The sequence below is a fragment of the Gossypium arboreum genome, chromosome 3 (genome assembly GCF_025698485.1).
Source record: "Gossypium arboreum isolate Shixiya-1 chromosome 3, ASM2569848v2, whole genome shotgun sequence".
NCBI classification, from domain to species: Eukaryota; Viridiplantae; Streptophyta; class Magnoliopsida; order Malvales; family Malvaceae; genus Gossypium; species Gossypium arboreum.
Window position 1 is genome coordinate 8,624,757 of NC_069072.1, and position 72,089 is coordinate 8,696,845.

Sequence of the window (72,089 nt, forward strand, 5' to 3'; positions counted from 1 at the left end):
GGTGATTGTTGGTCGACTTACGACATCGGCTCATTTCATAGCGGTTAGGACTGATTGGTCATTTTAAAAGCTTGCTGAAGTTTATATTCAAGAAATCGTAAGGTTGCACAATGTCCCTATGTCAATAATCTCTGATCGAGATCCGCGGTTCACTTTAAGATTTTGGAAACAATCGCACGATTCTTTTGGTATGCGACTTAATTTTAGCACAGCTTTTCACCCACAGACTGACGGACAATCTGAACATGTTATTCAAATTTTGGAAGACATGTTTCGTACTTGTGTTATTGATTTTGAATCAGGATGGGAGCATTACTTACCATTGGCTGAATTTGTATACAATAATAGCTTTCAATTAAATATTCAAATGGCTCCGTATGAAGCCTTATATGGTCGTAGGTGTCAAACCCCTGTTTGTTGGATGGAATTGAGTGAAAAAAGAATAATCGAATAGGAATTAATTCAAGAAATGGAAGAAATTGTTAAGAAAATTTGAGATAGATTGAATACGGCTTTTGATAGACAGAAATAGTATGCAGATTTGAAATATCGAGATATCGAATATTCTGTTGACAATAAAATATTTCTTAAAGTTTCACCTTGGAAGAAAATTTTGAGATTTGGTCGAAAAGGGAAATTGAGTCCTCATTTTATTGGACCATATGAGATCACGGAAAGAGTGGGACCAGTTGCGTATCGTTTAGCTTTGCCTGCGGAACTACGAAAAATTCATGATGTTTTTCACATTTCAATGCTTGGAATATATCGATCAGATCCATCTCACGTTATTTCGACAGAAGATATTGAAACTCAACCTGATTTTTCGTACAAAGAAAAATCGGTTGAGATTTTGGCGCGTGAGGTGAAAGAGTTGGGTAATAAGTGAGTTTCGTTAGTGAAAGTGCTATGGCATAGTCATAGTGTCGAGGAAGCGACTTGAGAACCGGAAGAGACAACGAAATCTCAATACCTCTATCTCTTTTCAGGTAAATTTCAGGGACGAAATTTAATTACGGGAGAATTGTAACGACTCGATAGTCAGGAGTGTCAAAAAGTGTATTTTCGGGACTCCGTTTCTGTAAATCGGACTCGTAAATATGAAGCTACTTGTGTAGTTAATTAGGTTCTGGTTAAGTGAATTTGCATGAATTAAGAGTTATTATAATTTAAGGACTAAATTGCGCATAAGGTGAAGGTTGAATTATAGATTAAAGAAAAATTAAATGGGCTAAAGAAGCAATTATGCCTTATTCCATTAAGTGGACAGCATTAGTATGTAAATTTATTTTATATATTATAATGGTTAAAGTTAAAATATATTATAATATTAAGAAAACTTAATAATTAAGTAAATGTATATATATTATATAATAATAAAAGTTAGTATAATAGACAATAATAAAAAAAAGCCATACAAACTAAGAAAGAAAAAGAAAGAAAAAAGAAAAAAAAATGAGAAAGAAAGGAGACGCACGGTTACGGCTCCAAATTGTTCAAAGTTCAATTGGTTAGTCAATTTAGTTTATGTTATTAGAATCCCAGTACTAGGGTTACCCAACCCATGTTGAAATTTTAGCAATTATTAAGTTTTTTAATGTTGTTAATGTTGAATAATTTTGGTATTAGGGATTAAATTGATAGATTTTTATGTTTGAAATGGAAAAGGATTAAATTGTAGAACAAATTGTAAATTTTGAGTAATAGGGACTAAATAGTAAAAATTTTGAAATTTAGGGGTTTAAGTGAAAATAAGGATTTAAATTTAGTTTAAAGTGGATTTTGCATGAAAATATAGAATTAAATGTGAAGAACAAAAATTAGTCTCGGTTTAAGGACTAAATTGGAATTCAGACAAATATTGAGTAAAAATTTAAATATTCAATATTCAATATTCAATATGAAATTGAAATTGAAATTGAAATTTTATTGTATTGATGAATTTTAATTGTTTTAATTCTGTAGCTAACGTCATACTGGAATCCTCGACTAAAAAAGGAAAAGATAAAATCGACGTCGAATAGCTCAGAATTCCTTGTCTGTATTTCCATAATCTGAACTTAGTTACTAGTTGTTGTATTTTGATTTAATGCATATGGTAAGTGGTTGAGGTGAGTATTTGGCACTTTGATGTTGAATTGAATTAAAGTTGATTGAAATGGATTGAATTGGTATATATATTACGAATGTATTGATTATTTGAATTGAAATGAATATTCATGTGTATATGTGATTATCTAAAAATTTTATAATGGATATTGGTTGTTTCTGAAATGTGAAATTAAACCCTATTAACTGTATCCGGCTGAGTCGAATATAGATGGCATGCCATAGGATAGGAAAAGTTTAGGGATTTCTTCGACTTCAAGTCGATGAGGCAATAGGTGCCAATTTACTTTGGTTTAACCGATGAGACACTGGGTGTCAAATTTATGTAATGCTAGGTGCAGTTATTGCTCCGACTTTATCCGATAAGGCACTGGGTTCCAAACTGGTGTGTTGGTTAGATCCATGTATCCGTCCGAGTCTGAGTCATGTTAATAGGGGTAATTAAATAAATGGTTCTATAATTGATGTTGGATCATATTGTATGTGAATTGAAAATGGGATAGAGAATTGAAAAATGAAAATGAGAATGTTGTGAATATAAAAGAGATATGTGAGTAATGTACTCATTGATTGAATATGGAATGGATAATGCTATTGTTTAATTGAAATGTGAATTAAATTGTGAAAAAGCTATTGATATAGCAAGTATGAGAATTGGCATATTTGTGAACAAATGAAATATGATAGCATGTGTAAGTTGAATATAATGTGAGATGATATGCTGTTATATATGAATTCAAAGAGTTGGCATATGGTAGTTGTGATTTTTAAATATTAATATGTGTTTATATTTCAATTATACAATTGTAATCTCTTGTCTTTAAATATTCGGATTATAGAAATACCACTAAGTTTTACTCAGCATACGGTTTTGTTTTTCATGTGCAGGTTAGGTATTTAACTTTTGATCACTGATTCAACATCCAACAACGGTCCTGAACTCAAATGTGGTGATGTTTATCTTTTGTGTCGACATGTACCTAGGATGTCTAAATGATACTTATTTTGTGGATGGATTGTAAATGAGGTTATAAGTGTAATGTTAGTTCAGTATATATATAAACATGTGTTTGTTTTTGAAGCCATAGTATGGTATGTGTAACATCCTGATTTTGAGTCTAGTCGAAATAGTGGTTTCGGGACCACAAATTCGACTAAAAAAATTTTATTTTTATTATATTTTTATGGTCTACGATTTCACGGAATAATTTCGTGAAAATTTCGTTCAAAAATTTTGACGTTTGGGCACTCAATTTAGTCAAAAGGACTAAATTGTAAAAGGTTGCAAAATATGTGTTCTAGTTCACAAAGGTACTAAGTACTTGTGAGTAATGGGTTTTTAAATTGGAGATCCTTAAATGGTAAATAGCCCATTTTGTAATTAGTGGACAAAAATAGACATGGCATGGTATATTTTTATTTATTTTTCATTAAGGGTATTTTAGTAATTTGGCAAATAAAGCCAAAATAACTAAGAAAAAGATGTCATCTTCTTCATTTTTCACATGCCATAACCGTATACGGAGATGGAAGGCATGGCTAGGGTTTGCAAAACCTCCAAGCTTGATTGTAAGTCCATCTTTGCCCCGTTTTTATGTTCTTTGCATTTTTGAAATCCTCTTAGCTCGATTTACTTATTTCTACCATTAATTTGAGCTAAGGTTCATGTTTAAAAATTTACCCATATGTGACATGCATGCATTTTGATGTTTAATGGTAGAAAATGAGTGTTGGGTGTTAGATAAACAACTTTTGCTAAGCGATTTTACGTGAAAACGAGTAAAACGACATAATCGGTAAAAATACCTAATGTTCATAAGTACATGTTAGAGTGAGAATTTGATGTTGTTATAGAAGGGAAAAATTATCAGCATGTCATAAAACATAAGAAAATAGGATGAAGTTTAATTTCCGAACCTTGGGGAAAAAGTGCAAATATGTAAAAGTTTAGGGGTCAATATGAAAATTTGTAAAAATATGATTTATGGACCCATTTGAATAATGTGAGTAATAAATAGGCTATATTTGTAATTTTAGATCAAGGAAATCGAGATTCGGGCTAAAATTGAGAAAATACCAAGTAGTGGACTTAAATGGTAAAGATGGTCATTTTCGTATACGAGGTAAGTTCATATGATTTTTAATAATGCAATGTGTATTTTAATGTTATTGATTTGATAGTATATGAGATGTAAGTTTATATGTAAATAATGTATTGTTTTATTATGTTATAATATTTTATTTTGTGACATGTGATATAAGTTTTAGTATTGTTCAATTAATGGACACAAACAGTGATTTGTGGTTGATGAATTGAGATTAAATGAGAAAATCTCAGTTGAACCTTCGGAATGAAAAAACGTGGTGCTAAGTGGATATACCACGATTACACATATTGATACATGTAATGTGGTACTAAGTGGATATGCCACGGTTACATATATCGATTCATTAACGTGGTGCTAAGTGGATATACCACGGTTAAACATGTAACGTGGTGCTAAGTGGATATGCCATGGTTATACATGTTAACTTGAAAAGTGGCGCTAAGTGTGTATGCCACAATTACATGTTAGCCCAATAGTGTGGTGCTATGTGCATATACCACTAAGTTGGGCATTAATTACGGAAGGTGGAGCTATGTGCTAAAACCATCGGATATTGTTACTTTCCAAAGTGTTCACTGGGAGAAACAAGTTTGCTAAATGAAATTTAACGTGAAAAAAAATGTGGGATAATACCGGAATATGAATATATGAGTTTTGAATTATGAGCTAGATATGTGATTGAATTTTTAAGAAGATGAATATGGATAAGTATTATCTTGAAACTTGATAATAAGAAATTTTAGTGAAGGAATGAAATTTGGGATAAACAATCTAAAACAGCAGTAGGGGAGTGACTTTGAAAAATCACCAAAAATGGTATAAGTTAAACTAGAAGTGGAATGAGATATGGAATTAAAACTTATTTAATCTATTTTCATATAAAAGAAACATAGAAAACAAAGGAATTCTTTATTTTGAGATATTTATATTTTTGTAAGACTGGTTCAGACTGATTTCTTGATCCCCTATTTTGAATTGTAAAAATCATTAAAAAATGTAAAAATATATTTAAGGAACTTAATTTATATTTTTGGATTCCTTATTGAATTTATTTTTAGAATAAATAAATGAGAACCTCATTTGAATTTGGTAGCAAAAGAGAATTAAATTTTAGTGAAGAGTGGTCAGAGCTACTGAAATAGGGGAGACTTCAATGAATAAACTGTACTAATTGGCCCAACCAAAAATTCTGAAATTTTTATGGTAAGAATACATGTGAATCTTGTTTCTAGGAAAATTAACAGATCTTAATTTGGAATTCTGTATCTCAATTTATAAATAAATTACTGACTATGACTCGAGTAGATAGCTTGACCAGAATATGAATAAAAGTGTATAGTTGTTTAACCTAAGGAAACATATTAGTAAATTGCTTATTAATTTCATATGGACTTATAAGCGTAAAGCTTACCCCCCTCTCCATTTCTTTTAGTATTGGCAGGTCGGCTCGAGGTTGGAGATTGTCAGAAGTAGCATCACACTATCAAAACGTTGATGTGAAGCGTCGATAAACTTCAAGTGTTTTCAAATGAGTGGCATGTATAGAGATTTAGTTTGTATGATAGTTGTTAGTATGATTTAGACAAACATATTAGTTTATTATGGTTAAATCGTATATAACCATGTAATATGGTTTATATTAGATTATTGGGTTGTAAGTCTAATTGATTATGTGTGCTTGATCCATTGCTTTATGAGATGTGCATGTGAATGAATATTTCGAAATAAAAATGAAATTTTATAGCCCGTATTTTAGTTGGATGTTTGTATGTCTGTCTGGTAATGCCTCATACCCTTCCCGATCTCGAGTACGGGTAAGGGGTGTTACAGTATGGTAATTTGAACCAAAGCTTGGTATGTGCATGTGAATTTAAGTTAATGTTTTAGGTAGATATGAGCTAGGCCAAATTGATGGATTTTGGCATGTTTATAATTTTAATTTAAATGATGCATTAATGATATGTTTTGATGAATCATTTTATGGTTTTTGAAATGTTTGAAATGAATGATTAGATTACGATTACTCCGTAATGCTTCGAAACCCTATTGTGGCGACGGATACGAGTTAGGGGTGTTACACAGGCGTGTCTATTGGCCGTGTGAAGCATACGGTCTGGCCACACGACTGTGTAATCCCTACAGCTTTGAAATTTTTAAATGTTTTCTGAAAAATTCTTTGAGTACCTGATCTAGTCCTAGCTTGTTTTTAACCCATATTTTGGGCCATGAGGGCTCGTGTAAGGGACAATATGTTTGATTTCAATTGGTTTCTGAAATGAATGTTATATGATATGAAATGTCTATTTATTTGATCTGTAAACTCTAGTAATGCTCCATAACTCAGTTTCAATGATGGATACCTGTAAGGGGTATTGCAGATATGTTATAGTTCAAAAAGTCTGTTTTACAAAACATGGATTCTCATGGTTACTGATTCTGTTGTTGAAAGATAGCATGTCTTACATGCTCATTACTCTGATTCTGCATATGCATGCCATGACACAATGCATGGGCCTTGGGTTGATGTTAAAGGAGGAAGATTTTGTACTAACAGTTAATGATCTGCGTAATTAGTGGCTTGACCATATATATGTGATTGACAGTTTAACTGCATATTGACAAGCCATTGTTGCCAGGCAACTCGGGGTGGGAGGTCATCATTGCCAGGTAACTCAGAATGACTTTATTGGTGTGTTATGGATGAATGAGTTCGGGGAAGAACTCTATTTTGCTGTGTAACGGGGTTTGGGAAGATTGTTTCTAATAAATCTACATTCTGATCTATTTGAAAAATACTGCATCTGCATAAACATACATGCTCTGTTCTGCTTTGTTATGTTCTGCTTTACTCCATTCTGTTCATTTCTGTTCTGCTCTGTACCATTCAGTTTTGTTCTGCTCTATTCTGTTTTGCTTTGTTCTATTGTACTACCTTTAATTAAATCTCTATATGACTCTAGATTTGTTCGTACTGGTTATACAACTGCTCTTAAGTTCTTTGCATTACTACGATTTATGTAGTATGCTCTGCGTAATTGTAATGAGTCTGGTTATACATGATGATTGGTAACCCACCTTTTGCCTTACCTTCAGATTTAGGATCGGACAGCATACAGAAGCTCAGATTATCTTGCACTATAATAACTGTGATTTGATCTTTTGGGTTTGTAAATTATATTTGGATTTCCCTTACTTTCCTTTTGATAATCTGGTCCATATCAGTCAATTTCTGACACGAAACTATAAAATCACCTAAACTTAAAAAAATGAATTTCTGGTTTTCAAAGTTAAAATTCTGAAAAGAAATCAGTTTTCAATGCGTTGGTGTAACTCATCCAAGTTCAGCTTAAACTTCTAGGCTGGGTTTGGGGTATTACAAAAACTTAATCAAATCAAAGTCAATAATGATTTTCTTCAGGGTTCTCTTGATGAACAAGTCTTTATGAGAAAACTGTCGGGATTTGAAGACTCAGTTAATCCAAATCATGTTTGCAACTTATTTAAGGTTATCTACGGGCTCAAGCAAGCCCTTCAGCAATGGCATGAAGAAATTGCCAAAGTTCTCTTGCAAATGGGGTTTCAATGCTCTCTGTCAGATGGCTCGTTGTTCATCAAATACATCAATGGAAATTGTATATCCTTGTTGGTTTATGTCAATGACATTGTTATAATAAGTTGACACATCCCTTATCAAAACTTTCATTTCCTCTTTGTCTGCAAAATTTCCAATTAAATATCTTGGTAAGCTAAAGTTCTTTCTAAGTGTTCAAGTGATTCATACTCCTAATGGCTTATTATTATCTCAACCCAAACATGTTCATAATATTCTTCATCAGACAAATATGCATAAAAGAAAAGTTGTTCAAACTCCCATGAGTTCTTTAGAAGTTTTGGTCTAAAATGACGGAATTAGTTTCATTGATTCTACAGAGTTCAAAAGGTGCTTGGAAAACTACAATATTTGACATTCACAAGGTCATAGATCTATCGCTTTGTCAATAAATTATCACAATTCATGCACAATCCATCTAAATTAAACTAGAGAGCAGTCAAACGACTATTGCGTTACTTGCAACAAACAAAAAATCTTAGTCTTTGAATATCTGATTGTTGTGACTCTAATCTCTACATGTATAGTGATGCTGACTAGGCCAGTGACCATAATGATTATGGAACTACATTAGACTATATTCTATTTTATGGTTGGGTAAACTACACCCATGGTCACTTTTGTTTACTTTAGGTTACATTTTAGTCACTTATGTTTATAATGTTACATTTTAGTCACTTACGTTATCGTGTTGTAACATTTTAGCCACTGAGTCGTTAATTGTTGTTAACGGTGTAATGGTAAGCTGACGTGACATATTAAATCATCATTTCAAACAAAAATTTTAGGTTGAATTATACAATTGGTCCTCATATTTTTTTTTTGTTTTAAGCAATTTAATTTTTGTTTTATGATATTTTAACTTTCCTTTTTTTTCTATTCTTTTCTGCTTCTCTCTCTGTTTTCCTACCTTCTCCATTTCTTTTAAGGTATCAGGAAGTAGAAAGTCGTCAATGCCTATAGCCAAAACCCATAAACATATACCATATGCTAACTATCAAAACCCTCCACCACCACCCATCATCTTCATTTCATCCACTAACACATTCACCACTACCATGACATTATTCATGAAAAACCTAACAATATCATCTCCTCACCAAATAAACCCACGTTCATATCAATCAAAAATCTAAGTAAACAACAATTAATAAGCCCTAAAAATTCACAAAAATTCAAAGATTAAACTTGCAACAAAGAAAAAGAGTATAAAAAAAGAGATAAAAATGGAGAAAAATATAGGGGTTAGATTCAGGTCAAGGGGTTCGAGGTACTCCGACAACTTTTGTAACACCCCTTACCCATATTCAACACCAAAACAGGGTACGAGGCATTATCGAACTTAAACGTAAGCAAACACACAAAACTGAGACATAAATTTCCGTTTAAATTTAAAACTTTTCATATACATTCCAATCGTCCCTATAACGAGCCTACGAGGCCCAAAACATGTTTTGGTAGTGGTTCGGGACTAAACTGAGAACTTTGGAAAATTTTCACAACACTTAGAAAATTTTTCATCAAACAGGGGTCACACGCCCGTGTGGCTTGGGACACACCCGTGTCCAGACCCCGTGTAACTCTCTGTTTGTCATTCATGAACAAAATGAAGTTACACGGCCAAGGCACAACCTATGTGCTTAGACAGTGTGGTCGATTTAATTTTCCAAAATTTTTATAAAATAGGTGCAGACTTCACACGCTCAGGGCACACGCCCGTGCCTGAGGCCATGTCGTCCACACAGCTGAAACACATGCCTGTGTCTCTGCCTGTGTACTTGATACTGAGCATTCTGTTTTGCAACTATTATGGTGCAGGGGACACACGTCCGGATCACACGCCCATGAGGCAAGTCGTGTGTCACACGCGGCCTAGACACACACCCTTGTATCTACCCGTGTGGACAAAAATAAGGCTATTTACCAAGCTTTTTTGTCGCCCTTCCATGCACAACCTACACAACAACATATAATACCAATCCAAGTATATACATTCAACCCAATCAGCCATAAGCAAGGCATCCATACATCATTCACATACTATCATATATTACATACAACCATCACATGCTATTCAACTTAAACCATACAAACTTCCACATCCATGAGAGGCATCATCATATACATATACTTAAACCAATATTAGCCAATTTCAATGGCCATTTACAAAATGAATTATCAACCAACATAAGCCAACACATTTGGCCAAATCAATTATGACACATAACAAAAGAACAAGTCCCTATACATGCCGTAACTCAAAACATTAAAATCATTGGTACGCAAAATGTTAAGTTGATAGTGTGAATGGATCTCCGACAGTCTTCGATCCCCGAGCTGGCTTGGTAACACTATAAAAAAAAGGGAAAAGAAAGGGAGTAAGCTTTCAAGCTGATGGTCGTGAAACTAACTAAAAATTTGACTTAAGGCAAGCGCATCTATCGAACAATAGTATAGTTATGGTGAGACCGGAATATCGTATCTACGAGGACTAAGAGTACCAGTAGTTACTCTCTTTTTATTATCTAGCCTAAGAATTAAAAGGTGTTTTTAAACTAAACTAATTATCTAGTTAACTAAGACTACGACAAAGATGAAAGTTGGAAAATCCTTTAGAAAAACCAATGGAAAAGGCAATACCCAAGGAAGAATCCCCCTAGACTTCACTTATTACCTTTTACTTAGACGATTTATTCACTTGACTTATTTCGTGGAAATCCCTAATTTATGTTAATATCTCTCTTGAGACTAAGAACAACTGACTCTAGGTTGATTAATTGAAATCTCTTTCTAATTAAAACTCCTATTGTCGCATTAACTCGATCTATGGATTCCCTTATTAAATTTGACTCTAATCCGGTAGATTTATGTCGTCCTATCTCTAGGATTGCATTCAACTCTACTTAATTATGAATGATCTACTCTTAAACAGGGACTTTTGCTCCATTGAATAAGCACATCAAAAACCTGGATTAATATCCTGAATTATTAAAGCAAGAATTAAAACTCATATTTAAGAATAAGAACAAGTATTTATCATATAAATCAAAGCATAATAAGATTCGTCATAGAGTTCATCTCCCTTAAGTATTTGGGGAGTTTAGTTCATAATAATAATGGAAAACATCTCAAAGTTTGGAAAACAACAAAACATAAAGAAACCCAAGAACTTTTAGGAAATTGGATGGAAATCTTCAGTCTTGATGTAGATCCTGGTTCCGAGGTGATTCCGATGGCTATTCACGAGTATTTTCTGCCTCCAACTCTGTGTGTCCCCCTTAATCATCCTCTAGGGTGTTTATATAGGCTTTAAAATGCTTCAGAACCCTCAAAAGTGCCCTTTTCCGAGTAGAATTAGACTTGGGCTTGACAGGGACACGGTCGTGTGCCATGACCGTGTGCAAGTGCTTCAAACCGTGTGCAATTCTGACTTGGATTAATGTTGACACAGCCATGACACACGGGCGTGTGGTCTACCGGTGTGCCTCACACGGGCGTGTGGATTGCCTGTGTGAAAGTGCCTAGGCCATGTGAAACACTGTTTTAAGCCCAATTTATCCGTTTTTGGCCCGTTTCTTGGTCTTTTTACTATCCTAAGCTCTCCTGAGTATAAAACATGAAATTAAAGGATTAGGAGCATCAAATTCACTAAAAACAAGGAAAGATCATTCCTAAATATGCCAAGCATGGGGTAAAAATATGTATAGATTACGGTTTATCAAAAGCTTAGTAAGTTCCTATACAAATAATAAGCATCATAAACACACATTTATCATGCAATTAACATGAAGTGAATTAACATATATGTCATTATAAATCTCCTAGTCCAACTTGGCATAGATATTATTATAACCTTAGTATCATAACTTGCACAATCATAATCTTACTAGGGGATTCTTCACATATCTAGCTCATTAAGCATAAGTCTTACGTACATACCTGTACCACTTTGCAACATATCATGGTCTTTAGCAACATTAACATTTCCGTTACGGTTCCCGTTAAACCACTTGGAATACTAAATGATACTCAGGAAATCTCACATTCATAGTACCATACCCAGCTATGGTCTTACACGAAGTCTCATATCGATGTCATATCCCAGATATGGTCTTACACGTAATCTCAAATAACCCTAATGTCATGACATTTGTATCCTATCATTCCTAAGGTTCAGTCGGGATTTCTCTTATCGAACTTTGTCGATTACATCCAAGAAGTAAATCATAATTCATACAATATTAACACAATTAAAACATAAATAATAATGCATTATTTACATACGAACTTACCTCGATACAAAAATAGTGGAAATGGACCTAATCCTCAAAGACTTTGTTTTTTCCCCAATCTAGGTCCGAACCTTGTTTCTCTTTATCTATAATAGAAAATTTAACTCTTTTATTAACCACATTACTCAATTCAATCCAAAAATCACACTATGGAAAAATTATATTTTTGCCCCTAAACTTTATCATATTTACATTTTGGTCCCTAGGCTCGTAAAGTGAAATCTATTCGATTTCATCAAGACCCGAGCCTAGCCAAACACTATACATGCTTATAACATCCCACATTTTTCATTAAATTATACTATTACAAACATTTTGAAATCTTTTTACAAATAGGTCCTTTTGACATTTTCATCAAAAATCACCTAGTAAAAGTTGTTTATCTAACATTAAACTTGCAAAATCTACCATTAGACATCAAAATGCACAAATATCTAACATGGTTCAAACCCTATACCTTAATCATAGCTCAAATTAATGGTAGAAATAGCTAGATCGGATGATAACGACTTCAAAAATGTAAAGAACATTAAAAACGAGGCTAGGATGAACTTACAATCAAGCTTGGAAGTTGAACAAACCCTAGCTATGGTGACCTTCTAATTTTCGGCACATGGAGAAGATGGACAAAAATTTGGCTTTGTTTTCTCTTTTTATTCATTTATTTACCAAATGACTAAAATGCCCTTAATGCATAACTTTGAAATTTCATCTATTCATGTTCATTTTTGTCCACTAACTTATAGAATGGTCTAATACCAAATAAGGATCCCTAATTTAAAATCTCATAACAATTAGACACCTCTAGCATGTAGAACTCAACTTTTGCACTCTTTGCAATTTAGTCTTTTTTGCTAAATTGAGTGCTCAAACGTCAAAATTTTCGAACGAGAATTTCACGAAATCATTCCGTAAAACTGTAGACCATGAAAATGTAATAAAAACAATTTTTTTTACGTCGGATTCGTGGTCCCGAAACCACTGTTCCAACTAAGCCCAAAATCAAGCTGTTACAACTTTCTTGTCGATCTTAACAGTTAGGAAGGAGGTATTAGTGAGGAGGAGCATATATCAGAAAATCGAGTCGATCTAATGACCAATGATGGAGACAGGGGTGTAGCTGGCCCCAACCCCCCTAAAATGGAAAAATTCTATTTAAGCCTTTTAAAATTTTTAAAATTTTAAATCAGTAAAGGTAAAATTGCACTTTGCCCCCAAAAATGATAAAAATTTGATTTAATCCTTAAAAATTATAAATATATAGACTATTAAAATGGTGAAATTGCATTTTTGCTATCGTAAAAATTACAATTTAATTTTGGTCCCTCCTAAAAAACATTCTGGCTTCGCCCCTGGATGGAGATTCAATCTTGGGTTGTCTAGAAGTTAGGGATTTTTTTAGATGTTTTCGAAATGAGGTCATGATAGTGGCGAAGGCGTTAGTGGATGAAATGAAAATGATGGGTGATGGTAGAGGGTTTTGATAGTTAGCATATGGTATGTGTTTATGGGTTTTGGTTATAGGCAATGATGGCTTTCGACTTCCTGCTTCTTTCTTCATTGCCAATTTGACTTCCTAATACGTTAAAAGAAATAGAGAAGGTAGGAAAACAAAGAGAAAAGTAGAAAAGAATGGAAAACAAAAAAAAATTAAATTGCTCAAAACGAAAAAATATGGGGATCAATTGTATAATTTAACCTAAATTTTTTGTTTGAAATGATGATTTAACGTGCCATGTTAGCTTATGATTACACCATTAACGACAAGTAATGACTCAGTGACTAAAATGTTACAACACGATAATGTAAGTGACTAAAACGTAACATTTCAAATATAAGTGACTAAAATGTAATTTGAGGTAAAAAAAAGTGATCATGAATATAGTTTACCCTTTTATGATTTCACTCCAATTAGTTGGACATAGAAAAAGTTATAATTGCATGACCTTCAAGCAAAGTTGAATATCGTGCTCTTGTGACTATTTCTGAAGCTCTTTGGTTCAAACATCTTTTCAAATAGCTTTAGATACCATTTGAATCCACTTATAATATCCTGTGACAATTTGAGTGCCACCCTATTTTGTCGACATCCTGTGTTGCATATTAAGATGAAGCATTTAGAAGTTGATGTTTACTTTTTTAACTGCTATGTAGAACTTGAAGTTCTTCATATCCATGCCACTGATCAAGTTGTCGATATGCCCACCAAAGCTCCTAAAGCAACCTTTCACCGTATCTATTAAGTCTTTTAGTTATTGGATAAATTTTATTTTGAATTAGCCTTTAAGCTTTATTTTGAATTTGCTTTATAATTTTTAGAATTCTTTTGTTGGGAATCTTTAGATTTTATTAGTTTTTATTGTGTATAAATATTAAAGCTAACTTATAACCAATTATTCATCATATTCATACTGATATTATTTTGGACCATTTCAACTATTTTTTAACAAGAAAGTACTATTTTGGTACATAAAAGTGGACGATGACATTACATTTTTCCAATACCATGCAGAGGGAGAAAACAGAATCAAAATCAAAATTAAGAATTAAAGTAAAAATAAAATCCCTCTCTTTGTCTTATATTTTTTCCTCTTTTCTTTTATGGAGCCGGAACTTGCGCATGATTTCTATCTTGCCTCTTTTCACCGATGGAATTACGTGCCTTCCTCGATCACACGTGTTTTTGGTGACATCCATTTTTATTTGCCTATGTTCCTCGTCAATTTGATCTGTTTCTCGTTTGTTATTTCTTGGAGCAGTGGTATTATGGTTACGCCTTTTTTCAGCTGTTTTATTAGCCTTTGAAATGAATCCCTCTTTTGAGAAAATTCAAATTCGAAGTTCACGTTAAGTTTAAACATTATTATCCAAATTTGAATTAATTAAATAATTAAAATTTAAACTTGCTAAATATATACATTTAAAATTAGTAAATATAAAAGTATTTTTAAATACCAATCAAACAGATAATAGTTTTAAAATAAAAATAAATCCTTTATTTATAAAATTGATTTGAATACTAAATTTTAAAAGTTAAAATACAACCGTAAAAGATAAATAAAATATATATTTCTAATTATCCCATCAACTTCGTAAGTGATTAAAAATTTAATATTTCATAAAATATAAAACATAATCCAAGAGAAAGAAAAGTAACTATTTTACCCAATCAGCTATTCAAGTGAAAGAGAGATTCCCAATCACAATCAAGATAATATGAAAATCCCAATTTTGTGAGTAAGGATTCGGGATCCTAGAGAAGACATCATTATTCGCTTAGCTTGGAATGCATACATAACATTGGACATACTTTGGCAGGCATTAAATGATAACTTAAGTTTAATCATAAAATCCAATTTATCCCACATTATGATATGTTTTCTGTTTAATTACTCGGCTGCAAAAGGGAAATTTTTGCTCATGAACAAATCATGAATATTATATTAACTAGAAAATAAAATCCAGAGAATGCTCACAAATAAAATCAAAAGTTCCAAAACAGATCAAAATAGGCCAACATTTTAAAAAAGATAAATTAAAACTGCTAACGATCCCAGGTACATTATGTTTGCTATTCAACAGAAAGCTGTCGCCGCTTGTAACGAACCATCACCTTCCCTTTCACGCCAACCACCATAGCATTCCAGTCAATCTCAGGGAAAGGTGACACAAGCTCAAACTCGAAGTTCCTCAACAAATGGCTCCATATAGCCTTTATCTGAAGGTAAGCAAACGGTTCACCTAGGCAACCATGCCTGCCGCCTCCAAAGGAAATATACGAGAAAGCCCCTGCTGCCTTGTCTTCTTCCCTCCCAACACTGAATCTATCAGGATCATATGTGTCTGGATCCTTGTAAATATAAGGAAGCCTGTTTGCAAATGCTGGTGATGTTGCAACTATGTGACCCTTCGGGATGTCATACTCTTTCCCGTCTCGTGTTTTTACACTAAAATCACTGTGTGAGCTGCGCAGAAGTATAATCAGTGGAGGGTGAAGTCTCAGGGCTTCCTTAATGCACCGGTACAAGGTGTCCATCTCAGATAAAACATCATGATCAACATTGCTTCCATGCTTTCGCATTAGTTTTTTCTGCTCCTCCACCACTGCTGATAGGAACTCCTTATGACGAAGGAGATAGGCACCTGTCCAAGTTGAAGTAATGGAACTGGTATGCTGCCCGGCAAAGAGCGCAGCAATGAGCAAGCCAGTTATTTCAGTCTCTGTAGTTGGACGACCATCTTTGTACTTAGAGTCAATGAAGTATTGCAACATATCATTCTCGTACTTGCCAGCATTTTTACGAGAGGAAATGATATTTGCAAAGATTTCTGCAAGCTTCTTTCGAGCTTGATCACGACGGCGATGAGCAGGGATGGGCAGGTAAGGGAAGATAACACTGATAGGGAGCATGCCGTTATCAAGATCATGAAAGAGTGCAGACACATCATCGAAAAGCTTATCACGTACTTCTCGACCCAAAAGACACCTGCTAGCCGTTAAGATAATCAGATGCTCCAACTCATATTTGAGGTCCACCTCACCACTATCCCCCCATTTAGAGAAGTAGTCCTGCGCAATTCCATAATGAAGTTACACCATTGAACATATGTAACATGGAACCATTTATTCGGTAACAGAACATATCTCTTCAAATGTAGCAAGTGTTTATTATGCTTTATTCCTTTTTGTTCACAGGAGTAAACCAAGGAGTAGACTTTAAGCATGTTAAGCACAACAAATCATCAAGTAATAACGACCCTTCACACTCATCAAGGAAACAGTAGGAAACATAGATTTTATGCACGAATCACAAGAACACGAAATATGACATTGATTTTAAAGAAAGCAATATCAATGTTCAAAATAACTTTATAAGCATGTGCAGCTTGTATTTCACATAATCCACATTCCACAATGAAACAAACAAACCAATTTTACTTAACTGGATTCGTTTATCACCCACCAAACTACAATTTACTCGAAAACATAAATGCAAACTCCATGTCAGGTAAAACTTCATTTTCCCTAGTCAGATACTATGGAATTGTTGTCGCTTCTTTATGAGGGGTCAGATACGGGATCATCCAATAATGCACAATATATAAACAAGCACAACACGAACCAAATTCATAGCAAACTACTCACCTCAGCTTCAGTAACCATCTGATCTACATAACCCTTAAGTTTATTAACTCGAAGGGCCTCCGTAAAGAACCGGAACTGCTCTTGCCTTATTGAGTAATCCACATCAAACACCACACCAGGGCCGAAAGTCGGCACATTGAACTGATAAACTTCCTGTTGGCTGAGGTCTGATTCTGAAGCCTTAAAGAAGTGTGCTGAAACCTCAGGTCCGATCAAGAAAGTTATCTTCTTGTTAAACATGTTCAACGTGAAAACACTGCCGAGCTTTGGGTACTCCTCCCGGATCATCACGATGGGCCCTTTCATGAATCGAAGGAGCCCACCAATTACAGGCCAGCTTTTGATTACTGGCGGCACCTGCCTCTTAGATCTGGGCATTATGAGGAACGATATGAGTTTGGCCACTACTAGAGTGGCAACTATGAGAATACCCATGTTCAAAAACTTGTCGTCTGCTTCCATGGTGCCTCGGATTTGATAATTTCCTATCAGTAATCAGCTGAAAATCAAATAAAAGTAATAATTGTAAAACTTAAATATAAAAATTAAGCTAAGGAGAAGAATCTTTAATCAATACTGTTAGTCAAACGTTTGACTAACATGAGTCACTGAAAAAGAAAAGCAAAAGCCTAAATCGTTGTAGCAATCTTTCGTTATATAAAATTATTTTTTGCAGGAAAATCAACAAGAATGTGACGGAGAATCCAATGAAAGTTAACCAAAATGTAAGAAAATAAACCTTACAAATAATGTAGGAACCCAAGAAATTAAAGATAAAAAACGAAGAGATTAAAGCTAAAAAATGAAGATTAAGTACCTAATTTGAGATTCAGAATGCAGGAGATCGGCAAAGAAAAAGGAACAGAAAGAGAGAGTCACGTAGATTAAAGAGAAAAGTAACAAACTGGGAGAATCATTTTTCTTCTCTGAATTTCTCAGCACCGAGAAAAATGGTTAGACAAAGTTGGTTTTAGTGAGGGATTAGTGGAAGTAAGGAGTGTTTATATAATCGAACCGAGCCGTGATTTGTCCGGAGCCGGTTTGGGAGGCCGAGTTGCATGGGCGCTCGTTGATTCTGGTAAAACCTGTGGGTCACCAAAGCCAAAGGGGCAGTTTTGACGTTGACGTGGGGTCTTATAATTGGACGAGAGGACTTTGGTTGCAAAATTTATAATCCTTGCTGTTTTGTTTGGTTGCATACGATAACACGTGAGAAGTCGGGAGGAAAGAAATTTGATACATAATTAAGGGCAAAGGAACAAATTTAGGGTAAGTGGGAGGTGTCAGACCCAAATTAGAAAACTCAAGATCCCAATATCAAATCAACCAACTTGATTCATCCCAATTAATTAAATCCAAATTCATCCTAACAATCAAGATTTTAGTTTCTGGAAGACAGACATCTCTCGTTTCCGTTAATTGTATCAATTAAATCGAAAATTAATTAATATATTTATTTAGATTTAGAAATTTAACCAAATTTTGTGTAAATTTTTTATAAATTTTAAATAATTTATTTAATTGATACATGATGATATAACTGATTCGATTATTGATCTAATTTTTAAAACCATGTTTTGCAACTCCTGGGTAGTCTTTTATTTCCTTATTGGTGCTCAACTTCCTCCTTTCATCAGTCTTTGAGCTTTTGTTTTTTAAAGTAGCTTTTTTGCTCAATGGCCCAGCATTTAAATTTCGCCTGCATCGTGTCTCATTCTCCTTGTCTTGCGCCTTTATTGATTTAGTCCACCATCCTCTAATGTTGTCACACGCCAGCCCCTTTTCAGCTTTCGTCCGACACCTGGAGTCCAAACACATCCCCACTCCGTCTTGTCGCTTTTAGTCTCAGTCACCAGATTGCTTGGATCTCTGATCGGAGATCTCTAGATGTTGCATTTAAGCCTTAACCTTAAAAGTTTTGATTGTTACCATGGTTGTTGACTCCATATCAATGATGTTATAGACCAATAGACTGATCCAGAGAGTAACTAAAAACCATTTGGACTGTTTTTGGGAAATTTGGGTTTGTATTGCCTGGACCAAGCTGAAAAATAAAAAGCCCAACCAACTCAAAACCATAAAGCCCAAAACATTTGTAATTTTCGGCCCAAAAGGAAAAAAAATGGTAATTAAAAGAGCAAAGGAAAAAATAAAAAATAAAACACTACTCCCTAGGCACCCACGCCACTCACTAGTCAATCCCTCCTAGGCTTAAGTTAGATGGGGTGTGTTTACCTCCGGGGAGGTTAAAAACAGCGATGGCAGTGAGATTAGTTACTGTAGCGGTAATATTGGATACTGTAGCGGTGAGATTAGAAACAATGATGGAGTGTGTGTTTGGATTCAAACGCAGTTGTAGCGGTGAGGTGAAAATAAAAATGACTATTAAGGACACCATATTAGAATTAATATATAATAGAAGTTTTTAAATTATTTTACTTATATAAAATTATTAAAATATGTGAATTTATAAATTTATTTAATAAAATATTAAAATTTATCTTCCAACATTTTATTATAAATATTTTAATGAATTTGGCAGAGGTATTTCTTCCCCGTTATCAGCAGAACTTGGCTGCCAAATCTGAAAAAAAAAATAAGATTGATAAAGAAACTTTCAAGGATAAAAAGGTAAATTAATAAATAAAAGTAATACCTCTGCTGTAATAGCCTAAATTTTCAGTGTTGTCGGAACAGTGATTCGAGATCACTAAATTGAAAAATGAGTAGAAAAATATTAATAATTTAGTGAATATAAGTTAAATGTGAAGTTAGAAAAATTTTTGAAATAGCGAATAGTGTACTAGAAATAAATATTAAAAAAAATTTAGAATCGAAAATGAGGTATCGAGAGTTTGAAAATTTTTAAAACGAGCCATAAATATTTTTATAAATATTTATGGAGTGTTAATAAGTTAGTATTAAAGTTTTGTCAACAAATTTTAAAGTTTCGATGGTTAATTGAATAAAAAGGACTAAATTGTAACAAATGTAAATTTATGAAGAATGATTAAATAGCTTAAATGATAAAAGAAAGAGAGTTTAAAAGGCAAATAGACTCAAGGTCTATTTGGGCTGGACGGCAAGGGGTTTAAAATCAGCAGGAAAATTGATGAATTAAGGGAAAAATTAGAATATTGCAAAATTAACTAAATAAAGCTAGGACTAAATAGGAAATATCTAGATTTCTCTTCATTTCTCTTCAATTCCAGCAGCTAAAAACGCCATAGGAGGGTTCTATAAGCTATTATTTCATAATTTTTGCACCAAGTGAGTTAATCCTTGCCTTTTTCTTGTAATTTTTGTGTTTCTAAGACTTTCACAACTAGGTCCTACTATTAAATTCCTTAGTTTTTTATTTCATGGATGAAATTGAAAGTCACCATGGTTGAGTGATGTAATTTTATGATGAAATAGAATGAAATTAAAGCATTAATTTGTTTATGAGATGATTCTATTAGGTAATTTCAATAGAAATTGATTTTTAGGACCTAATTGTGAAAATGTTTGGAATTAAAGTCTATTTCTGAAATTTTGATTCCTAAAGGTTGTAAACTAGTTAAAGGTGATAGAATAAAGTGCTAATTGAGAAACATCAGCTCCATTGAGAGGCTAATTGAGTAGGGACGAAATTGTCATTTATTAAAAGCTTAGGGGAAAAATAGTAATAAACAACTTGCACTAAAACAGTTTGGACAGCAGCAGTAAACTAACTTTTAAAAATCACCATAAATTGATTAGAAGATGAACAAAATATGAAATTAAATCTTATTGAGTCTAGTTTCTCATAGAAGAAACGGTGTAAGCAAATGATTTGTAAATTATGAGATATAATTAATTTTGTGAGACAAGATCAGAATGAATTCGAGTTCCCCTGTTTTGACTTTGAAAAATCATAAAAAATTTAATAAAAATAATTAGGGACTTAAGTTTATATGTACAGAATTCTTACTGAGTCTATTTTCAAAAGGAACAAACGGGAATATCATCCGAATTCTTTATGAAGAGATAATTAATTTTTAGTGAAGAAAGGTTAGAACTTTCAGACAGCAGAACAGGGGTGACTTTAAAGAATAAACTGTAATTATTGGCTAAACCAAAAATTCTGAAAATTTTATGATAAGAAGATATGTGAGTCTAGTTTCAGTGAAAATTAGAGGATCCTAATTTGGAGTTCTGTAGCTCAAGATAAAAATAATTTAGTGACTATGACATGGATGGACAGCATTGAATATACATAGGTAAATAGTAAAATTGCAGATAATGTTACTTGTAAGCGAGTTATAAACATTAAGGATGTGAAATAGAATGAATGTGAAGTCAATACTGATAAGTGAAAATTTTATATTATAGATCAAGAAATTGAGGATAAACGAGGAAAAGAGAAAAATTCGGAATAGTTTAAGAAATCTCTACAACTACGGCAAATTGTTCCGGGTAAGTTCGTACGGTTAAATTATTAAATTTCAATGTTATTTTATGAATGGTGATTAATGTTTATGTATGTTAATTGTTGAAAATAATTAAATCATGTACAAAAGTTACAAAATTGAACTGAGTAATTTAGAGGAACGGAACGCAGGAAATGAGTACGATCGTTCGGTGAAAAAGATGAATTGACAGTAAATTACCCAAGTAAACCGAGATTCAGCATTTGTTGCGAACTCTCGTGTTTGCTTTCTGTTTAGCTCTTACGAGCTCCCATTAACTCATATGAGTTTCAGTTAACCCTTTTGGGGTTTCAGTTCAGCTCTGATGAGATTCAATTAGCCTTCGGGCTTCCGTTTAGCACTTATGTGCTTCAGTTAGCCTTCGGGCTTCACTTTAGCACTTTTGTGCTTCAGTTAGCCTTCGGGCTTCCGTTTAGCACTTTTTTGCTTCAATTAGATTTCAGGTATTAGATCACGATGTTCTCAAATCCGTAAGTCGTTCCTTTTGACAAGTCAGTAAGTCGTAATTGTAACGTGTGGAAAAAGAAATGTAAATAATGTTATCATTATTTTTTAGCTCAATTAAGTAAATTATTTTTAAAATGAGATTATGATTTACAGGATGAAAGTAACTTACTTGAAATGTCCATATGATTTGAATTTTTGAAACTAATATTGGTAAGGTTTATGGTTTAAGCCGACGAACTTACTAAGATATAGTTAGCTTACCTGTAATGTTTATTTCTCTTTGTAGATTAACGGGAGGGTCAGAGGATCGGATCATCACGCTCAAGTCACACTATCTCGATTTTCCTGTAGATTTTGTTATAAATACTTTAAATGGTTTATATGGCATGTATAGGAGCTGATGTGACTATGTTTTGTATCAACTCATGAATATATTAGTTAAGTTAAAATAAGTTGATATATGATATGAATGGAAATTAATTAAGATGTTTAAATACTACTTGAAAGTATGAATGGATATAATGTTAGATAAAATAAGGATTAGTGATATTGTTATAAGACGAATATGATTTGGATGAAGATTGTATTTGTTGAGTTGTTGTTGTGTTGAGTTAGTTGCAAATTTGAAATTGCAGGGAAGGTTAGATGTTTCTAAAGGGGTTATATTGAATTTTTTTTTAAAAAAATAATTATTATTATATTACGAAAAATTTTCGGAGTACTTGAATAAGTCCCTATTCATTTATAATACATGATTTAGGCCTCGAGGGTTCATAAAAGAGACAGAATGATTTAATTTTAATATATTTGTTGTTTATTCATAAAATTGTTTGTAAATTAACCAATATGTTCGGTAACACCTCGTAACCCTATTCCGGTGACGGTTTGGGATTAGGGGGTGTTACATCTGCTGCACCAGTGAACTTACTGTTGCTTTTAACTCTAGTTGGTTTTTGGGATATCAGTGTGGTGAAAATTGATTTTGGTTGCAGTGAAATGCTCAACCAAACAGGTTGCCAGTGAGGTTGGTAGCCCAACTGCACCTCATTGGGGTTAAACAGTGAACCAAAGGTAGCCCTAGTCTCCCTTTATTTTGACGTTATGTATTTGATTAAAAATTCACAATGTGATCAATAATCATAAAATTAAATCACATAATGAAATTTTAAAGTGGTTAATAATATTTTAACTTTTAATAACAACTTATTTTATCATTGCATAAATTAAATCAAGAATTTGCAATAACAATTTGTGTTGATTTAAATTACCTAATAATATTTTAAAATTGTTGCTAATATTATTACATTTAACAATTTTTTTTCTTTATGTATAAAATTTAAAATTTACAACCATAAATTTTGTTACTATTAATACCCTAAAATATTAAATTAGATCATTGCTTATACTATAACATTTAACAATTTATTTTACCATTATGTATAAAATTTAAATTTCATAACAATAGCGGATAGAGTTTTAACTTGATTGGTATCGTCATTATTACTAATGCAAGAGAATGTGGGTTCGAGTGCGCCGAAGTGTATGATCCTCCCATTTAAGAGTTAGGAATGGACTATGAGTAATTTTAAATATTGTATAAAAAAGAGCAAATATGATAAGAATTTATAATGAGATTAATATCACAACAACAAATGTTGATGATGCTATTAATACCTTATAACTTCAACAACAATATCTAAAAATTGGAATTAAAATGAAATATACATATACATAAAAGGAACAACAAAAATTCGTGCAATTTGATTGAACCCTAAACCCCAAAGAGGGTCCAATAGCAACATATCACTGTCTTGCTGCATTATCAAGTCAAAATTAATGGCACAATTCATCGTCCGAATAGTATATATAATATTTTATTTCTCACAATTGAAAAGAAATAGTTATAAAATTTTGTTTTAATTAATTGAGCGGATTGATGTTAAGCCAACTAAGCTAAATGGATTAGAATATGAGATTAATGAATTAAGTAAATTTATTTATTTTTAATCCAACCTATCGAGTCGACCCTAATTACATTTTGTTGAAAATCTATTTGCATCGCTAAAGCTTATGGGCTTTGCGGAAGCCGTTAAACAATCCAACATCAGCACCCATAATCCAAAAAAGCTTCATTGCTTCTTGGAAAAGCCCGTCTTTGCTGAACCCATCAAAGATGGAATATCTCATTACCATCTTCTGCCTAATTATGTATATTGAAATTATATTGTTTCAAAACATAAATGTATTATATTTTAATTTTATTAGCAAACTATATTATATTCAGTAGGTCTAGATAAGATTTAAAAATTAATTTTAATATTTATTTTTTCTAAATACAAAACTAATTAATTTAAATATATTTTTAAAAACATTATTTTGTATGATGATAGGTGGTAATTTTCTTAAGAATTTAATTATTGAAAGATTGGTTCTCTGTTTGATATACTAAAAAGTATTTTTTTTCATGAACGTAACTTTCATTTCAGAATTGCTTTCCTTGTATATAAAAATGTTATTCCTTTGAATAATCGTTAAAAATTAAAATTACCTTTTGAAACAAAATTATTATTTTTCTTCATTATTTTTGTAAAATATTTTTTCAAACTACATATCATAAAGTTCATTTAATTTTAAATTTATTTTAACAACTACTGAATTAAATTTTAATTTTATTCTAATTTACATATTTATTAAATATTTAAAACTTATATTAAATTCATATATCAATTTATTTTTATTAATTTAAAACTAAATAGGTTATATTACGTGTTTATTAACAATAAACTAACTTTTTCTAGAAAAAGGAAAATGTTAAAACTAAAAGTGTATTTGATCAATAATTTTGAAATTTAACATCATATTCTCAATAAAGTATTTAGTGTACCCAACATAATCTTTTTAGAATTGTAATAACACCTTATCATGTACATCAAACTCTATAATGTTGTAAGTATTCACATTCGCATTCAATTAGAATCTTATATGGAACTACCAAACACTTAAATAACATCTTTTGAAAAAAAAATTAAGGCGAGTTATAAAATACATTGAAAAGGATAAATTATTACTTATTTTGTCAAATTCTACTATTAATTCATATATTTTTCTATTTTCAAGTTTTAAAATTTTAATCTTGATTTAAAAATAGTTGTTAAATTTTATTATTTTTAAAATTATATGCTGAAAGTGTACTATTATATTGTAATGTCATGTAAACTTAATATTTTTACATGATACTCATAAAATATAATGTTATTTTATTGATAGAATTAATGGATTTTAAAATTTTAAAATAATTAAATTAAGGAAACTGATCTAATAGATTTATCTAATCAAAATTAAAATTTTGATATTGGAAAAGTAAATAATGACTTACACGTAATTTTAATGCCTTATCAAGCACATACATAGTTATTATGTTCCGCCTTTTAGAATTATGATAAAGACAATTTAACCTTTTCATTATGGTCTGCTAGTACCTTTTACGACTCTGCATGATATCACAAAAACAAGACGTTGACAAGAACCCTAAAAAAGCGGAGCCAAAAAGTACCATATCTTCCAACATTAAGGCCTCCAAAAGGGTCGACTTGATTTGCTTGCACCTATATTTCACACTTTCGTTTAAATCAAAACTTAAAAGCCACCATTTTCATGTTGCTACTAAAGCAGTAGCCAGAGAAAGCGAGAGAGCTATAGGTAGAGTTTTAGGCCTTGAATTTGAAGATACAAAGGCCACCATTTTCGTGTTGGTACTTCAAAACATGGAGTAGATGTCCAAGTACAAATCTTACGTTTGTAGCCATTAATGCCGCTTCACAGCTAACACTGTCTATTGCTATTGGTTTCTACTTTTCTCATTCCAATTATGACTCTTTAACCATTTTCTGATTGGTCCTTGTGGACGGTTGGACCTCCCTTTATTATGGTGTGTGAGAGTGTTCTCATTTCATTCAATAAGTATTTGAATAGGTTGTGATTACTAACTGCCCCCCAAGAACATGAATTCTCTTCTCTCTCACCTTTAAGCTTCCATAACTTGCACGGTTATCAACTTATGATATTAAGGAAGCACTGCTTGCTCTACAATCTCAGTGATGTGAGAGTACAGTTAGTGAATTTAACACTGCAAGTTCCTTAGTATTGAGGTAAGTAGCCTGTTCATGTTTCCCTTTCTCACTGGTCATTCAATTAAAGTGATCACTCATGGAACTCAGAAATCATGCATTTCACATTCTTGTTCAACATTAATTGGTATGCTCGGTACTGGCCGTCAGGTTTGAAAATTTTCTAATCCAATGATTTGACACAAGGTTGCTCCCACTTTTACCACAACTATTAGAAGCTTAGCTTTCTACCCTAGCATGTTTGTGGCAGTAAGCTTGAAAAATCCATTGATAGGAGGGTTTTTAAATTTATTTTCAGGGAGAAAAGAGATATGGGTAGCAGAGAAATCAAATCGCCTGAAGATATGCTTGAGACACCAGCTAGTTTGGAAGTGGATGGAAGGTCCAGGAAGAAACTGGGGGTGTTTTTTATCGAGTCTGATAATAGACGAACAGCTTTTGGGCGTGGTTATACTGGGGGCACAACGCCTGTTGATATCCATGGGAAGCCTATTGCAGATCTTTCAAAGACTGGGGGATGGATTGCCGCCTTATTTATTTTTGGTAAAATAACACAGTTTCTTCTACCTTAGGTTACAATCTATACAGTTCCTGTTGTACTTTGCACGTGTGGGATTTGTGAAAATTAAACTCTTTATCCTTCCAGGAAATGAGATGGCCGAACGAATGGCTTATTTTGGCCTATCGGTGAACATGGTGGCCTTTATGTTCTATGTTATGCATAGACCCTTTTCAAGTTCTTCAAATGCAGTTAACAATTTCCTGGGGATATCTCAAGCATCCTCTGTCCTTGGTGGTTTTCTAGCCGATGCTTATCTCGGTCGATATTGGACAATAGCCATTTTCACTACTATTTATCTTGCGGTGAGATATCCCTTATTTATAGAACCCTTTGTTAAGTAATTTGGTATTTTCCTTTCCTCACTTGTCAACCTTGATTCCTACAGGGTTTGATAGGGATAACTTTATGTGCATCCATGAAAATTTTTGTGCCAAATCAAGATCAATGCGATCAACTGTCCCTGCTTTTGGGTAGTTGCGAGCCTGCAAAACCATGGCAGATGCTTTACCTCTATGTTGTCCTTTATATAACTGCTTTCGGAGCCGCGGGTATAAGACCCTGCGTCTCGTCTTTTGGGGCTGATCAGTTTGATGAAAGAAGTAAAGATTACAAGACCCTCCTGGATAGGTTTTTCAACTTCTTTTACCTCTGTGTTACTATTGGGGCAATTGTGGCATTCACTCTGGTAGTCTACATCCAGATAGAGCGTGGATGGGGAGCTGCCTTCGGTTCATTAGCTATAGCTATGGGAGTGTCCAACATGTTGTTCTTTGCTGGTACTCCTTTATACAGGCATAGGTTGCCTGGAGGCAGCCCCCTAACCCGAGTTGCTCAGGTCCTCGTTGCTGCCTTCAAGAAACGACATGTCCCTTTTACTAGAAGCGAGTTAGTAGGCCTCTACGAGCTCCCTGGAAGACATTCTGCTATAAAGGGCAGTGGAAAGATACCTCATACTGACGATTTCAGGTATAGGCTGCTCTCGTTCCATTTCTCAATTGCAGATCAAATTGATTTATTTGTTACATCTGATTTCCAATTGTTTTTGGTGTTGCAGATGCTTGGATAAGGCAGCACTCCAATTGAAGGAAGACGGGGGCAATCCAAGTCCCTGGAGGCTCTGCACAGTGACTCAAGTAGAGGAAGTCAAGATACTCGTTAAAATTATTCCAATACCAGCTTGCACGATTATGCTGAATGTTATCTTAACAGAATTTATAACTCTCTCAATACAGCAGGCATACACCTTGAATACTCACATTGGTAAACTCAAACTCCCAGTAACATGCATGCCTGTATTTCCCGGCCTCAGCATATTTCTTGTACTGTGTCTCTATTACTCCGTATTCGTTCCTGTATCACGACGCATCACCGGTCATCCACACGGTGCTTCTCAGCTTCAGAGAGTAGGCATTGGTCTGTTTATTTCCATCTTATCTGTAGCCTGGGGTGGGGTTTTCGAAAGGTTTCGAAGAGGCTACGCTATAAAACACGGGTACAAGTTTAGTTTCCTAACTCCCATGCCCGATCTAAGTGCATACTGGTTGTTGATCCAGTATTGCCTAATTGGTATAGCTGAAGTGTTTTCCATAGTGGGGCTATTGGAGTTTCTATACGAGGAAGCTCCGGATGCAATGAAGAGTATAGGCTCTGCATATGCTGCTATAGCTGGTGGCTTGGGTTGTTTCGCTGCCAGTATAATCAACAGTATCGTCAAATCGGTTACAAGGAACCCAGAGAATAAGCAGCAGTCTTGGCTATCTCAGAATATAAACAATGCGAAATTCGATTATTTTTACTGGCTGCTTACAGTTCTTTCTATAATCAATTTCTGCATTTTTCTGTATTCAGCACATAGGTACAAGTACAGGACAGAGCAGACATTTGAGGCGTGGGAAACCAAACAAAACATCCTGGCTGAGGATAGCTAAATAAGTATCTAAAATTTATATTTCTTTTTTTGGGTTTGTAATGGAGCAAATGCTCTAAAATACGAGTTCCACAAGTTTCTGGTCCATGTCAATTACTGTTTCCTTTATTTATTCATTATTGTTATTATTTGCTCCTCATACCCGTTATGTTACTGCGTGAATAAGCTGCTACTGTTATATAATAATAATAACAAATAATAAAAGTCTTCTTTTTAACATACTAGATTTCTTAATACTAATAGAGGCATCGGCTTATGCTTATGCTTATCTTCAATCTCACTAAGGTCGGTTGTCGGTTGGTTGCATGGGGCTTTCAGGGGTTTGTGCCCACCGCCAGCTGTGCGGACTGCGTTCTTCAACTGCTACAGGCTAAGGCTGATGGCTCATGCTCCCTGTGTGCTTTAAAGAGCCTATGTTAACAATGATGGTACAAATAATTTAAATGAAGTTGCTCCATATATGACCCTACCATGGCCTCTCTCTTCTTGTGTTCATTAATAGATAACTGGTTTGTCCACTATGTTAATGTTGGGTCCTATGTTATAAAGAGAGCGCTGACAGATGGTGGTTGGATGTTAGACCTCAATTAGTATTCAGATTGAAGACGTTAATTATTATTTTTAGAGAGAGATTAATTTATTTTTATTAGAAGTATATTTATCCTAATAAGTCTTTTATTTAAATAAATAAACTTACAGAACTTATAGCTAAGAGGCTAATTGTCAACAATAAAACTAAGTGAATTTATTCCAATATTTCAAAGCTCTAAGATTCTCTTATTGAATCTAAAGTTTGGAATTCCTTTTGATAAGTTCCTCTTGTTCATATCTAATTGAATCCAGTGGTTCAAGTGATTCATGCACACTGAATCCAGCCCTAGAGTGTTTAAACTCCGAACTGTTTTTGGAATTCAGTAAGTTAAAGCACAAAAGATTTAAGAAGACACGGTGCCCATACCATCGACATGGTTCACTCTGGCATGGAAGGAAAGATCAGCTCCTGCAACTGTGATGTTGGTATAATAATAACCTATAATTCAGACATTTAGAATTTACAAGAATAATGGCTTACTGCAATGGAATGATTAGTCTTGTAACTTATCTTAAAAGCATAGTGTTTATACATATAAGAAATAAATAGTTATGATTTGTTGTGTAATAATAACAATAATCTTGCCTTTCAACAAACTATAGTTTGCTGGCTCGAGAATCACAAAACAACATGATGTTAAAGTTGAATATAACCCCAGATCTAATCTTACTACTTGTCGTCCCATCATCATATTTAGAATAGGAAACAAATTACAGCTAATATTGATAGTTACACAACCGATAAGTTTTGGGTATGGTAGTAAGGCACGTTACACTCTCTGGGAGAGAACTCAAATCCGAACCCTAGAGACAACATTATTAAGAGAGGCAAACAAAAATCCCGAAAAGATAAATTTTCATACACCATAAAACAGACATTAAAGGTACCTTTGTCATACCGAAAATAATATTGATAGTTACACATCATTTGAGTTGATCCATGATAAATTACGTTTACAAGCAAATAATATAACTTCACACAAACTGTTAGTTCTTTTACGTAGAAAGTAATATCAGTTATATTTAAGTTGGAGTAGGAAGAGATTACCAGGTAGATCAAGTAGTGACAGATAAAGAACAAATGCTTCTGTACACGTGATGCTTCTTTAATGAAAGATCAGTGAGTTTATATATACAGACACTTCCTGCTCCTCAAATATGTATTTGCTCTTATCTTACCTTCTGCATCAGACTGCAGATTAATGAAATGGAAAATTAACAAGTTATTCACCAAAATAAGGTATAAATTGGATTATATGCGTCATTGAAGCCACAGCTACTTACCTTGCGAGAAACGAAGTAGTGAAGTACACATAACACGTACAATCTTTGTAAGCCTAATTTAACATCTAAAGAACTTGTTCTGAATAAAAGCTTTCTTAAAGAGGGTAATTTATATGCAAAATGAGGCTGAGAGCAATTGACAAAGTGGCATTGATATCTGCTTTTTACCTTCAGGCAACCAATCAAATTAGAGGTAGAAGAGTCTTAGGCGAATGCAGTGCCTATATATTGAGTTGCTAAAATAAGAATATTATTACTAATGATGGGTTAACTTACAACAATGTTAAATTTACAAATTAGAGCAGACACATAGAACATAGTTTTTTCCTTCAAATTCAAATAAAACAAGAAAGAAGCAAAAGACGGTGATAAAACAATGCAAATAATCAAACACGTTGAACATAGTTTTTCCTTCAAATGCAAAGAACAAAACACATTTAAATTTTCCTTCAAAGCTGCACAGCTGACAATGGACAATGCAAATAATCAGCACGTTGGGCCTGAAATGTTTTAAGTAGATGAGATATCGAACTATTTAGTGAAATAGACAACTTTCAACAATGTAGCAGTTGAATTCAGCATGGAGAAGTACCAACTTTGAAGTGGGCTTAAATTTCTTCATGCACGCTTTAAGCTTCTGCATCCTCATGTTGACCTTCCATAGAATTTCTCGTCCTCCATTCCTCCTCCATCAAACCCTAAACTTAAATCCTGTAATAAAGTGAACCATGAGTTTACTGTTAAGTTTGCTGCAACTTGTTCCATTGCTCATGTCCTTTATACTGTTAAGTTCACTGCAATTTATATGGAGTAGTTGTGAAGCCATTGACTAGAAAATATGCATATCAGTAACCTTTATATTCTGTGCCACAAACAATGATCAATGACAGTTATTCGGAAACAATAAAATCAGAAAGAAAATTTCGCTTGAAACTAGCCCACATGCCCGTCCATGTGTTCGATCGAATCGAGTCGAATCAAATAAAAAAATTTTGAGTTAATCAAGTTCACAAGTCCTATTTTATAATCCTAACTTGATTTGAAATATTTTTCGAATTGAGTCGAATGAAATGAAATTTGAGTCGAGTCAAATTGAATAAAATTATTTGAATGAAATTAAAAAACTAAACATGTCAAATTAAAATATTGTTACACTATAATGTTAGAGTACATAAATTTAAAACTACATGTATTTAAGATACTTGAATCATTAATTAATTTTTATTGAGAGAAATGAATTTTCTCAATTTCAAAGTTGACAAGGGATCAAAAGAATATTTACATTAATTTTTTATTTGAATTATTTGAGTTATTCGAATTGTAAATTGACTTGAACTCTACTCGAATAAATGCTAATGAGCTCATGATCATCACAAGGCTGCAAATAGCTTGCAAGCCCAGTTTTCATTTTTTTTTCTCCCCAGTTCTTTATGCCAAATACATGGAAAGGCACTATTTGCAAAGTTGCACAACTCTTTGGGACTGTTGACAGGTAACATGGAAGCATTAAAATGAGGAAGAATCTATATCTAAAACTGCAAGCAAATATGAATTGAAAAAGACGCATTCCAAAGGAAACAATTAGGGGAAAGCCTGGAATCGATGATGCTCGAGAAATTAGGCAATAATAAAAGTAGAATAATGGTTCAAATTGATTATTATCGGTGTTAGTTCATCACAAGTACAGGGGTGAATAAGGATACATATGGGGGCAGGAAAATTCAAAGGACGGTAGAACCTTTGAGAACTCCATCCAGCAATCCGTGGGTAGTGGAATCAGTTGAGGCGGTGGTGTTGTGAAAGCAGTAGACGGGGGCTTGCCACTTGGAATCCTCAAGAACTGCTCCCACATCAAATGTCATCACATGTGCCTCCCTCCCTGCAGTTTTAATTTATGATAGCTTATCAATCCCAGCCCCAAATAAAGAGTAGATTAAAAAAAGTGAATAATTAAAAAACAGGGAATTACCCGTGTAGAAGACCCAATGAACGGGCCTCTTAGTGACAACATCCTCAAAATACCAGATAAATTCCACCTTCTCCCACACATTGCAAAGGAACCCATCTACGTGTTGCTGACCCAAGTACGTAGCACCCTCTAGCCAGTTGGGGCGTAAAATCCCAACCTCAAGGTGTGCACTACTGCAGGTTTTGAAGGAATCGAGGGTGTAAAAGAAGGAAGTGCCATTATTCCACTCAAGATCATAGAGGACATTGCCAAGCTGGTGCTGAATTATGTTGAAGTTTCTTCCGTTGGGCCAGTCGTACCAGAGGTCGATTACCTGCAGAATTCCACTATAGTTCATCACCAGGATGGAGTGGAATTGGAGCGGCCATGGGGTTGGGGTCGGGTCTTTGTCAAGTGTGGGTTTGCAGAAGCCGAGTGAAGAAGTGAAAATGAGAACGAGGCAGAGGAAGAGGATGATCTTGGACAAGGGCTTCATAAGGCTTAGGTCGGCGAAGGCCATGTTTGTGGCTTTAACTTTATCTCTTTTTGTTATTATGCAAACGATCGGTTGTAGCCATACCGATTTCTAAAAGTATTTATCTTTTAAGACGTGACTGACCGATGAAATTTGTGCATTACCAAATTTCATTTTTCCTTCTCCCTTTATTCGTTCTCAATTTTATTTTTTAAATAACAAGTATTATTTAACAGCTAAAATAAAGTTTGATACATAACTTGTTATTGGGAACCATCCATCAGCAAACAAAGCAAACAATTAGATGGAGAAACATACACAAAAGATAAGTCATCAAGAAAAAAACATCGACTGTTCCCCATAAGGATTAAAGCATCCTCACATTTGTTCCATTCACAAAAGATTAGTAATATAGAGCTAGAATTCATAAAGTCGTTGACCATCTATTAAAGGAGATGTTAGGGCAAAATGTGGAGAATAAAAGTTGAGTGGTTGACCGTCTCCGAATGTATTAACGTATAGAGTATAATTCCTGCAACTAAATAAGAGTTAGGCTGTTTAAGAAAGTATACGGGCTAGGTTGTAATTTAGTTTTTATAACGAAGTATAAAAGTACTCCAAAGATCTTAGCTAAGGGAGACGAATACTAAATTAAGAATAACTCTAACGTTAATAGATCTAATTAGTATTTTAATTAAATTATATTACGATAAAACATAAAGTGAAGAGAAATTATTTTATAAGAAAAATAAATAAATAGCATAATAGAATAAAAAAGGGAAAACTAATTTGTTGAACCAATCAAATCTAAGCATGGAAGACTAACTCGTTTCAGTGTTCATAACAAATTCCTATGTCAGGTTCTACTAAATCAACTAGTTGCTAACCTAGTAGGATCTCTCGATATTCCACTAAACTAACGAGTGACAAGAACTACTTATCCCTCAACCTCACAGTCCAAACCAGATTGGGGTAACGGGTTCACGAATAGGCAATACCAATTTTGGGTTCATCCCACTTAGATGATTTCCTAGGGTTGTTAGGCCTAAGGTTTAAGTTCTTCCTATCTCAACCAGCTGATCCGCTAAGAAACTTTACATAGAAATTAATTACTCTTACATCTACTCGCTAATCCCCCACAAGAGGATTAGTTCCTCATGGATCCCATAAACCACATAAACTTGATAAATAAGATAAACATGAAGAATAAATCAAGAGTAAAAGTTTAAGAGAAATCATGAATTGTATTGATGAATTGAAAGCGCAGAAATCCACAAGAGTTTGATGAATTTACAAACTAGATCTTTCGTCGAACAAAAGTGAAAATAAAACTACAAAAGAAACAAATTTGGTATGAATGAAGGTTTTGAATGAATGATGCTTTGTTAATATGTTTGAAGATATAATATGTGGTACCAATGAGGGTACACTGGTTAGGTACTTAGATGGTTGCTTTGGCTTGTTTTGAGCATGTTTAATAGTGTTTTGAATAGGTTATGTAACACCCCTAACCCTTATCCGTCGCTGAAATAGGGTTAGGAGCATTATCAGACTTTTCAAAACGAATACAAACATTAAACAATTCAATTAGCATACACTTCATAAATTAATCATATAGTTCATTTTATGAGCCCTCGAAACCTTAAATATGTATTAGAAACAAGTCGGGACTCAACCAGAAACTTAGAAAATTTTTCGTGAAATTTCAAAAAAAAAAAATCTGGGTGCAAGCGCACAAGTTCGTATGGTCCAGGGACACGCACGTATGACCCTATGACATGCCCGTGCTTTAAGCCGTGTCCTACCCCATATAACTCTCTGACTACATCACACGGCCAAGTCACACACCGGTGTGCTAGACCGTGTACCTCACACGACTGGGACACACGTCTGTGTCTCTGTATGTCTCAACCCATGTGGAGATTCTTGGGCATTTTGTTTTGAAAATATTAAGTTGCAAAGGACACATGGCTAAATCACATGCCTATGTGATAACCGTATGTCTCACATGGTCTAGTCACACACCTGCGTGCCAAGCCGTGTGGACTCAAAATGAGCCTTACACATCAAGTTAACCAACCCTGCAAATCTTGAACATCAAACAATTCAAAAACTATTGATTCAACCAATCCAAAACACATTCAATTACGTCTAAAATATATTAAATAATCTTCTCAATGACCTATTCAATGTATTTTCATAGGTATTTTACATATATTGTTCAAATAATCCATCATACCACCATTTAAGCTAACCCAAATTTTCATACCATTTCAACCCTAAATTTGCCTATTTCATATTCACTTGAGTATCAACTTAGAACAAACCACATATAATTATTTATAAAATAACTATTATCATTACATAACATCATTATATCTTCTATTTAAAATGACAAACATAACATCCTAGGTACATGCCATTACCAAAAAGAAATATACTTCACCATGTTTTTGAGTTCGAATTAGCTTTGGATGTTGAATTGACAATTTGACTTCAACCTAATATGCACATGGAAAACAAACCATACGCTGAGTATGAACTCAGTGGTATTTCTATAATCCGAATACTTTTAAGTAAATAACATAGTAAACATGTACATTTAATCTTACAAACTTTAGTTAACCAATAAATCAATTTATACACTAACCAGCATTTCTCAATTTTAGTTATCTCAAATAGCCTTTCTTACTTTGTTTCACACATCATTTAACAATAATCATGTTCATTTTATAAACCCATAGCTCATGCAATTTCATGCATTTCAATTGCAGAATTCATTTCATTGATCATTCCAATCCATATTCAATATTTTAATATCAATCAATCGGCCAATATATTTATTTACCCCTATTAATGCGACTCGGACTAGAACGGATACATGGATCCAACCAAAACACACCAATATAGCACCCAGTGCCTCATCGGATAATTCGAAGTAATAGATTGACACCCAATGTCTCATCGGCCATACCGAAGTAAATTGGTACCCAGTACCTCATTGAATTTACCTGAAGTAATGGTTTGACACTCATGGTCGAAGTATCCCTGAACTCTTCCAATCCTATGGCATGCCAACTATATCTGACTCAGCCCGATACAATTAATAGGGTTTCAATTCACTTTTCAATTTCAAACAATATTCATTCTAATTCAATTATTCACATATACTCATAAAATCAATTCATTTCAATTCAACATCATAATATCAATTACTTATCTCGATCTACTTACCATATACATTAAGTAATAAATTTAACAATTATATATTAAGTTCAGATTATAGAAATACAAACTGTAATTTCTGAATTACTCATCGTCGACTTTCTCTGTAATAGCCGACTTTCAATGAACTTGTAAATTTATTTATTTAATAATTATGAGCTAAATGTGATTTTGAGATATTTTTAAATTAGTAATTTGTGTTTTATAAAGATTTATTAAGTCAAGAAATTGAGGAAAGCAGTATCGAGATCTTGATTTTATAAATCGAGCCATAAATATTTTTATAAATATTTACAGAGTATCAATAAGGTAATATTAAAATTTCGCCAGAAAATTTTAACGTTTGGGTGGTTAATTAAATAAAAAGGACTAAATTGAAAAAGGTGTAAAAGTTGCTAAAAGGATTAAATAGCTCAATTGTCAAATAAGGAAGGACCTAAAGTGAAAATAAGCCCATAGAAGATATTTTGGGCGGAAATAGCCGAGAAAAATCTGGAAATGGGTGAATTAAGGGTAAAATTGGAAAATTATCAAAATTAACTAAATAAAAATGGGACCAAATGGGAATATCTAGATTTCTCTTCAATTCTCTTCATTTTCATCAGTTGAAAAATAGCCATGGAAGAAGGTTCAAGCTAGTTTTCATACTCTAGCTTCATGTAAGTTTAATTCTTGCTTTCTCCTTGAAATTTCTATGTTTTTGAACTTTTACAATTGGGTCCAACTTACTATTTCTATAGGTTTTGATTTCATGGATAATTTTTAAAGTTTTTATGGATGAGTGCTGGAAGCACATGATGAATAAACATAGAATTGAAGCTTTATTTTTGATATATGATAATTTTATTAAGTAAAATTGATGGAAATTGATTTGAGGACCTAATTGTGAAAATGTTTGGAATTAAAGTCTAGTGCTGAAATTATGATTTCCAAGGGTTGTAAAGTAGTTTAAAGTGATAGAATAAAGTGTTAATTGAGAAAAATCATCTCAATTGAGAGACTAATTGAGTAGGGACGAAATTGTTAATTATTAAAAGCTTAGGGGAAAAATGGTAATAAACAGCATGCACTAAAACAAGTTTGGACAGCAGCAGTAGACTAACTTTGAAAAATCACCATAAATTTTAGAAATCTAATTAGAAGATGAAAAAATATGAAATTAAAGCTTATTGAGTCTAGTTTCTCATAGAAGAAACAGTATAAGAAATGGATTTGTAAATCATGAGATATAATGAATTTTGTGAGACAAGGTCAGAATGAATTCTGGTTCCCCTGTTTTGACTTTGAAAAATCATAAAAAATTGAAGAAAAAATTATGGGCTTAAATTTATATGTCTAGAATTTTGAATGAGTCTATTTTCAAGATTAACAAATGGGAACATCATTCAAATCTTGTATGAAGAGATAATTAATTTTTAGTGAAGAAGAGTCAGAAATGTCAGACAGTAAAACAGGGGTGACTTTAAAGAATAAAATGTTCTTGTACAAGCCCATTTAGCCTAAAAACCAACAACCTCCAAAGCTCAAACCTAAAAAAAAAATTATTATTAAACTCAATACACCTACCCAAACCTAAGCCCAATACCTAAAATAAAACTAAAAAACCCTAGCCGTTCGGTCAACCCCCCTTTTGCCCCCACTTGTGTCTGACGATGCCTGCAGCACCGCTTTCGTCAAATCCACCGCCACTGATACTTGCAAACATTAATAAGAATAGACAGAAAGCAAGAATAGAGGCATGTAATGGCTATAAAGAGCAAAACAGAAACCATTGTATTTTCAGCAATCTTTAATATATACAAAAAAAATTCAATCTTTTTAAACAAAAAACAGCAACTCTAGTGAGATCAAAGTAAGGAGATTAAATCGAATCAAACCCAAAAATCCCAAAAGTCGAATCTGAAGGCTTAAGGTGACCCCTCTTTTTTCTTTTCTTTTTTTCATTTCCATCTCAAGGCCAAATCTACTCTTTCTAAGTTTATTTATATATAAATATTTAATATAAACAAAAGAAAAAATAAAACACATCTTCAAAACGCAAAAAAGGGGAGATTTTTACCTCCGACCATTGTAGTGTATGATGATCGCCGAGCAATGAGAGCAGCTGAGAGAGGCGGTGGCGGCTCGTCGAGTCTTGTGAAAGCTTGGACCTGCAGAGAAAACAAAAAAACTTAGTTTTTTTCTTAGAAACAGACAACAAAATAATTTCAAAGGGTAATTTTTAACTTATATAGATGTTACAAAACGACGCCGTTTCGCTCTACCCGACTTGCCCCACAGAAGGATCCGCGTGTTTTTGATATTTGGGACAATTGCGTATGCAGTCCTTCCGCAATTTTTTCTGTTTTAATCAGGTCTTTTCATGTCTTTAAATTTAGCTTTGAAATTTTAATTCTGTTTTAATTTAACCCTCTGACCGTTTGAAGGAGGGACATTTGAACGGCGTCGTTTGGAAAGGTTGGACTATTTACTCCTTTAGGCCCTTCTGATTGCTCGCGTATTCAAATCAGTCCCCTTCCCCTTTATTTATTTTAAAATTCGCCTCTAAAATTCCGTTTTCAACCCAATTTCGTCCCTTTTTTACTTTTTCCTCACTATTCTAATTTAATTTTAATATTATTCATAATATTATACTTTATTACTGTTATATTTTTATTGATTAACGTCCCACTTTTATTTAAACTTACATATATATGTTATAAAGTGTTATTAATAGTTTAATATTATTGTTTTTATTAAGGTATTTGTATGTTATATATGTATTCATTTGATGTACATACATTGTACTATATATATGTATTAGTATTATTACGTATATTTGTTCTTTTAAACATTATATATATATATATTTTATGTAATATTATGTATCTATTTTAATATATTATGTGTATATTTTGTTTTGTATATTATGTATATATTATGTATATGCTTTTAATATTATTATATATTTATTTTTAATATATATTTATATGATATTATTAATTGTTTTTTATCATTATCTTTGTATTGTTATTATTATTACACCTTTCATTAATATCACTATTGTATTATTACTTTTATTATTATTATAACATTTTTATATATAATTACCTATACGCTATTACTTTTATACTAACTAATTTAATATATATATATATACACATTTTAGCGTACTTATTCGCTTATATATATCATTACTCTCATCGTTATCGTTTCATCACCTATTTATTTATATCTTTGTAAATTCTTTCAAACCTTAAATCATTCATTATTTGTATCATCATCATTATTATTACTAACATATATATATACTATGTAATTTTTATTATATTACGTATACATTTTATATATGCTATGCATAGGTATCTTTTAATATTGTACTATTATAATTATGTATATATATATTTACGTATTTCTTATTACTTCTATTATTATGTACGTACTTTAATACATATATATACTTTTATATCATTATTATCGTTTTTGTTATCATTGTCATTTTATTTTATTATTTTTATATTTATTTATTTATTAATTTACTTATGTATTCAATCATTTCATTTTCCTCATGCGCTTGTTTACTAGCCTTGTTATTATTTCACCTTTCATAATTGCTCATATTATCGTTTTTGACACTGTCACACCTATTATTATGTTATTATTCATATTAATATTATAATTTGCTTTTATGTTTTACTATAAATCACGTTATTTTTCTTACTCAATATATTAAAACAATTCTTTCATAAAAGTAATATTCCGTATTAGGTAATTCGAGATAATCGTGCCCTCACTTACTGGTTTCGATTTCTCATTTAACCTAAATAATGGAATATTCCTTTTAATCACAATGTGAGTTTAAAAAAATGTTTATTTTCGGAGATACGAGGTGTGGTGCCCTAACTTACTGGATATGACATTTTGTTACCTCGAAATAAGATTTTTCGCAAATAAAGGCAATATTCGGTGTTCAGAAATTTGAGGAAACGTACCCTAACTTACTGGGTTTTGATTTTCCTCGTTCACTCTAACTAACCGAATATCCTTTTAAAAGAAGTTAAAATATGTTAATTTTAAATAAAAGGCAAGCTCAGTCTCAAAGTTCGAGATGTCGTGTCCTAACTTACTGGGCATGATATTTTATTACTTCGAGATGAGAGAGTCCTTAACATCCGCTTAATTTATTCAATCATTTTTAAATTAGCATTAATACAAAGGGGGATCGTATTTTAAATTCTTTCAAGTTTTCAAATTTTCGACACTAAGACACTAATTAATCAACTAGGTACCAATCTTGGGCGTATCGAGGGTGCTAATCCTTCCTCGTGCGTAACCGACTCCCGAACTCATTTTCTAATTTTCGTAGACCATAAATTATCGTTTTAGTAAATCTTAACTTTTATTAAAATGATTAATTAAGGTGATCCGATCACACCTCATCAAAAAAGGATTAGTGGCAACTCCTATTTTCTCGCTTTCGTTTCCAAAATCAAAGTCGATTCTCGTTTTTTTTTAAAAATGGTTACGACAGCTTGGCGACTCCAATGGGGACACCAAATAAGAGAGTCAAGCCACAAGTTGATTAACTTTTATCTTTTTGTCGAAAATTGAAAATTTGATTTTTATATACGATCCTTTCATTGCATTTCACCCGTTTTTCTTACGGTTTTCATCATTTTATTCCTATTTTCTTTAATCGCTTCAAGTTTTTATGTATATATCCTCGCACATTGCATTGCATAACCGCTGCGGTCACACCCTTTTAAGTGGGAGTGAGAAACTACGCTTTCGTGAGGTCTTCACCTCCGTGCAGGATAGTGGATCGCTTTTGGGATACATCCGTACCTATGTCTTTGTGAGATTTTTATCTCCGTACAGCCATAGGGAAATGTATTCCCCTGGACTGAACTCGGTCTGTATGAGCCTATAATGGGTGAAGATCGAGGAATCTGCTGGTCCAAGTACCTTTACTCTAGAACAAAACCCCATGTAGTGAGCTTTAAGAACCCACCCTAGGTAGAGCCACTCCGAAACCCTAGTGGATACCTGAGCAAGTGCTATATTATTCTTTGTTTGCTTTGAACTGTGTATGAAATACTGACTTGCTTTACTTTGATTGTATTTGCATGGCATTTTCATCACAAAAAGTGTTGATTCACATTCGGTTCCTAAGTAGATAGCTTATCATGGAAAAGGGGTTTTTTGATAAAGTAGAGGACAACGTGACTGTCCGGATATGGGCTGAGATGACACAACAAGAGAAAGGTGACAGTCTTACCAAGGGGTACGTGTTAGAGTTATGGGATTTTACCCGGATCAGCATAACTCAGAATAATCTCCAAGAGATGAAAGAAATTTGGGGTCAGTGAGACGACGAGGTCAAACAGCTATTCTATTGTCATTACAGTGATTTACCTTATTTGCTCGATGTCAAGGTAAATGAACACCTGTTTCGAGCCCTTGCCCAATATTGGAATTCTGCTTACAGTTGCTTCACTTTCGGGGAAGTAGATTTGGTACCTACTATAAAAGAATACACGACCTTGCTCCATTGCCCGAAGATTCAGGTTGACAGAATTTATTCCAGACTTGCTAACGTCCCAGTATTTTTAAAAAAGCTGATGAACATCACAGGGATGAGCGAACAGTGGGTTACAACTCGGATCAAACAAAAAGAAGATTGTAAATGTATTCCTTGGAAGAACCTGAGGGATCTAATCTCAGCGCACCCCGATGTGAAGAAAAGGGTAGATGTCTTCGCCCTGAGCATTTATGGACTGGTTATCCTTCCCTAAGCTTTGGGGCATATAGACAAGGTGGTTTCTGATCTTTTGACAGGCTTGGTAAAGGGACCACACCTGTACCCGCAAACTTAGCTGAAACTTTTAGATCATTGAATGCTTTTCGAAGAGCGAGTGAAGGGAGGTTTATCTGATGTGCACAGCTCTTACTATCTTGGTTTCACAGTCATTTTTGGAAAGTGGAAAAGGTTTCGTATCGTATCTTCTCTAAAAATTACTCTCCACTGAAAGAGTTAATAGCTACACCGAGGCGAGATGATATTAGAGAAGAAAATTGGATGACGGTTCTCTAAAATTTGTAAGAAGAAGATGTTGAATGGAGAGCCCCGTGGATGGTTCCTGATGAAATATTATACCGATGCGGAGATTTCGATTGGGTTCCCTTGTTAGGAGTATGGGGAGCCCTCGGATATGCTCCTCTGCTTGCATTAAAACAGTACAGATCCAGACAGTTTACACCACCAACATACGGGTTAGCCCAGTTCGAGTTCGTGTTCACAGGGAATAATTACAAAAAGAAAGTTTGCAAGATATCAAATGCCTGAAACCAGACTCGTAGAATAAAAAAGTTTGCTGCCAATCCCATGACTACTCCTGAGTACGACCGATAGAGGGATCAGAGGATTAACGACAACATCTTTACGTCAGATCAAGGGAATCCTCGGTCGATATAAGAACACTTGAAAGTAATCCCATCTGAGCTAGAAATCATCAAGCAAGATTTCGAGAGAAAGAGTCTGGAGCTAGAGAAAAGGATCGAGCAATTGGAGGAAGAAAAAATGCAGCTGGGGTTAGATGTCGATGTCCAGAAACTAGAAGCTGAAAGACTCAGAAAAGGAAAAAACAAGGCTGAAGAGGACTTGGACAGTTTGAAAACGGACTATAAGAAGCTGCGCAGATCAATGAGAATCGCTGGGTTAGGAAAAACATCTGAACAGTGGCTACAGGAAGTTAAAGAAGAATAAAGCAAAGCCAACCAATGGGAAGAAAAATTCCGGGATGCTCAAGCTCGAAAAGGTGCTTTGAAAAGAAGTTTGGTAGAAAGCCAAAACGAGAATGAGGGATTAAAGATTTGGATGTCAGAGTTAGAGAGGTCCTTGTATCAGTATCGTTCGCGTAACTCTGTAATCGAGTTGAAAGCTAGTCAGAGCAGAATCGAAGAATTAAAAGAGAATATAAAAGAACTTAAAACAGAGCTACAAAATCATGAACTTCAGATGGAACTCCTCGAGGTAAATAATGAGCGATTTAAGGAGCAACTTCATCAATCTCAAGATCAAGTCTGGAACAGGGACTACGTCATGGGCGAAGCTTTGACTCAAGTGCAAGAAGTGGCTGATCACTTGCAAACATTAGCAGTACAAGCCGATGTGCTGAGTTTAAAACATGAGTCGGAATCGGACCGAGGCCGAGAGCTAGCTTGGCTTGTTAGGCAGGTCAAGGCCTTAAGTATCAAGGCCAAGCCTTATATGTAATCTATTTTATGTAAAGAAAATTGTTTTCTAGAAAAGTTACTCTAATGAAATCGGATTGGAATCAACGCTTTTTTGCATTCATCACATTCATTGCATTCATGCATCAGCATTGCATCACACGCACTAAAACTCACAAAAACCCTAAAAATCATGGCAGTTACCCTGGAACATCGTTACGGTACAAGAGGAAAAACAAGAGCAATGGACCAAAGATTAGAGAGATTGGAACAAATGCAAAAAGAGATGTAGGATCAACTACAAATACGTATGCAAGAACAGCTGGCCAAAATCCAACAAGATGTAGGGGACTAGATGCTGGAGTCCCAGAAAAGTATGATGGAGCAATTAACGCGTCTATTGGCTGGCAGATTAGAAAAAAGGAAAAGCCCATTGATCAATACGGGAGATGATAATAAGGATCCTACCTACCCTTCGGGTTTTGCCCTAGCAGACGTTCAGACACAACCTGATATGTACCCAAGAAGCCCATCGGTTACAATTAGGCCCCAACCATTTCAGGCCAGTGTTTTGGTACCGATGAATTATCAGGCTGGCTCAGGCTCCAATCCGGGGGATAACCTGACTAACCCTGTGGTCCATAATCTCGATGAAGTAATAGAAACAGAAAAAACAAAGGTAGAACTCCCGAAAGAGCTTGAAGAAACGTGTAGATGGTTAGAAGAAAATTTTCAAGAAATGGAAAGCACTGACTATCGAGGTGGAATCGATGCTAAGGAATTAAGTTTGGTTTCGGACCTGGTACTACCTCCCAAGTTCAAAACTCTAGAATTTGAGAAGTACAATAGGACTAGCTGTTCCGAAGCTCACATCATTATGTTCTGCAGACGTATGGCAGGCTATATTAATAATGACCAACTATTAATTCATTGCTTCTAAGAAAGTCTGGTTGGGGCCGCTTCTAGATGGTACAACCAACTGAGTAGCACCTAGATCAGTTCATGGAAAGATCTAGCACAAGCTTTCATGAAGCAGTACGGTCATGTGCAGACATAGCCCCTGATAGAATCACTTTACAGAATATGGAGAAAAAATATAATGAGAGCTTTAGGCAGTATGCCCAGCGATGGAGAGAGGTGGCCACACAAGTCTAACCCCTTCTGTTGGAAAAGGAAACCACTATACTCTTCATCAACACCCTGAAGGCACATTTTATTAACCACATGCTGGGTAGCGCAACCAAGGGTTTTTCAGACATAGTAATGTCTGGAGAAATGATAGAAAATGCGATAAGATGTGGGAAAATAGAGGTTAGAGAAAACGCCAAGAGGTCAACACCGAGAAAGAAAGAGCACTAGGTGAATAATGTGAGCTCATATTCAAAATCGATCAGCGTAAGCCAACTAAGGTCAACAACTACTGGACAGCAAGGCCCACCCAGACAAGAGTCCAATACAAAGCAAAATAGGGAGAAACTCCAATTTACGCCCATTCCAATGACGTACAAGGAGTTATACCAAAGTCTATTCGATGCACATGTCGTGTCTCCCTTCTATCTAAAGCCAATGCAACCTCCATACCCTAAATGGTATGACCCAAATGCCCAAGCAAATACCACGCGGGAGCCACAGGACACTCAATAGAAAACTGCACCACTTTCAAGAAATTGGTTGAAAGACTCATCAACATGGTCATCGTGAAATTTGATGATACATCCAATGCAGAGAATCCATTACCCAACCATGGGGATAAGGGGATAAATGCGATAATCGAGAGTTCGGGGAAAGAAATTAAGATGAATATTGCAGAAGTGAATACCCCACTGAAAGCAGTATGGAAGAAAATGGTGGAAAAAGGGTTGATAGCACAGAGTTCAAGGGTTAAACCTCGAGAAGCAAAGAATTATTACGAGTTCTATGATCAAGAGGATCACGAGATTCATAAATGCAGTGAATTCAGGGCTTTAGTGCAAGGAGTGATGGATAATAAGGAGCTGGAATTCTTCGAATATGTCGAGAGCCCAAAAGAAACAGATATGTGTGCCTCCGAAGAAGGGTCATCGAAGGATGTTTACAAAGTCAACCACCCAGTGGTTACCATACCACGTCCGAGAATGAATGAAGCCGGGGCACAAGTTGCGCCAAAGGTCGTAATCCAGAAGCCCGTTGCTTTCCCTTACAAAGATAGCAAAAGGGTACCGTGGAACTATAGCTGCAATGTGATAATCCCGGGAGAGGAGATCCCGATTAATGCATCAGAGGAAGGTCAAGACGAGGGTTTTTATATGCGCAGCAGAAGGCGTTATACTCCAAATACAAAAGTCGGGCAGGTTAAAGGAAAATCATTGGCAATTGAGCAAAATAAAGAGAAGCCGGCGGGACCTAAACCAACTGTTAATGAATCAGTGACTGAAAAAGAAGCAAAGGAATTCTTAAAATTTTTAAAGCATAGCGAATATAGTGTCGTAGAACAGTTTCACAAATAGCCAACTCGTATATCGGTACTGACCTTACTCTTAAGCTCCGAAGCCCATCGCAGCGCATTGATGAAGGTGCTGAATGAAACTTATGTTGCTAACGATATCTCTGTAAACAAACTGGACCGCTTAGTCAACAATATAAGTGCCGACAACTTCATATTCTTTAATGATGATGAAGTACCTCCAGGAGGCTGAGGATCGACTAAAGCTTTGTACATCACGACTCGCTGTAAATGGTACACATTACCGGGGGTATTGATTGACAATGGGTCTGCACTAAATGTCCTACCCCTATCTACACTGAGTAGGTTGCCAATGGATAGTTCCCATATAAAGACATGCCAAAATGTAGTGAGAGCATTTGATGGCACGGAAAGGGAGGTAATGGGGAGAATTGAAATACCCTTCTTAATCGGACCGAGCACGTACGAGGTAGATTTCCTGGTCATGGATATTAAGCCTTCGTATAATTGCCTATTAGGGAGGCTATGGATACACTCAGCAGGGGTAGTCCCTTCATCGCTGCACCAAAAGTTGAAATTAGTAACCGAAGGTCGGTTAGTAATGATCAATTCTGAAGAAGACATCATCGCAGCAATAACCAGTGACGCCCCATATCTAGAGGCAAATGATGAAGCAATTGAATACTCTTTTCGGTCTTTAGAGTTTGTGAATGCGACGTTCGTTACCGAAAGAAATAAGATTCTGAGGCCCAGGTTATCTGAGACTACAAGAAAGGGACTACGGCTAACTGTTGGAAAAGGGGCCCTCCCCGGAAAAGGACTTGGGAGATACCTCCAGGGAAGGATTAATACACCAATAGTGAAGGACAAACAAGACCGTTTTGGGTTGGGATTTAAAGTAGACACAAAACAAAGAAAGAAGTAGCTAGTAAAGAAGCAAGAAAGAAGGAGAGCGCGATTGAGCGGGGGAGAAATCGAATGGGAATCAATGATCTTCCCCCATATATCGAAGACTTTTGTGTCTGGAGGGGTCATTCACTCCGAGCAGAAGACGTCGGGAAAGGAAATCGTGGAAGGAATGATGGAAAGTTTGGACATCAAAGGCACATACGAAGGAGGAGCTAGAGTAGAGAATTTGTCGGGCATTAACCTTTATGAGCCGGGAAGTGTTCTGAATAATTGGACTGCGGAAGAGATTCCTGTAGTCTTTAGAACTAACTCAGAGTAATGTCCAAAACACACTTATTACTCTAGGCCTAGGAGTAATAAGTGTCCTTTTGTGAAATAGGCTTATGTTCAAAATCGTTATTTCAATGAAATGTATCCTTTTGACTTATTCCGTGCAAATATTCTTTTATTCTTTCATTCATGATCATACCATACATATCATTGTTCTTAGATTCTCTTGTTCTTTGTATCTTCCTTCGCACCTACAGCATGTCTCCAGATATCAACGATGCGAATGACGTTGCTACTAACTCAGAGTCTCCTTTTGAGCGGGATACGTATCTAGAGGGATCTCAGGACTTTGAGGATGACGGAGACTGTAACTTATCCCCTGACTTGTTAAGGATGGTAGAACATGAGGAGAAACAAATTCTACCCCACAAAGAGATAGTAGAAGTCGTGAACTTGGGAGATGAACTAGGAAAGAAAGAAGTAAAGATCGGAGTTTGCATTACCACAGAGATAAAGCGGGACCTTATTGAGTTACTTCAAGATTTCAAAGATGTCTTTGCATGGTCGTATCAAGATATGCCTGGGCTAAATACTGACATTGTGGTACACAGGCTCCCCATTAAAGAGGAATGCAAGCCAGTTCAATAGAGGCTCCGAAGGATGAGGCCGGATGTTTTGTTGAAAATAAAAGAGGAGGTCAAGAAGCAATTTGATGCTGGTTTCTTACAAGTAGTTAAGTACTCGGAATGGGTAGCCAACATCGTCCCCATCCCTAAAAAAGATGGAAAAGTACGAATGTGTGTAGACTACAAAGACTTAAACAAAGCCAGCCTGAAGGATAATTTTCCGTTGCCTCATATTGACACCTTAGTGGACAACACGACAGGTTATTCACTCTTCTCCTTCATGGATGGTTTCTCAGGGTATAATCAGATCAAGATGCATCCTGAAGACATGAATAAAACCATATTTTTGACCATGTGGGGAACTTTTTGCTATAAGGTTATGCCGTTCGGATTGAAAAATGCGTGAGCAACATATCAGAGAGCCATGGTAACCTTATTCCATGATATGATGTATAAAGAAATTGAAGTCTATGTCGACGACATGATCGCCAAATCTCGGACTGAAGAAGAGCATGTGCAAGTCTTGAGGAAATTATTTTTGAGATTGAGGAAATTCTAGTTGAAACTTAATCCAGCAAAATGTACCTTCGGGGCTAGGTCAGGAAAAATGTTAGAATTCGTGGTCAGTGAGAAAGAGATTGAGATTGACCCAGATAAAGTCAAAGCCATACAAGAGCTACCTCCGCCGCGTACTCAAAAGGAAGTTCGGGGATTCCTAGGAAGATTAAATTACATCGCTTGGTTTATTTCACAACTAACTGAGAAATATGACCCCATATTCCGTCTCCTTAAGAAACACAACCCTGGTGTTTGGGACGAGGAATGCCAGAAGACTTTTGACAAGGTTAAGCAATATTTGTCCAACGCCCCAGTGTTGACACCTCCTAGTCCAGACAGGCCATTGATACTGTATTTAGCGGTGTTTGAAAATTCTATGGGATGTGTGCTTGACGAGCACGATGAGTCCGGAAGGAAAGAAAGAGCGATATATTACCTCAGTAAGAAGTTCACTCAGTGTGAAACAAGATACTCGCCAATTGAAAACTTGTGTTGTACCCTAATCTGGACTACCCGAAGACTGAGACAATACATGTTGTATCACATAACTTGGCTAATCTCTAAAATGGACCCTCTGAAGTACTTGATGGAGTCGACTGCTTTGAACGGGAGAATGGCCCAATGGCAAATTCTACTCTCTGAATTCGATATAGTCTATGTGAACCAGAAGGCCGTAAAAGGGAGAGCGATAGCAGATTTCCTAACCGGTAGAGCCCTAGAGAACTACGAGCCTCTGAACTTTGACTTCCCAAATGAAGATCTAATGTACATAGCAACCACTGAAGAAGACCCTCAAGAAGGTCATCCTTAGAAGCTAAACTTTGACGGAGCATCAAATGCCATGGGTAACGGAATCGGGGCAGTCCTGGTATCCCCAAACGGAGATCATTATCCATCCACTAGTAAATTGGATTTTGACTGCACGAACAATATGGTAGAGTACGAAGCATGAATCATGGGAATTCTTGCGGCCATAGGGCGTAAAATCAAGGTGTTAGAAGTATACGGAGATTCTGCCCTAGTGATTTATCAACTCAAAGGTGAATGGAAGATAAGAGACCCCAAATTGATCAATTACTGAAGGTTGATCCTTGAGTTAATTAAAGAGTTTAATGATATTGTCTTCTGCTACCTCCCACGAGAAGAAAATCTGATGGCTAATGCCCTAACAACTTTAACCTCTATGATCAAGGTGAATAAGCAAGAAGATGTGAAACCAATCCAAATGAGCATTTATGAAGCTCCGGCTCATTGTTACAATCTCGAAGAAGAAGAAGAAAATGATGATCACCCTTGGTACCACGATGTCCTGCGATATGTGAAGAATTTTGAGTACCCCGACCAATCTACTGAGAATGACAAAAGGACGTTGAAAAGACTGGCAATGACTACGTCTTGGACGGGGAGATCCTATACAAAAGAAGGAAGGATCAAGTACTGTTGAGATGTGTAGATGCTATGGAGGCTAAGAAAATCTTAGAGGAAGTCCATGAGGGCGTCTGTGGGACACACGCTAATGGCTTTACAATGGCTAGGCAAATTACGAGGTTTGGTTATTATTGGTCCACTATGGAAGGAGATTGTATTAACTACGCCAAAAGATGTCATAAGTGCCAAATCTATGGAAACAAGATTAATGTGCCTCCTTCACCTTTGCATGTTATGACTTCTCCATGGCCTTTCTCGATGTGGGGCATGGATGTGATTGGGCCAATTTCGCCCAAAGCTTCAAATAGGCTTCGATTCATCTTTGTGGTCATTGACTATTTCACCAAGTAGGTGGAAGCCGCTTCATATGCTAATATAACTAAATCGGCAGTTAGCAAGTTCCTGAAAAAGGAAATTATCTGTCGATACGGAATGCTAGAAAGGATTATATCTGACAATACATTGAATTTGAACAACAGTACGATAGCAAACGTCTGCAGTCAGTTCAAGATCAGACACCACAACTCGTCACCGTATCGCCCGAAAATTAATGGTGCAGTTGAGGCAGCTAATAAAAACATTAAGAAAATTTTGGGAAAAATGACTGAGACTTATAAAGATTGGCATGAAAAATTACCATTCGCCCTCTGTGCTTATCGAACATCTGTCAGGACTTCCATCGGGGCAACGCCTTTCTCATTGGTCTATGGAATGGAGGTGGTTTTACCTATCGAGGTCGAGATTCCTTCCCTTAGAGTTTTGTCGAAGGAAAAGTTGGATGAAGCAGAATGGATCTAGTCCCGATACGATCAGTTGAATTTGATTGAAGAAAAGAGGCTAAGGGCTATCCGTCATGGTCAAATGTACCAAAAGCGAATGATACGAGCTTACAACAAAAAGGTTCGTCCTAGAGAATTCAACGAGGGAGACCTAGTATTGAAAAAGATCTTGCCCATACAAAAGGATTTCAGAAGAAAATGGATGCCGAATTGAGAAGGACCTTATGTGGTAAAGAAAGCCTTTTTTGGAGGAGCATTGATATTGGCCGAAATGGATGGCAAGACTTTACCTAATCCTGTAAATTTAGATTCGGTTAAGAAATACTTCACTTAAAAAAAAATAGAGAGGCCAAGGTGAAAACTCGCAAAGAGCACCTTGAGACCAAAGGGATTTTGAATTGAAAACCCATAAAGGGCGATTCAAATTTTGATCAAAGGTGGGGTATGCGGTAGTCTTATGATACCTAAATCAACAAATATGAGAGATGTTACATCTTGGGGAATCTATAAGGGTACTCTAGATCCCCTAAACATATATTGGGTAAAAAATGGAGTCCTCAAGAAGTTAGTACAGAGAAGCTCACGTTGCGATATTTGGAGCACCTATTCCCTTTTTTTATTCATTTTGTATTACAGCAATGTTGGTTGACTGTGATTAATCTATTCCCTTCAAATTTTTCTTCTGAAAAATTTCAGTTCTGTCATTGTTATGATCCTTTTTCAAGCATTTTGCATTGGAATGATGATTAATGGACTAATAATACTCTCACAAAAAACGTTCTGCATATTACTCTGAAAGTTTCTAAATAGTACAGGAACCTGAAACAGGGCTATTATTTAGAACTAACCAAACCTAAAGATTGGAAACATTTGAGAAGAAAGAGTTTAAATCAGAACCACCTCTTCGGGTTTTCTGTTCAAAGAACTAAGCTGAACAAGAAGACAGGGTACCGTTTCTGTGAAAGAACCTTGATGTACAAAGAGCAATGACAACCCAAACATTAAAAAGGGATTCATGCTCACAACATGCTACACTCATGCATTAATAGATCATTCATAGCACATCTAGTTAGGAACATTTGATTCATTGCGATCATGGCATCCTAATTCTTTGGCATAAGCATAAATACATGGAACTGATTCTACAGGTCATGTCCCTAGAATCAATGAACTCACAAGGGCCTTAAATCCCTAAGCAGTAGGGTAACACGCTGAATTTACAGATCTTAACCCCCTAAGCAGTAGGGAAACATATCGAAGACGAAGGGTCTTAAACCCCTAAGCAGTAGGGTAACAGACTAAATTTACATATCTTAACCCCCTAAGCAGTAGGGAAACAGATTGAAGACGAAGGGTCTTAAACCCCTAAGCAGTAGGGTAACAGACCGAATTACAGATCTTATCTCCCTAAGCAGTAGTGGAGCAGATCAAAGACGAAGGGCCTTAAACCCCTAAATAGTAGGGTAACAGGCTGAACTTCTAAATCTTAACCCCCTAAGCAGTAGTGAAACAGATCAAAGATGAAGGGTCTTAAACCCCTAAGCAGTAGGGTAACAGGCTGAAGATTTACAGATCTTAACCCTCTAAGCAGTAGGGAAACAGATCGAGGTTGATGGGCCTTAAACCCCATAAACAGTAGGGTAATAGGCTGAATTTACAAGATCTTAACCCCCTAAGCAGTAGAGAAACAGATCGAAGGAGATGGGCCTTAAACCCTTATGCAGTAGGGTAACAAGCTGAAAATTATAAATCTTTTCTCCCCGAAATTGCAGTGGAGCAAATCGAAGCCATTAACCTTAAACCCTTATGCAGTAGGGTAACAGGCTGGAAATTACAAATCTTTTCTCCCTAAAATTGCAGTGGAGCAGATCGAAGCCATTAACCTTATCTCCTTGAAGTTTCAGTGGAGAAGATCGAAACTACAAGACTTATCTCCCTGAAGTTGCAATGGAGTAGGTCGAAGTTACAAGCCTTATCTCTCTAAAGTTGCAGTAGAGCAGTGAAGCAGATTAAAGCAACAGGAGGCACTAGGCTGAATAATGTTACCTAAAGAAGAGGAGCACCAAAAAAGTCAAGACTCGACGTGGCTGGGCCAAACGGGTCTTTCTTGAGAGTCTTTGCTTTTTTCTCATTACATGACAACAAGCAAAGAGGGGCAGCTGTACAAGCCTGTTTAGCCCAAAACCCAACAACCTCCAAAGCCCAAACCTAAAAAAAAAATTATTATTAAACCCAATACACCAACCCAAACCTAAGCCCAATACCTAAAATAAAACTAAAAAACCCTAGCCATTCGGTCAACCCCCCTTTTGCCCCCACTTACCTCTGACGACGCCTGCAGCACCGCCTTCGTCAAATCCACCGCCACTGGTACCTGCAAACATTAATAAGAATAGACAGAAAGCAAGAATGGAGGCATGTAATGGCTACAAAAAGCAAAACAGAAACCATTGTATTTTCGGCAATCTTTAATATATACAAAAAATTTTCCATCTTTTTAAACAAAAAACAGCAACTCTAGTGAGATCACAGTAAGGAGATTAATTCGAATCAAACCTAAAAATCCCAGAAGTCGAATCTGAAGGCTTAAGGTGACCCCCCTTTTTTTCTTTTTTTTCATTTCCATCTCAAGGCCGAATCTACTTTTTTTAAGTTTATTTATATATAAATATTTAATATAAACAAAAGAAAAAATAAAACACATCTTTAAAACGCAAAAAAGAGGAGATTTTTACCTCCAACCGCTGTGTACGGCGGTCGCCTGTAGCGGAGACGCGGCGGAAGGCGGTGGCAGCCGCCGGAGTGCTGACCGAGCTTGGACCTGCAAAGAAAACAAAAAAAACTTAGTTTTTTTCTTAGAAACAGACAGCAAAATGATTTCAAATGCTAATTTTTAACTTATATAGATGTTACAAAACGACATCGTTTTGGTCAGCACCCATAAGCCCCAAAACGACGCCGTTTCACTCTACCCGACCCAAAACCCGACCTGCTCCACAGAAGGATCCACGTGTTTTTGATATTTGAGACAATTGCGTATGCGGTCCTTCCGCAATTTTTTCTGTTTTAATCAGGTCTTTTCATGTCTTTAAATTTAGCTTTGAAATTTTAATTCTGTTTTAATCTAATCCTCTGACCGTTTGAAGGAGGGACATTTAAACGGCGTCGTTTGGAAAGGTTGGACTATTTACTCCTTTAGGCCCTTCTGATTGCTCGCGTATTCAAATCAGTCCCTTTCCCTTTTATTTATTTTAGAATTCGCCTCTAAAATTCCGTTTTCAACCCAATTTCGTCCCTTTTTTACTTTTTCCTCACTATTCTAATTTAATTTTAATATTATTCATAATATTATACTTTATTAATGTTATATTTTTATTGATTAACGTCCCACTTTTATTTAAACTTACATATATATGTTATAAAGTATTATTAATAGTTTAATATTATTGTTTTTATTAAGGTATTTGTATGTTATATATGTATTCATTTGATGTACATACATTGTACTACTTTATATATGTATTAGTATTATTACGTATATTTGTTCTTTTTAAACATTATATATATATATATTATGTAATATTATGTATATATTTTAATATATTATGTGTATATTTTGTTTTGTATATTATGTATATATTATGTATATGCTTTTAATATTATTATATATTTATTTTAATATATATTTATATGATATTATTAATTGTTTTTTATCATTATCTTTGTATTGTTATTATTATTACACCTTTCATTAATATCACTATTGAATTATTACTTTTATTATTATTATAACATTTTTATATATAATTACCTATATGCTATTACTTTTATACTAACTAATTTAATATATATATACACACATTTTAGCGTGCACTTATTTCGCTTATATATATCATTACTCTCATCGTTATCGTTTCATTACCTATTTATTTATATCTTTGTAAATTCTTTCAAACCTTAAATCATTCATTATTTATATCATCATCATTATTATTACTAACATATATATATATATATACTATGTTATTTTTATTATATTACGTATACATTTTTATATATGCTATGCATAGGTATCTTTTAATTTTGTACTATTATAATTATGTATATATATGTATTTCGTATTTCTTATTACTTCTATTATTACGCACGTGCTTTAATACATATATATACTTTTATATCATTATTATCGCTTTTGCTATCATTGTCATTTTATTTTGTCATTTTTATATTTATTTATTTATTAATTTACTTATGTATTCGATCATTTCATTTTTCTCATGCGCTTGTTTGCTAGCCTTGTTATTATTTCACCTTTCATAATTGCTCATATTATCGTTTTTGACACTGTCGCACCTATTATTATGTTATTATTCATATTAATATTATAATTTGCTTTTATGTTTTACTATAAATCACGTTATTTTTCTTACTCAATATATTAAAACAATTCTTTCATAAAAGTAATATTCCGTATTAGGTAATTCGAGATAATCGTGCCCTAACTTACTGGGTTTCGATTTTTTTCATTTAACCTAAATAATGGAATATTCCTTTTAATCACAATGTGAGTTTAAAAAAATGCTTATTTTCAGAGATACGAGGTGTGGTGCCCTAACTTACCAAGTATGACATTTTGTTACCTCGAAATAAGATTTTTCGCAAATAAAGGCAATATTCGGTGTTCGAAAATTTGAGGAAACGTACCCTAACTTACTGGGTTTCGATTTTCCTCGTTCACTCTAACTAACCGAATATCCTTTTAAAAGAAGTTAAAATACGTTAATTTTAAATAAAAGGAAAGCTCAGTCTCAAAGTTTGAGATGTTGTGTCCTAACTTACTGGGCGTGATATTTTATTACTTCGAGATAAGAGAGTCCTTAACATCCGCTTAATTTATTCAATCATTTTTAAATTAACATTAATACAAAGGAGGATCGTATTTTAAATTCTTTCAAGTTTTCAAATTTTCGATACTAAGACACTAATTAATCAACTAGGTACTAATCTTGGACGTATCGAGGGCGCTAATCCTTCCTCGTGCATAACCGACTCTTGAACTCATTTTCTGATTTTCGTAGACCAGAAATTATTGTTGTAGTAAATCTTAACTTTTATTAAAATGATTAATTAAGGTGATCCGATCACACCTCATCAAAAAAGGATTGGTGGCGACTCCTATTTTCTCACTTTCGTTTCCAAAACCAAAGTCGATTCCCCTTTTTTTCAAAAAATGGTTACAACAGTACTTTTGGCTAAACCAAAAATTCTGAAAATTTTATGGTAAGAAGATATGTGAGTCTAGTTTTAGGGAAAATTAGCTGATCTTAATTTGGAGTTCCATAGCTCCAAATATAAATAATTTAGTGACTATGACACAGGTGGATAGCTTGAATATTTACATAAGTAATTAGTGAAAATTATGGATAAGGTTACTTACAAGTGTGTTATTTATACCAAAGATGTGGATGGAGAGGAGGAGGAAAAATATATGAATGACTCGTGTATAAATTTATCACATGCCCGATTATAATCGATAAGTGTTGAATTAGAAATGATATAATGTTTTATTTGGAATATTTATTATGAAATTATGATTATCGTTATAATAAAAAATTGAACTTGTAAGTTTATATGGCTAAATTTTAGTGATTATTTGTTAATTTTTTGAATTTCATGATGTGTTATTTCATATGTATTGATGATAAAATCTTGAATAATGTAAAAGCATGAAAATTGAATAAATGATCAAATTGAGCACTTCAGTTTAGTGACAAGGTGAATTGACGGAAAAGAACATGGTTGGACTATGGCAACTAGTGATAAGTGATAGCTTCGGCTACACTTATCTGATCAAGGACAAGTGAAAGTGATAAGCGATAGCTTCGGCTACACTTATCTGATCAAGGACAAATAACAAGTGAAAAGTGGTAGCTTCGGCTACTTGATCAGTGAATAGTGGTAGCTTCGGCTACAAGTGACAAGTGATTTCCATATAAGACCATATCTGGGATATGGCATCGGTGTGATATATGCTACTGTATAAGACCATATGTTGATATGGCATCAGTGAGATATGTGATTCGTGTAAAACCATAGTTGGGCTATGGCATTAATATGTGATATGTGATCCGTGTAAGACCACAGCTGGGCTATGGCATCGATATGTGATATGTGATTACGTGTAAGACCATAGCTGGGCTATGGCATCGATATGTGAATATGTGTAAGACCATAGCTCATTATGTAAAGATATGTAAGACCATAGTTGAACTATGGCACCGAGAAAACGAAGTACTCAATTCTGTCAGACGTTCACTAATTTGACAAAGTTTGGTAAATGTTACATGAAACTATGTGATATAAGGAAGTACGAGTTGATATGACATGAGTATAGAACTTGGTTGATGAATGAATTCATTTGTGATTATATAATTGTTCATCTTGAGTGTACAGTCCATATGTATTGATATTTCAAATGATTTAATGAATAAAGCTCCGACATGGAAGAAACTGAACACGAGACAAATAATTATGAAATTGAACTCGAAATTCATGAAAATGACAATTATTGATATATGGAGACATGAGACATTGATATATGAATATGGAATATGTTTGATAAATGTGTTCATTCATAATTATGGAATTATGTATCTCATGTGTACTATTTGAATAAAGATGATATTTCAAGTACTTTGGCTATTTAAGCTCAAATATGAAATAGTATGAAATCAAGATAAGTTGTTATGAAAATATATTTAAATTACAGAGATATGGCTGATATATATTAATTGATTAGTCAATGTTAGCTTATGAATGATATAACTGTAACTAGTCATTGGTATGGATTGTATTTAGTAAGTTTGAGATTCAATTTATTATGATTTTATCATGATTGATATGGCTACGAAATGAACAAACGATGATAATTATAAGGCTTGGTTGAATACCTTAAATTGATTCATAAATGTATTAAAATGTTGGTGAAGATAAATGATTAAATGGGTGAGAAATATGGCTTGGAAAATAACCTAAGTGTTAGCCACACAGGCTGAGACACGGTCGTGTGTCTCAACCGTGTGAGGGACACGGCTTGAAGACACGGGCGTGTGACCCTGTTTCTTGGGAAAATTTCCTAAGTTTTCCCAAATCTTCTCAGAGCTCTTAGTTTAGTCCCAAATTAGTTTCGATGTATGTTTTGGGCTTCGTAGACCCAATTAAGGGACGACATGCATGTGTTTGAAAAGTATGAATTAAAAGAAATTTTATGGCTTGGTTTTTGCATGTATGTGTATGTTTAGATCCGGTAATGCCTCGTACCTTGTCCCGGCATCAGATACGGGTAAGGGGTGTTACATTCTCTTTTCCTTTCTTAGCCGAGGTCTCCGGCACGACGTTAGCTATGGAATTGAAACAATTAAAAATCATCAATACAACACCATTTCAATTTGAATATTTTAATTTTTCGTTCAACTTTTGTCTAAATTTTAACTTAGTCCTTAATCAACTTTAACTCCATTTTCTTCACAATATATTCTTTATTTTCATTCAATTTCCACTTAAAACTAAACTTAACTCTCTAATTTTACCATAAAACCCTAAATTTTGAAATGCTCTCAATTTAGTCCCTATTATTCAATACTTATACTTTATTTTACAATTCAATCTTTTTCTCTATTCTAACTTGAAATTCTATCAATTTTGTAACGTCCCCTAACCCTATACCATCCCCGGAACAGGGTTACGAGACATTACCAGTCAGTATAGTCCAATTCCGGTCATTAATTAAAATAAATATTCACACTTATCCTAGTTTTAAGATGCCATCCCTTTAATGGACCCTCTTGATCCAATATGAACAGTAAATTCAATTCGGAACTAATTTAGAATCACTACGAATTTTTAATAAATTTCAAAGTTCATACTATATACCGTTGCCAACCATAATTTACTTATTTCATCAATACTTTTACAACCTAAATGACTCTCATTAAACATCCTAAGTACATGTCATTATCAATACTCAACATACTTTACTTCATTGAATTCGGAATTGGCCTGGGATGCTGATTCAACAGTCTAGCCTTAACTTAACCTGCGTACGGAAACAAACCGTACGCTGAGTATACACTCAGTGGTATTTCTATAATTTGAACACTTAAACAATTATAAAACATATTAATTTATATATATTGAACTATTCAAACTCAATGAGAATTCAAACATTCACTTTCCAACCAATGTTTTGGTCTACTTTAAATTTCAAATCATTTATTATTTTTCAATAGCAATTAATCAATCAAGAATGTTCATTAACACTCGTAACAATTATTTATTCAAGAATGATCGGTTATTCGGTAACAATCAATTATTCAATAATAACCGGTTATTCAAGATCGATCAATTTATCGGTTATCCAAGAATGATCAATTATTCAAGAAAATCGATATTCAATAACAATTAAGTTATTCAAGAATGATCATTTATTCAAGAACAATCGATTATTCAAGAATGATCAATTATTCAAGAATATTGATTATTCAAGAATCTAATATCCAAGAATCAATTATTCAGTAATAATCAGTTATTTTATACTTTTATTTACCCTATTAACATGACTCGGACTCGAGCGGATACACGATCCAACCAACACACCAAGATTGCACATAGTACCTCATCGGTAAACCTAATAAAGCGATAATGATAAAGATAAGAGCGAAGATGGTACACGAGTACCTCATCGAACAAATCTGAAGGCTCAGAACGCCTAACCCGAATCCATCACCGGAATAGAGTTACGGAGCATTACCGAGTTACCGATTCATTTATCGATATTTCATTAATCCGATATCTTTTCTTTTCCACGTTCAAGTCTCATATTCAAGTCATCCGGATTTTATAAAGAAATTTGATCGTCGTTTTCATTTATTTCATGTTATAATACATTCAACTAATGCTCTAAACAAAATTATCATTTTACCCTAAACTTTTAATTAATGACGATTTCATCCTTAGGTTAAAATAAAATAAAATTATTGCAATTTAATCCTTATTTCCAACTGTTATTCTCACACAAATTGATAACAACCTATGAATTCTATAAAATGTCAGAATTTTCCATAATTTCAACACTTTTCAATTTAATCCTTAAAACATGTTTTTCCCTGATCTTGAGCTAAATTAATAATTTCATTCAATTTTGTAATTTAAATAATAAAATAATTCATTTCATGCAAATTGGTCATTTCTAACATTTTTTTACAAAATTGCCCATAAAATTTTACTTTTATTCAATTTAGTCCATGAGCCTAAAACATACAAATTAGCCATGCTAGCTGAATATTCATACATATTTTCCTCCTCCTCCTCTCCATTCCACATCCTTAATTTATATAACATGTAACAAGTAACATTATCAATAATTTCACTATTTACTTATGTATATTCAAAACTGTCCATTTGCGTCATGGTCACTAAATTATTTATATCTTAAGCTACAGAACTCGAAATTAAGATACGCCAATTTTCCCTGAAACTAGATTTACTTATATTATGACCATAAAATTTTCAGAATTTTTGGTTTAGCAATAAGTACAGTTTATTCTTTAAAGTTTCCCCCTGTTCTGCTGTCTGACAATTCCGACCCTTCTTCACTAAGAATTAATTATCTCATCGTACGAGATTCGGATGACATTCCTGCTTATTTCTATTGAAAATAGACTCTTTAAGGATTTTAAACATATAAATTTAATCCCTTAATTATTTTTCTCCAATTTTTTATGATTTTCCAAAGTCAGAACAGGGGAACCCGAAATCATTCTGATATTGTCTCACAAAACTTATTATATCTCATGATTTACAATTCCATTGCTTACACCGTTTCTTCTATAAGAAACTAGACTCAATAAGCTTTAATTTCATATTTTATTCATCCTCTAATTAAATTTATACAATTTTTTGAGATTTTTCAAAGTTAGACTATTGCTGCTGTCCAAAACTGTTTTAGTGCAAAATGTTGATTTTCATTTTGCCCCAAATTTCACAGTTCATACAATTCAGTCCTTACTTAATTAACCCCTCAATTAAACTAATTTTCTCAATTAATACTTTTCCTAGACATTATAAGTTATTTCATAACTATTGAAATTCAGAATTTTCACATAAAACTCTAACTTCAAACTCTTTTACAATTTAGGTCCCAAACATTCACTTTCTATTCAATTCTTTCAAATTCTATATCAAATCATCATATACTTCCAGCACATATTCATAGAAACTTTCAATTTCTTTCATAGAATCAAGAACTAATGAATTCAACAAATGGACCTAGTTGTAAAAGTCACAAAAAACACAAAAATTTCAAGAAATAATCAAGAATTGAACTTACTTGCAGTAAAAATATGAAAAACTGGCGTAAGGGAACTCTTCCATGGTGTTTTTGCTGATGAGAATGCAGAAAAATAAAGAGAAATCTAGATAATTCCACTTTAGTCCTAGCTTTATTAAGTAAATTTTACAATTTTCCAATTTTGCCCTTATTTTCTTGGTGATTTCATGCTCTTGCCGTCCAGCCCAAATAGACCTTGGGTCTATTTTCCTTTTAAACCCTATTTCTTTTATCATTTAAGCTATTTAATCATTTCTCACAATTTTGCATTTGATACAATTTAGTCCTTTTTGTTCAATTAGCTATCAAGATTTTAAAATTTCTTGTGAAACTTTAATACTAACTTATTAACTCTCCATAAATATTTATAAAAATATTTATGGCTCGATTTAAAATTCGAGGTCTCGATACCTCGTTTTCAATTCTAATTATTTTAATATATATATTTTTGTATATTTCACTATTTCAAAATTTTTCCTAACTTCACATTTAACTTATACTCACTAAATTAATAATATTTTCTACTCATTTGTCGGATTTAGTGATCTCGAATCACCGTTCGACACCATCGAAAATTAGGTCATTACGAGGACGAATGATATTCAACACCAAAGTGTGAATCGATAACTTGAATATGATAAGAATCAGTATTCGACACAAAAGGACCGAATCGATATGAGAATTTGATAAGATATGAGAGTCGGCACATAAGTGCTCGATCGATGAGGCCTGCAAAAACCCGTACTCTTTCACATCCTATGGCATGCCAACTATATCCGACTAGCCCGACTAGTTAATAGGGTATTTAATTCACTTTTCAGTTTTCAATTAATTCATATTTTAATTAATTAACTATATATTTCAATTCAATATAATTCCATTCACTTTTCACTAATAAATATTCAATTTCACAATAATCACATTTTTCTATCAATTTCATCACACTTCCAACTACATATATTTTTCAATATAACAAATATTTATTATTCAATTTCCACATCAATATTCATTTCAATTCAAACATTCACATATATTCATAAATCAATTCAATATAATCAATATTCAATCCAATTCAAATAATCATCTCAAAACACCTACTACATATATATATATATATATATATATATATATATATATTAAATAATAAATCCAACAATTTAAGTGTTAAGTTCGGATTATAGAAATACAAACCGTAATTTCTGAGCTAACTCCCGTTGACTTTGTCTTGTCCTTTCTTAGCCGAGATTTCCGGTACCACATTGACTACGAAATTAATACAATTCATAATCATTAATATATTACTAATTTATATCTTGAGTTATAGAATTCTAAATTAAGATTCACAATTTTTTTTTCCTGAAACTAGACTCACAAATCTTCTTACCATAAAATTTTTAGAATTTTTTCGTTTAGCTATTAAGTACAGTTTATTCTTTAAATTCACCCCTGTTCTGCTGTCTAACAGTTCCAACCTTTCTTCACTAAAAATTAATTATCTGACAGTAAAAAACTCGGATAATATTCCCATTGATTTCTCCTGAAAATAGACTCATTAGGGATTCTAAACATATAATTTTAAGCCTCTAATTATTTTTCTCCAATTTTTTGTGATTTTCCAAAGTCAGAATAGGGGAACACGAATTCATTCTGACCTTGTCTCACAAAATTCATTATATCTTATAATTTACAATTCAATTGCTTACACAGTTTCTTCTATAAGAAACTAGACTCAATAAGCTTTAATTCCATATTTTATTCATCCTCTAATTCAATTTCTAAAATTTTTGGTGATTTTTCAAACTTAGACTACTACTGCTGTCCAAAATAGTCTTAGTGCAAAATGTTGATTTTCTACTTTTAATTTCAATTTAATCCTAACTAAATTCACTTACTTTTCTATCTTAATTCATATTTTATTTCTACTCAATTTTTAACCAAACTTAGACATAATTATCTATTTTTCATCATAAAATCATAATTTCGAAATTCTTTCAATTTAGTCCTTAAAGCATAAAACTTATTAATCACTTTACAATTCAATCCTTATTTCATTTCTATCTTGAATTTCTATCAATTTAGCCCTTAATTCATCTTTTGTTCAACTTAATCAACACATAAAAATTCATTAACTTCCTAACTTTTGATATAATTCATGTAGTACTCTTCTCTAGAATTCCATAAAAATCAAAATTACAAGAAAAAAGATCAAATTGACTTACCTAGTAAAGCTTAAGGCTTCAAGAACCCCAATTTTCCTTTTATTTTTCTTTCCTTCCTTTCTTTCCCCTGTTTCGTCTCATTCTATGTTTCTTTTTCTTTCTTTTTCTTTTATTTTACTTTATATATATAATATATAATAACAATAATAATAATAATGACTTTATTAAATATCTACTTAATATCAAATATTTATTTTACACTTGGGCACACATATATTATTACATTTGTATTTCATCCTCACCATACACTTGTCATTTTACATTTATTTATCATATAAATATATTATAATATAATTATTTATTTAATAAATATCTTTCACTAAATAATAAATATCCATTTAATATCAAATACATATATTACAAATGTATGTATTTTTTTATTAATACATTTGTACCAAATCATTACCATACACTTGTCTTTATTTAATCTATTCATCATATAATATCAATTTAATAATAATAAATACATTAATTATTTACTTAAATAATAATTAAATACATACATATATTACAAATGTATGTATAATACTTATTACACATGTATTTTATTTTTGCCATACACTTGGCACTCCTTTGGCTTATTTGCTTATTTAGTCCTTTCAATTTCTTTATCCTATAATTAAACTTTCACACTTCATTCAATTTAATCCTTTTATCTAATTATCCTTTATTTAAGCTAATTTGCTTCATTAAGCTTTAATTAATCACTCTCTTAACTTCGTAAATATTTTTAATAAATATTTACGAATCTATTTTTCAGAAACGGAGACCCGAAATGCACTTTTTCGATAACTGTAAAAATTAGGGTCATTACAAATTTAACCCCTAATACTTTAATTTATTCAACATGAAAAACTTTTAAAAATTCACTAACTTCTAAAATTTCAACATAAATCAAGTAGTATTTTGTTCTAAGATTCTAAAACATAAAATTTTTTAAAAAATAGACTAAATTGACTTACCAATTTGAATTTGAACCTTCAAATTCCTAATTCTCCTTCTTTTCTTTCTCTTTTCTTTTCGTTCTATTCTTTCTCTGTTTCGTTTCTTTGTTTCTCTCTTTGTCTAGTTTATTTCTTTTATTTCTTTTATTATAATATAATAATATAATATAATAATATTTTCTTTAATAATAAGTAAGTATATATAATTATTACAAGTATATGTATAATATTATTACACATGTAAATTACTATTACCATACAGTTTTCAATTTATGGTTTATTTGCTTAATTACTCCCTTTACTTTTTTAATTTATAATTAAACTTTCACCCTTTATTCAATTTAGTCCTTACACTAATTACCCTTAATTCAAACTAATTCACCTAGCCAAAACCTAATTAACTACACAACTAATTTCATATATATATTTATTAAATATTTATGAATCCGTTTTACGAAAATAGAGACCTGAAAATTTACTTTTCGATAATCGTAAATTTTGGGTCGTTGCAGTTTAAATGACTGGTGAGTTGGTTGTTTAATGTCCAAGTAAACACAATTTGGTAAACTTGAGTTTTAAGGTACATTTAAGTACACATGACTTAGGACACAGTCTGTCACACGGTCGTGTGACACACAGAGGCGTGTGTCCCGATTGTGTTGTAAAACAGTATAGGTGTAGTTCTCATACAGGCAGAGACATGGGCTAGGATACAGCTGCGTGCCTCAAATTAGTGAGTTACACGGGCTGGGACACGGTCGTGTATCCCAACTTCGAAAGTCACAAGGTCTGGGGCGTCCCACACGGCCGTGTGACCCCTATTTTTAGGTATTTTTTGAAATTTATCCTAAACTTTCAGAATTATTTCAAATTAGTCTCTATTTATTTTTAAACTATTTATAGGGTCCCGTAGACTCGTATTAAGGACTGTAAGAGTATTTTTACTCTGATTTTGAATGAAATAGCATGATTCATTATTCGATTGTATATAAAACTATTATGGAAATATTAAATTGGCATGTATTGCTCTTGGTATAATGTGATGTAAATAGTTAGCTTGCAGTTTTACTTATGATGTAATTAAATGGTGTGATTGGTTAGTAACGCCCATGATCCTATTCTCATGACGGAGATAGGTTAGGGGTGTTACATCCCTCCTCAAGTTCCTATTGAGCCCTACGATTATAGACCAAAACATTTATAAGTTCAAATAAACTTAGTGAGTTTTTTGCTACTACCATACATAGCTCACCCCTTCTTAGTTGGGGTATTAACTTAAAAGAAAATAAAAATACTTTACTCCTTGTTTTTCTCAGACTTTCACGCGGGAACGACGAAAATGTGCATGCGTACACAATCGTGACAAGTAATAGAGTGACAAGTATCAAGTGTCATTTCCATAGGGAATGAACTATTATCTAAACTAAACTAAGTAACAAATTAAACTAAATTGTAACACAAGGTAGATGCAAGATTTTAAAGAGTTTAATCAATATGACATAAATGTGTTAGACTAATCTTATTCTTTAATTTAGAATTATTCAAACAATGTTCATGATGCTATGGATAATTCCATGGCAACTTGGTTCTTTGTTAACCGATGCAATCATACTTATTAAATTATTAAACCTTTCTAGCACGTATTTATGTTAAATATATAGTGAAGTCACAATATATTTCTATAGTGAAACAAATTTAATCACATCAATCTTTTGGTTATACAAGGTAATAATATCGGTTAATACTATCATTCATTTAATCTATATAACACCCCTAACCCGTATCCATCGCCGGAACAAGGTTTCGGGCATTACTAGGATTTACATATCATTTAACAAAAATTTCAATTAAATACTTACCGTTTCTTCATAAGTATATATTGTTTATTTCATTATATCAATATTTCATGCACCATCATTTCCATATATTTTATGTATATTTTGTAACACCCCCGTACCGGAGACCATCGCCGGAGTCAAGCACGAGGTGTTAACGAACTTAATTCATTAATTAAACAGCTCAAACAATTTATTTTAGAATTTCCAGACAAGCTAACTAACTGTGTCACAGTCGCTAAAAAATCCATATCTCGAGTTACGAAACTCAAAATCCAATTCCATAAATTTTCCCAGAAAATAGACTCATATATCTACTTACTAATTTTTTCTAGAATTTTTGGTTGGGCCAATTAGTACAGCTTATTAGTTAAAGTCTCCCCTGTTTTAGGGTTCGGCTACTCTGACCTCTGTGTATTACGGATGCCGTTTGTTTCTCATAAAACTAGACTCAATAAGAATTTCATACATGTAAAGTAAAGCTCCTAATTGTTTTTGTACAATTTATGGTGAATTTTTAAATTTAGAACAGGGGATTTAAAAATTGCTCTGACCCTATTTCAGAAAAACGTAAATATTTCATAAAATAAAACTCTTTTACATATTTTGTTTTTCCAAATGAAAATAGGTTCATTTATCTTCAATTCCATATTTTATTCATCATCTAATTCTATCTATACTATTTTTAGTGATTTTTCAAACTCACGTCACTGCTGTTGTGTGATTCTATTTTATAGCTAATTTCACCATTTTATAGATTTCCATAGATTAGTTAGCACATAAAGCATACATGTTATCAAATATAATCTCGACTAGCCACTCCAATATTTAATCATTCTCAAACATTTCCATGCCATATATGAGCTATATCATAAGATTATATACACAAAAGGATTATAATGTTATACATGTAATAGCCCAAAATTGGGTCTAGTTGGAACAGAGGTTTTGGGACCACAAAATCCGAGAGAGAAATAATTATTTTATGATTATTTTGAGGTCTATTATATGATTGCATGATTTTGTGAAAATTCCGTGAAGAAATTCTATGCATAAAGTGCTCAATTCGAAGTTAGGGACTAAATTGAATAAGTTGCAAAACTTGCATTCTAGAAGTTTATAGTATGAAATTGCTTTGAAATATTAATTAGGAGGTCTTACATAGAAATTTGACCAATTTCTAAGTGATGGACAAAAATTGGACATGGATGGAATTTTTGAAAGTTTAGTAAGGAAGGGCATTTTGGTCATTTGGTAATTAAAAGAAATAAAAAGGGAAAATAAAGCCAAAATTGACTCATCTTTTTCATGGAGGCCGAAATTAGCATGGGGGAAGCCATGGATAGGGTTTTCAAGCTTTCCAAGCTCAATAGTAAGTCCGTTCTAACCCCGTTTTTCAAGTTCTTTACGTTTTTGGAATCCCGGTAATTTGATTAAGCTTATTCTAGCAATAATTTAAGCTAGGGTTCATATTTGGAAAAATACCCATAGGTGAAATGTGTTTATTTTTCTGTTTTATGATAGAATATGAGGTTTTAAATTATGTTAGACAACTTGTGCTACTCGGTTTTGAGTGAAAACGAGTAAAAGGGCTTAATCGGTAAAAATACCTAATAGTCATAAGTATATGTTAGAGTGAGTATTTGATGTTGCCATAGAAGGGAAAAGTGATCAGCATGTCATAAAACATAAGAATAAGGGATGAAGTTTAATTCCCGAGCCTAGGGGAAAAAGTGTAAATATGCAAAAGTTTAGGGGAAAAATTGTAATTTTTCAAAAGTTTGAGTTAAGGACTATTTTGAATATTACATTAATTAAATAAGTAAAATATGATGTTTTAGATCCCGAAAAATGAGATTTGAACCTAGAATGAGAGAAAAATCGAAAGTTGAGAAAGTTGGTAAAATGGTCGTTTTAGTATCGAGGTAAGTTCATATGTATAATAAGCATTAATTTATGCATGTTTCAATGTAAAATTGATATATTTATTATAATTTCTGAGGTGTTGAAAGTATGTAAGTTGGTATGATAATAATACGACAATAATGTTGTAATTTATATTTGAAAGTTAAATTTAGTGAATTAATTAAATTATGTTAAATTAAATGATTATGGTGCCAAGTTTATGAATTGATTTAAAATATGTCTATGGTACATGAAGTGCATTGAATTATCATACATAAATGTGATTTCTATGATTATGGATATTATGGGAAATTGTAAGTTCATATGATTTTTAATAAGGCAATGTGTAATTTAATGTTATTGCCTTGATATTAAATGAGATGTAAGTTTATATGTAAGTAATACATCAATATTACTTGTATTATGATAGTTTATAATAATATTGGAAATATGTTTTGGATAATTACTTGATTGGTGAAATTGTTGGAAAAGAGAGAGAAATCCGGTTGAACCTTCGTAAAGATTGGATGATGAGATAGTATATAGCTAGGTCACATGTATGGTGCTGAGTGCACATCATGTGTACAAGAGAGCTACAAGACATTATGATGTAGCTAGGTCGCATGGGTGATACTATGTGCACATCATGTGTACAAGAGAGCTACGGGATATATGTAGCTAGGTCACATGCGTGGTTCTAGGTGAAGGACACCATGTCGACAAGAGAGCTACGAGATAAATTGGCTAGGTCACATGGGTGGTACTGAGTGTTCACCATGTGTACAAGAAAGCCGAACTATATGATGGGTGGAGCTATATGCTGAAACCACCAAGTATCGAGGATTGATCCGAAGTGTTCAACGGGAGACTCTCTATGTATTGCTTTGTGAGTTTTGTGATGAATAAGTGCAGGAACTTGGTTATGTGAATGATGTGTTCATTAAGTGACCAGGATGTGGTAAGGTTATAAACAAGTAAGTTATACATGAGGATGATTTTATGGTGACCTTGTGATCATGGGTCTATACTTGTGATGTATGAAATGTGGTGAAAATGATTTGTGATATGTATGTTAAAATGAGGTTAATACAAAGAAAGTGTGAAAGAGTGAATTAGCAATAAAACTGTTTTAGACAGTAGCAGTAACGTGATTTTGAAAAATCATCAAAAATAGTATAAATTGAATCAGAGACTGAATGAGATATCAAATTAAATCTTAATGAGTCTATTTTCATATAAAAGAAACATAGAAAGAAAAGGAGTTCTATATTTTGAGATATTTATGTTTTTGTGAGACTGGTTCAAGATAAATCAACAAGAACATTATCCGAGTTCTGTACTGTGAGATAATTAATTTTTAGTGAAGAGAGGTCAGAACTATCAGAATGTGAAATAGGAGAAATTTTAATGAATAAACTGTACTAATTGGCTAAACCAAAAATTATGAAAATTTTATGGTGGAAATATATGTGAGTCTAGTTTCAGTGGAAATTTACGTATCTTAATTTGGAGCTCTGTAGCTCGAATTATAAATAAGTAAGTGACTATGACTCGTGTGGACAATTTGATGTGAGCATTTATTAGTAAATTGTGAAATCGTACTTACAAGAATGCTATATACATTAAGGATGTGGAATGGAGAGGAGGAGGAGGAAAATAAATATATATGGAATACATGGAAACTATGGTATATGAAATATTGATATAATGAAATAAATCATATGTGTTTATAAGAAAACAGAAAGAGAATGATATGTATCATGACATGTATATATATATATATATGACTAGTCTCAATGTAATGCTTGTTAGGTATGGAGTTGAATTGAAATGTTTCAGCAAACATGTTATTTTATGATCTGAATTGTGGTATTTTATAAAGATATGATCTAGTTTTAAATATGAATGCTTGATGATTAAGCTGAAGATATTTGGTAAGATGATAATCTTGGTATAAATGTATAAGTGGTACTATAATAAACAAGGTAAAATGAGGATGAGATACACATGTATGATGACATACAAATGCTATGTTTGTGGTTCAATTGAGAATATTTAATCATAAATGAATACCATGTTATATGCTTTTGATTTTGTATAAGTGTGTAAGAGATTAAGGTTGACCAAAGCTTCGAAAATAGCCTAGGTATATTCCACACAGGCAGAGACATGACCATGTGTCTCAGCCGTGTATGGAACACGACTTTGGGACACAGGTGTGTGGAGCCTTAAAGCATGAAATTTCCAAGATTTTTGTAAGTTCTCGGTTTAGTCCTGAACCCTTTCTAAAGTATGTTTTGGGCTTCGTAGACTCAAATAAGGGACTATGTGTAAGTGAATGAACGTTTTGAAATATGAATGAAATTTTATGGCCCGTATTTTAGTTTAATGTTTGTATATTTGTCTGGTAATGCCTCATACCTTATCCCGGCCTCGGGTATGGGTAAGGGGTGTTACAATACATGCCATATTCCCAAAATGCGTAAGCCACCATACCAAGATGGTCCGTTGATAGTGTGAGCGTGCCTCCGACCATCCTGATCTCCAAGCCGGCTTGTCAAAACTACAAGGAATGGAAGGGAGGGAGTAAGCATAAATGCTTAGTAAGTTTACATGTAAGTAGCAAGTAACATAACCATGCAATAATACGAAATCCACATTTGCATAATATCACCAAAGCATTCATATCATATTTCTCATTCATGATCTTACCATATTATTGTTATATTGAAGTCTCAACCCGAGGGTTAAGTACATACCTGTCCAAAGTGCCCATTCCACAGCACTTACCAATACGTCACTTGCATCTTGAGCATTCTTTCATTTCACTAGAATTTTACCCATTGAACACATTAGAATATAACTCGGATACATGGAAAGTCTGCACATAAGTGCCACATATGTAGCCAAGCTACCATGTAACCCGCCCATAAGCGAAGTCGGACTCAACTCAACGAGCTCAGGCATTCGCATCCGTAAGTGAACTCGGACTCAACTCAACGAGTTCATATGCCTAGTTACATCTCACGAACTCGGACTCAACTCAACGAGTTCAAACGTTCGCATCCATAAGTGAACTCGGACTCAACTCAACGAGTCCGGATGCCCAAATATCCGAATCTATTCCTAAATTTTAACGGGACTTTCCTTGTTCGTACTTCTTTATCATTCTCTTTGGAATACCAATGACGATACTTCGGTAGTCTTTCACATTTTTCACATAATTCATAAAATTTTTGCATGTTGTCCAACAATGACCACAAAGCATAGAATTGTATGATAACAATCATAATATCGTACAAATAGCATTAAATGATTTAAAATAACGGTTATATTACAATATTTACATATGAACTAACCTCGTATGCAAAAATGGTCATTTTTACCATTTTGTCCATAACTTGGTATTTTGCCGATTTTAGCCCGAATTTCGATTTTCCTTGCTCTATCATTTCAAATATAGCCTAATTAGGACTCATATTATTCAAATCAACCCAAAATCATATTTTTGCAAAATTACAATTTTGCCCCTAAACTTTCACATATTTAAACTTTTCCCTCAAATCTCATAAATTAAAATTCATCCTATTTTCTTATGTTTTATGATATGCTGATCATTTTTCCCTTCTATAGCAACATCCAATTCTCACTTTAACATGTACTTATGAACATTAGGTATTTTTACCGATTATGTCATTTTAGTCGTTTTTACGTAAAATCACTTAGCAAAAGTTGTTTAACACAACCTCAAGCTTCATATTCTACCATAAAACATCAAAATTCATGCATATCATTCATGGGTAAATTTTTAAATATAAACCCTAGCTCAAAATATTGGTAGAAATAGGTAAACCGAGTTACGAGGATTTCAAAAATGTAAAGAACATTAAAAACGGGCATAGAAATCACTTACAATCAAGGCTTAAAAGTGTTGAAACCCTAGCTATGGTGGAGAGCAAAATTTGGCAGCAACTTATGGAGAAGATGGTTATTTTTGTGTTATTTTTCCCATTTTATTTCATTTAATATCCAAATGACCATAATGCCCTTCCTTACTAAACTTTCAAATTTCTATTTAAGACCTCCTAATTAATATTTCAAAGCAATTTCATACTAGAAACTTCTAGAATGCAAGTTTTGTAACTTATTCAATTTAGTCCCTAACTTCAAATTAAGCACTTTATGCATAGAATTTCTTCACGAAATTTTCACGCAATCATGAATCATATCATAGACCTCAAAATAATCATAAAATAATTATTTCTATCTCGAATT

At 33.5% G+C, this 72,089-nt stretch overlaps 3 protein-coding genes and 1 long non-coding RNA gene across 6 annotated transcripts; 1 reads left to right on the plus strand and 3 right to left on the minus strand.

The window, feature by feature from the left end:
* Positions 1–15,527: 15,527 nt before the first annotated feature.
* LOC108476525 (sterol 14-demethylase-like) lies at positions 15,528–18,462 on the minus strand. 2 transcript variants are annotated; one of them, XM_017778748.2, is made up of 3 exons: positions 18,080–18,462; positions 17,263–17,747; positions 15,528–16,686 (listed from the first exon to the last, which is right to left on the minus strand). In XM_017778748.2, exons 2-3 carry the CDS (start codon positions 17,722–17,724, stop codon positions 15,688–15,690), a joined length of 1,461 nt encoding a protein of 486 aa, XP_017634237.1. In that variant the 5' UTR covers positions 17,725–17,747; positions 18,080–18,462; the 3' UTR covers positions 15,528–15,687. The 2 variants fall into 2 exon arrangements, with proteins under 2 accessions (XP_017634237.1, XP_017634236.1); XM_017778747.2 differs by having other exon boundaries at positions 17,263–17,761; positions 18,080–18,461.
* A 7,398-nt stretch (positions 18,463–25,860) lies between these two features.
* LOC108479351 (protein NRT1/ PTR FAMILY 6.1) lies at positions 25,861–28,995 on the plus strand. Its single transcript, XM_017781894.2, has 5 exons — positions 25,861–26,308; positions 26,586–26,830; positions 26,934–27,151; positions 27,235–27,815; positions 27,904–28,995. Exons 2-5 carry the CDS (start codon positions 26,599–26,601, stop codon positions 28,775–28,777), a joined length of 1,905 nt encoding a protein of 634 aa, XP_017637383.1. The 5' UTR covers positions 25,861–26,308; positions 26,586–26,598; the 3' UTR covers positions 28,778–28,995.
* On the minus strand, positions 28,476–29,780 carry LOC128290251 (uncharacterized). Its single transcript, XR_008279926.1, has 2 exons — positions 29,735–29,780; positions 28,476–29,187 (listed from the first exon to the last, which is right to left on the minus strand). It is a non-coding gene; the product is annotated as an uncharacterized LOC128290251 (long non-coding RNA).
* Positions 29,781–30,221: 441 nt separating this feature from the next.
* Positions 30,222–33,257, minus strand: LOC108479352 (uncharacterized protein At4g14100-like). 2 transcript variants are annotated; one of them, XR_001870459.2, is made up of 4 exons: positions 32,621–33,257; positions 32,390–32,530; positions 31,248–31,362; positions 30,222–31,151 (listed from the first exon to the last, which is right to left on the minus strand). XR_001870459.2 is itself a non-coding variant. In XM_017781895.2 (3 exons), exons 1-3 carry the CDS (start codon positions 33,117–33,119, stop codon positions 31,343–31,345), a joined length of 660 nt encoding a protein of 219 aa, XP_017637384.1. In that variant the 5' UTR covers positions 33,120–33,257; the 3' UTR covers positions 30,222–31,342. The 2 variants fall into 2 exon arrangements, 1 of the variants encoding a protein (XP_017637384.1); XM_017781895.2 differs by having other exon boundaries at positions 30,222–31,362.
* Between the last annotated feature and the right edge of the window lie 38,832 nt (positions 33,258–72,089).

Bases quoted from the DNA above. Each gene is read 5' to 3' on its own strand.
- LOC108476525 (XM_017778748.2), bottom strand. From the start codon at position 17,724: ATGGAAGCAGACGACAAGTTTTTGAACATGGGTATTCTCATAGTTGCC. The intron at 16,687-17,262 runs GTGAGTAGTTTG...GGAATTGCGCAG, and splicing joins AGATGGTTACTGAAGCTGAG to GACTACTTCTCTAAATGGGG.
- LOC108479351 (XM_017781894.2), top strand. From the start codon at position 26,599: ATGGGTAGCAGAGAAATCAAATCGCCTGAAGATATGCTTGAGACACCA. The intron at 27,152-27,234 runs GTGAGATATCCC...TGATTCCTACAG, and splicing joins TCACTACTATTTATCTTGCG to GGTTTGATAGGGATAACTTT. The intron at 27,816-27,903 runs GTATAGGCTGCT...TTGGTGTTGCAG, and splicing joins CCTCATACTGACGATTTCAG to ATGCTTGGATAAGGCAGCAC.
- LOC108479352 (XM_017781895.2), bottom strand. From the start codon at position 33,119: ATGGCCTTCGCCGACCTAAGCCTTATGAAGCCCTTGTCCAAGATCATC. The intron at 32,531-32,620 runs GTAATTCCCTGT...TTAAAACTGCAG, and splicing joins TCATTGGGTCTTCTACACGG to GGAGGGAGGCACATGTGATG. The intron at 31,363-32,389 runs GTTCTACCGTCC...ACTTTATTACAG, and splicing joins GCTGGATGGAGTTCTCAAAG to GATTTAAGTTTAGGGTTTGA.